General features: G+C 34.6%; 3 protein-coding genes and 1 long non-coding RNA gene across 4 annotated transcripts; all 4 read left to right on the top strand.

The window, feature by feature from the left end:
* Nucleotides 1–3,210: 3,210 nt before the first annotated feature.
* Nucleotides 3,211–14,684, top strand: LOC115980224. The gene is made up of 3 exons (XM_031102499.1): nucleotides 3,211–3,905; nucleotides 4,002–4,295; nucleotides 14,204–14,684. The coding sequence occupies exons 1-3, from the start codon at nucleotides 3,211–3,213 to the stop codon at nucleotides 14,682–14,684; spliced, it is 1,470 nt and encodes a 489-aa protein (XP_030958359.1).
* Nucleotides 14,685–37,459: 22,775 nt separating this feature from the next.
* On the top strand, nucleotides 37,460–49,639 carry LOC115980222. The gene is made up of 5 exons (XM_031102498.1): nucleotides 37,460–38,391; nucleotides 39,191–39,225; nucleotides 39,577–39,629; nucleotides 48,080–48,508; nucleotides 48,613–49,639. Exons 1-5 carry the CDS (start codon nucleotides 38,307–38,309, stop codon nucleotides 49,637–49,639), a joined length of 1,629 nt encoding a protein of 542 aa, XP_030958358.1. The 5' UTR covers nucleotides 37,460–38,306.
* Nucleotides 40,324–42,804, top strand: LOC115979465. The gene is made up of 3 exons (XR_004089059.1): nucleotides 40,324–40,559; nucleotides 40,642–40,684; nucleotides 42,626–42,804. It is a non-coding gene; the product is annotated as an uncharacterized LOC115979465 (long non-coding RNA).
* Nucleotides 49,640–68,602: 18,963 nt separating the features above from the next.
* On the top strand, nucleotides 68,603–69,377 carry LOC115980221 (non-functional pseudokinase ZED1-like). The gene is made up of 2 exons (XM_031102497.1): nucleotides 68,603–69,064; nucleotides 69,195–69,377. Exons 1-2 carry the CDS (start codon nucleotides 68,603–68,605, stop codon nucleotides 69,375–69,377), a joined length of 645 nt encoding a protein of 214 aa, XP_030958357.1.
* The last annotated feature ends 2,712 nt before the right edge of the window (nucleotides 69,378–72,089 follow it).

The following is a 72,089-nucleotide window of genomic DNA, read 5'->3' as shown; positions in this document are numbered from 1 at the left end:
TAAAAAAGTTTCGTTTTTTTTTTTTTTTTTTAAACGTTAAGTTTTTCACTTTTAACATTCCCCCACACCAGTTTTTACATTGTAAAATTGAAAATACCCACCCGGCCCAACCCATGACTTCTAAATTTTAAGTTTTAAACAATCAGGTCCAAATTTCTTTAATTTCTTTTTTTTTTGAGAAACTATTTCTTTAATTTCTTTAATTTCATTCTAAAACTAACGGTATGAACCCAAACCGATAGCTTTGAATCTTTAAAGAAAATGGCGTTTGTTAGATAGATTCTGACGCATCACTATCAATGCCTGCCTCTTTCTCTTTCTCTGTTTCTTTTCGTATATTAATGTGAATCTCATCCATCTGACTATCTACATTTCGAATCACCCAATCCCCTTTGTGTCTCATCTGATGCCCTTTTCTTTCTTTTTCTCTTAACTAATTTGATGGTTATGTCTGTGATTGTTACTGTGACTGTGCATGTCATAGAACAAGAAGATGGAGCAGCCGCAACAGTTTCTACATTTTTGCACTTGAAATTGACGCTAAATGGTTTAGTTTATGTTACTTTTAATGTATCTTTTGATAAAATGAATATCACTTAAATAACTATTTTCTTGAATCCAGTTTTTATGTAATATCTATTATAAGTTACTCACAAACAATAGTTCAACCCAAATTTCTTAATTGCATTCTAAAAATCCAATTTTTTTTACTTACTTTTATTAGACCCAAGTAATTAAAATCCTATAATCACTTCAATATCTCTCACAACCAAACTCCACATCAATCATTTTACATCAAAATTGAGAATGCTGTCGTTAGATTTGAAACCAATTCTCACACATTGCGCTCCTCTTTCTATCTGTTTCTTTTCGTATGTGATCCATCTACCTTTGGATTCACCCACCCCTTTGTGTCTGATGCCATTTTCTTTTTGTAGTTATAGATAAATGTTACAGGAACTTAACTTCAACAAACTCAAAATTGAGGCCAATTGGAAACTTTTTTTAGGTGTGTTTTGAACCCAAATTGTATAATTCTTGCTGTAAGTATATACTCTTACAAATTTGTTCATATGTGTGTGTGTATGTTTTATTGTTATTTATAAACTATAGATTACTTTGCTTGCTTAAAATTTTTAATATAAACATAAATGTTGTAAAATTTGGGCTGTGTTTGGTTTGATTGAAATTGATTTCACAAAAACATTTTCCTCATTTACGGGTACTTGGGGTGACTAAAAATGTTGGTCAACTATAAATTTTTTTTTTTTTTCACTTGACCATAAAATAAGAGCATTTATGGTGAAAATTAGTTTATACTTTTATTTTTCATAAACCATTTTTCATGTCGCCCAAACTCATCAATTGAACTTCCACCCCGAACTCCCCACTAAAATTCCCAGTCTTTGGTGGCCAACCACTATCGCTAATCGCTGGTCCTTGATTACAATTTTTTTTTTTTAAAATCTAAAATTTTACTTTTTTTTTTTAATTATATATGTGCTTGGGAGATGAGAATGTGTTAAAGTAGTAGAAAATGTGTTTTTCATAACATTTATACAACTAAACATTTACAAATATTTTCCAGAGTATTTTTAGGAATGCAACCAAACACTTGGAAAAAAAAAAATTTTCCGAAAAACATTTTCATAGGAAAATATTTTGTTGGACTTGAATTGACTCTATAGTTTTGTGACATATATTAGTGTTAAATTATGAGATAATAAAAGGTATATCATGTTTTTTTGGTTGGATGATGAAAGGTATATCTCTTAATTTTTTTTTTATAAGTCATTATTTTCTTGATTCTAAGTTTTTTATTTTATATTTATTATAGGTTAATCACGTGTAAAATTTTAAAATAATTAGTTGTCGTTTACTATTAAATCTATAAAATTAATTGTTTATTGTGTTGAAGAATACCCAAAAAAAACTAATTTTTTTTTCATAGATTAGTGAGTTTTTAATGCCCAATTACCATAATATTTGAAAGAAAGAATGGATCACATTAATATTTGGTAAGGAAGGTAATTGTAGGAAATAAAATTATTCCAATAGTGGATTTAGCAATTTTTTTTTTTTTAGAAGAACCTAATCCCTATTAAATTTTGTCCCATAAAGATAGTTTACATTCTTTTTTGAACTAAGCTACAAAATCTTGTCAAAATATTATAAAGATTAAGGGAGTGGTAGAATGAGCATTAAAAAAAAAAAAAAATTAAAGAGAGTGATTGAATGAAAGAAACAGACAAACAGAAGGAAAAAAAAAAGGCATTATTCTTATTATTTATCCAAAGAAATAATATTTTTCTAGTCAAGTAAAAAAATCACGTTTTTATCAAATAATGAAATCAATTTATAGAATTCCTAATCCTATGTCTATGTCAATAGTTTGTAGGTTATTAAAATTGTCTTCCACCTTTTTAATAACCTACAAACTATTGACTTCCACTTATTCTCAAAAAAAAAAAAATGTCTTTCACTTTTAACATTGCAAAATTGAAAAGACCCACCCGACAAAAATACCCACCCGGGCCAAACCCATGCCTTTTAAACAATCTGGTCCGAATGGAATTACTCTTCACGCCCAAATCCTCTGTAAGGGTATGAACCCAAACCAAACCAAAAGCTTTGACTCATCAGTTTTTGTTATTAAAATCCAAACTCCAAAATGGGTAATTTTACATGGAAATTTAAAGAAAATGGTGTGTTGTTAGATAGATTCGAAACCAATTCTGACGCATCACTATTTTGATGATTTTGTCATAGAACAACAAGATGGAGCAGCCGCAGCAGCAGGACCTCCTTCTACATTTTTCCCATCAGGAGCATCCCTTGGTCTTCGATCAAGATAGCAGATATGGAGCTCCTTGTTGTGGGTGCCGAGAATCAGTTTATGGTCCTAGCTATTATTGTATAAAATGCTCAATCTTTCCCATCGGATTGTACGAGTTCTTTCATCATAAATCATGTGCGGAATTGCCGCTTAGGTTGCGCCATCCCTTGCACCCAATCCATCCTCTCATTCTCTCTTATCAAAACCCACATCATCAAAAGACCAAATGCCAAGTCTGCAATGAATCTCGCCGTCAATACACTTATCGCTGTTACCACTGCAACTTCAACCTTCACGCCACATGTGCTTCCTTACCGCCCACCATCCAATCTTCTCAAGTCCACCACCACCCATTAACCCCCTTTTGGAAGTGGATGTCATTCACTTGTGACCTTTGTGCCAAAGAAGTCAAGGGTATACCTAATCAGTGTGCCCTATGTGGTTTCTGGGTTCATAATAGTTGTGCTTCTTTGCCGCGCACACTCAAAGTTATACGTCACAAGCACCTCCTCCATCTCACCCATTCTTATCTTGAAGTTGGACTCTATCAATCCGACTCCCGATTTTGTCAGCTCTGTGTTCAAAAAGTGAACACAAACTTTGGGTTTTACTATTGCTCCAGATGCGATTTCGTTACTCATCTCGATTGTGCTGCAGACTACAGAAATAGGGAGAACAAAAATCTGCAGGAACTTATAGAGGGGGAGAATGAAGATTTAGAGCTCGAACAATCTGCAGCTTACGAAGTCAAAAATATCAAATTGGGGGAGGACGGAACTGAAATAGCCGCAAAAATCCAACATTTCAGTCATGAGCATGACTTAAAGCTTTCGGATGATGAGGTTCTGAATAATGAAAAATGCGACGGGTGCATACAAGCAATTTTCCCTTCCTTTTATAGTTGTGTAAATTGTAACTTCTTTCTACATGAATCTTGTGCTAAATTACCTAGAAAAAAACGTCACCCACTTCATGAACACCCACTCACCCTCTTCTCAGAATTGGGTTCTAGGAGAAATAGAATTCAGTGTTATGCTTGTCAGCACCATTGCAATGGCTTCACCTATTGGTGTGAGACATGCTATTTTAAACTTGATGTTCCATGTAGTTTAATCTCAGACATCCTTACCCACCCTGGTCATGAGCATTGACTTCTTCTCTCAAGCATAGAATCTAAACATAATTGCAGTTGTTGTGATTCTAAAATCTCCCCAATATTCTGTTGTACCACTTGTGAATTTGCTTTGGACTTCAAATGTGCTACACTACCACAAACCGCAAGGTACAAACAACATGAGCATCCCTTCACTCTCAATTATACTGCTGAAGATGACTCCGGAGAATATTATTGTGATATCTGTGAAGATGAACGAGACCCAAAATATTGGTTCTACTATTGTGTAGATTGCAGTTATCCTGCACATACCAAATGCATTCTTGGCAAAAACCCAAATCTCAAGTAACACATATAATGGCCATTTGCCGGGAGGTTCTTATACATCTGTTTGTCACCTACACGCCTTTAATTTCATTGAGGAAATCAAAGGCCACCCTCAATGTAATAGATGCAATACTTATTGCAAAGATTTGATTTATCAATGTGTCCAATGTAATTTTTAGATGCACTGTTATTGTTTTATAGAAAGAAAAATGTTGTTTAAATTTTTATTCTATACTAAACATAGCACACAGAATTTTTGGTGTATGAAATTTGTAATTCTTATTCTATTTATTTTATTTACTTTTGAACTTAAGCTTAGCTTATTAGGATTGTTGTTTTGTACCTCTCAAATGGCCACAACATTTAATGTATTGTCACATTTACTAAATTTAATTTTTAGTCCTATAAGCAACTTACTAAATTCTTCATTGAACCTACCAATCTGGATGTTGGCACTAACATTGAGGTGAGTTTTTTCTCTATTTGTTTTAGTATGTTTGGGTTCTTGAACGATAGTTAAGCTGGTTGTTGGTGATTATGTTTGTTTAATCGTTGGGACATTGGTCAATTCCTGATGATGTGACCATTTTGGGGCTATGGATGGTGTTTGGAGGTGTATCCTACCTTTTCGAAAAAACACTTTAGAAACCTTTTCTTAAACTGCATCAATTACAAAATATACAGGTAGTTTAGGCTCATAAGTTTAAAATGCAGCATTGTTTTTGGTAAATTTGCTTGTTATTTTTGTGGCAACCATAATTAATAGTTATTCCTAAATAATTTTTTTTTTGAAGTTATACTAACTTATATAGAATTTTCCTAGAAGTAATTGTTAGTAAAATTTTAAGCTGGACTTTTCTTCTAAAAGATGTCTACTATTTTGCTTAAATAATACATGATATGCCAAAAATGTTAATTTTGCTGGATTCCAAGTGTGAAGAAATTGTATTAGATGGAGGGGAAAGTTGTGGCCATCAAAATAGTTTGTCAGGGCAACTATGCAGTCTTAGAGAATATAAGAATTCACAAAAGTAGGTAGCCAAACCTAGAAAGAATGGTCTTCCTCTGAATTTATAATCAATTAAGTCAATTAATTTTTGTTTACTTCCCTTATTTGCTATTAATTTTCTTTTGGCAATGGACCCACTGGAGCATTGGAGAAGTGATGTCATCATCCAGGTAGAAATTGCTCCTTCATCCATCTGTTGGCCTGAGAAATATTGTAAGAGTTTCAATCTTATTTCCTTCAAAAAAAAAAATATACTTTAGATTGTGGTGTATATGTCTAACAAGTGGGATTTATTAAAGTCATATATTTTGTGAAATTTCTTTCGAATGTCTGAAATTCTATGCGCTATTTATTCATTGAATTGCATACAGTTTTTACGACAAGCATATGTGGAGGCAACAAATTTCTTTAACTTGAAAGGGTAAAAAAGTTGTGAACAATTCTATAATAGTGAAATTTCTTTATAACCTTTGATATGATTTGTTGCATATGAAACTCAACATTGCTTTTATTGTTGCAAATGATGAATTGCATATATTTGTGTAATGTTTTAGTTTACCACTTTATAACTAATTAGTGAGCTCTAAAGATGTCAAAGCTGATTAAAATTGAAATGGTAGAGCAACTCAAGGATTCATTTTATAACCTTGTATGTGGGCAACAGTGTTGGGTCATAGACTGTTTATTTCTAGCAAAGATGTTGGCACTTACAAGAAAGGTGGGTTTATCTTTGATGGAATGGTCTGAGATGGAGTATTTAGATGGACAATAGAAGCAGGGGATAGAGTATATTCACTATTGCTTGAAGCATAATGCATTGAAGAAACAAAGAAATCTTATACTGGATCTGATTAATTGATTAAGACAATAATAATGGAGAACAAGATCCATACTTATCTTGAGTCTTTCTACTTAGCAGAGTCGTTCAAGTTTTGATGCTGCAGTGAGCTTTCTAATCTGAAATTGGAATAATATTGATTTAAGGAAAATTGAGTGGCCATGAGAAGAATGGGTGGTGGAATGACTGGTTTGAGGGAGTTCCCCCTCTAAGAATTGCTTTTTTGTTTAAACGGTCTTTTTTTTTTAATAGAAAAAACTTTTGTTGAAAACCAAAACAGGCAAAAAACAGAACAACAATGGGACTGCCAATAACTTACTGACATGCCTCCTCCAAGGTTACATTTACAACAGCAGATGGGCTATTCCCTAAATCAAAAGATTCAAAAATAGAGCTAAGCATAGACCATCTAGCTAAGGAGTGGGCTGCTCTGTTTGCAATGCTCATGAAAGATTCTTATCAAATTTTCGCAAACGTGCTCATAAACCACAGATTTGTTCTAAAAAACAAATTGGTTTCTACACTTCCATACCCGTTTAATTACCAGAGCACTAAACCTGCTCATAAATATCAATGATGAAGCTCGTGAGCTTATTAGTATTGCTTGGCTTTGTTTCACTTAAAATTTTCAAATTGAATGATGTGGGTATATATATTTTCATTATTATTAAGCGCTTTTGGAAGAAATACTATAGTTATTTGAGACATATAATACTCGAAACTTTAAGCTATTGGCTAATGTTAGCACAACAATGCTATTTGCACATTTTGTTGCACACCTGTTTTCACACTTGGCCTCTAGGCCTTCATTTTATATTAAAACAGTGATCACATTTCCATGAAATTCAAAATTGTTCTCATTTTCTTGTGTTACTCATGTTAATTCATTTTGTAATAATTTGGTATGTAGTCTCTGTCATAATTAAGTACACATACTATAAGATGCTACACTTCTTTATGTTGGGACCCTTTCTTCCTCCCTTTTGTTTTCTTCCCAATTACTTGTGTTTAATTGAACTTCTTCATGTAATGGCTTCCTATCCCATGTAATCTTGTAGGTCACTACTTTGGACATTAGTAGATGTAGAGTAACCATTTGCCATGGCAATTCAAATTTTTGGACCGGAGTGTTGGTTTGATCTGAATTTGAGCCTTTATTTTATTTTATTTTATTTTTGCACCATTATTTATAGTCTTTGAGAGATGGAGTGAGGTTAAGGAACCGATTGGCATTCATTTGGAGCACTGTTAAAACTTTATGTTGCTTGTACCTAAGTTATCAAGCTTTGGGGTATGGTTTTTGAGTGATGCATTTTTACAAATTTTGAATTTTATTCTTCCACATTATTGTAATTTCTTTTGGTAGGTAGCATTGTTGTAATTTCCTTTCAGTCATATTCAAATCAATTTTTCCTCTTTTTGAGTTACACTCTCTTCCTTTTTTCTCAAATATGTGGATGCAGATGGTCTTTTATCCTCTAGTGGGGTTCATTAACAATATTTTAATATATTGGGTGGAAACTTAGAGAAGCATTTCAACATCTTATTCTCAGGTACTTTCATTCTTACACTTTAAGTTAAGTTATTTAGGAAATCTTATTTTCTTTTATTTATGTATCTTTAAGTTTTGAGCATTTTTCACTTTTTGGAATTGAATCTCTATACTGTGTTTTTGTTTGTTCATTTTTTTGCCTATACACAATCAACTTAGGCAAATAGCAATTGTTGCACAAGTTAATAGGAACATATTCTTGCCATAAATATTGAGATCTTTTTCTTAGAAGATCAAAAACCCAATTGCTGCAAAGGTCTGTATCATGATTTGGATCAACTGGTTACTCCAATGTGGTGGAGGGAATGCGCATATTGCTTACCTGTTGTTTGATGAAATGGCTGTCTTCTTTGGAATAGCTTTGGCCGCACTTAAGATTGTACTCCATTAAGCGTGATTTTGTTTGGAATAACAAAAATGTGACAAGTGCATGCAAGTCATTCCACCAAACCTGTTTTATAGTTGTGCACAGTTTAGCTTCTTTCTTCACAAATCTTGTGTTAAATTACCTAGAAAAAAGAAACATCCACTCACTCACCTCCCGAAGACACACTAAATAAGACTGATTGTATTACTTCAATCTGCCTTCAAAGGATAAGTATTAAAATGTCCAAGCATTTATTCTTCTTGTTATTAAAGTCTTCAAAACGCTTTTCACTCACTAAACTGAGAGTAGATCAGCTCTCATGAAAATCATTCAATTGTCTTCAAAATAAAGATTAATAAGCTGCATATTCTCACATCTGGGATGGAATTTGAATTCCTTGCAACCAAGAATCCTTTTTTTAGCACCTGAGTTAGGAACTCCATTACTAGCAGAAACAAATAAGGGGACAATGATCCCTCTGTCTCATCCCCTTGGCTCCTCAAAAATAACCCGCTAGTCCTCCATTTAGATTCAAATGGTATGTAGGAGTGGTAATAAATCCACAACTTGAAGGCATTGAAAAGTAAACTACCATTCCAGATTTTCCACTGAATCATAAGCTTTCCTAATTTCCACCTTGATGGTACACCTGTCTTGGCCTTATTCACATTTTCTGCTATATTCCTGCCAGGCACAATGGCAGTTTGGTTGGGGCTAATAATATAATTCAAGCATGTTTTAAGTCTTAGTCAAGTTCTTTGTGATGCACTTATAAATTATATTTCAACCAAAAAAAAAAAAATTGGTCTATAATTCCCCCTTGGCCCACACTTGAAGGGTTGCTCACTTTATGGACAAGAGTCATAATTGTTGCATTCACCTCTCAAAGTAACCTACCTGAATTGAAGAATGATTGGATGGCATGGACTACATCTGAAGGGATAACAGGCCAAGTTTTTTTTTTTTTAAAACAAGCTGTGAACCCATCAAGGCCTGGGGCCTTCTCTCCATCCAAAGAAAACATAGTCTGCTGGATCTCCAAACTTGGAACTAGCATCTGCAAATTTTTCTTTGTGATCTATTGCAATTTGGAACTGTAGAACCTACCGAAAGTCTCCCCATATTTCTTGAGCCAAATGCCCCTCAAAGGTGCCTAACAGATTTTAATAATAGTACCTTGAATAAAACTTGGCTCCAAACATGTTTGGAGCTATCTTTTCCAACCTATTACATTTTGATTTATAAAACTATTTATGTCTATTATTTAAACAAGTCACATGACTCATTAACTAAGTCATGTGAATAAAATTATACGTAGATGGTCTCTTCAATTGCCACGTAGTGGATTGAAAAAGATGGCTGCAAACATGTTTGGGGCCAAACTTTTTCCACCTTCAACAAATCTAATTATTTCACATGTTGAGGATCTGTTATCTTTTTCCTCTGATCATCCTTCGGACAAAGTATTGAGCTTTAAGCATATCTTATTTTTTGCTCGATGAAAGAATGCAGTATTGTTACCCCTAATTGAGCCAACTATTTCTAGATGTTTGTTTCATAAGAGCCTCCTCTCCTCTACTGATGCTCTTATAGAATTCTCCAATCTTAAATTGCAGCATCAGTGGTTGGGCTGTAAAATTCACAGTTTTCTCTTTGATTCTAACTCCTCCAACTCATAACTGACAGTTATGCCCTCACCCACATTCCTATCAATTTTACCTGCTGACAACAATGATTGATGTGGCAAAACAACTTTTGATAATAGATCGGTCTATCTTTCATCTTGTTATCTTATTTTCATCCAAATTCATCTTCTTTCCTGTCTGCAATAAAACAAATGTATACTTGAATTACAAATACATGTTCCAAATTGCAACCATGTCATTGAATTATATTACACCTTTGTATTTTAAAGTTGCAGGTGGAGCTATGAAATTGTCACCAAGAATGATGTCACTTTACAAACTGGCAGCGTTATTATGGTTGAACACGCAGTTAAAGGTTAGAAACTTAGTTGGATTCCATTGGCAGCTCAATAGCAATACATTAGTGGCCGTTTGAAATACTGCTGAAGCAAGAAAAAAAAACATTTATGTTCATGGTGGTTTTTCATACCGTGATTCAAGTTTCCCAATTTCAAGATTATATATTCCTGAGATGGTGCGGTACTCTTCACCCAAGCCCCAAAGAAGAAGATGGTGAGATTTAATTAGACAATTATACCTGAAGTACAATTGACACACAGAGATTTTGAACAAATTTAAAATAGGTCCAGATAGTTCTCAAATATTTAACTTGACATTGAGGCACTTAGTAAAATCCAACTCAAACTCCCTGCTTTCATAGAAATCCAGAATAATTTTTTGGTAACAGTTTTCCCCTTGTGATTTGGCCATGTCACAATTTAGTCCACAAAATTTCTTATGTTGCATTTATACAACTAAGATTGGACCAAAACGAAATCATTTGGGTTTATCCTAATTCTAAATTAATAGATTTTATATTTTGTGGACAAATTGACCCTAAATGATCCAAGTTTAGTAGTCTGATTTGGTAGATGAGCCATGCATGCAATTAAAAAAAGCATGTGATGTTAATATTTTGATATAAGGTTTCTATTTGTTGGAGCCATGCAATCAAAAGAAAGAGAACCAACATGCAAAACCTCACCCCATAACTAAAAAAAACAATGATGAGAAACCTGGTCCACAAATTTAATCTTTTTACCCCTTTTTTTTGTCTGGCTCTCAACCAGGTACATACAACACACAGGTGTATTAGGTGAAGGTATTGAAGAGAAAGTCCAAGGAAATTGCCAAGTCATTGTGATGAAATTTCTCAGTTTCCGGATTGGTCTTCTTAATTGTGATGATCTTTCTTAAGTGGACTGGCAGTTTTTTTTTTTTTTTTCCCTATACTCGTTGAATATAATCTTTTATAGGTTTTACACGATATAGCTCATAAAATATTAAGTGTGTAAGACTTCCACATCCACAAGCGAGCAAAATCTGATAAGTTTGTCTGCTTCACATTTTATAGCTGAAACTCTCTCTCTCTGGGTTCTTCACAGGTACATTCTCTTTGCCACTGAATTTTCAATTACTATATGTGTCTGCATGCCTATGAAATATGATTGTATGAACTTTTGGGCGGTCCAAAGTGTCCTTATCAATAGGTTGTATTAGAGGTTCTATTTCATTTCTGGATGACTTGTAATATAACTATGAATGCGTCTAAAGCAGGATTAAGATCATGATATTTTAAGATTTCTGTTATTAGGTCATATGATATGTTAAAAAAACTGTTCTTATTGATTTGCTGCTACATAATCAAACATTATCTTAATTGGATCTATGTTCATATTTATCACCTCTATTAATCCTAAGGATTTTTATTTTTGGAAGTAATTTCTGTAAAAATTGAACTGTAGGAAAAATAACCACTTTATGGTGTTTGGTTCTTGATATGGTTCATTTTTTAAGTTTATCTCATGGAACCAAAGCCCTCAAATTTAAATGGCTTCAAAAGTCTAAGAAATTTGACAGATAAAGGGTTCATGAAAAATCTATTATGATTTTATAGAATATTTCTTGTCAAAACAGTTGCCCATAATGAGCTAAAATTGATCCAAGCTCTTGTATGATGTTCATGGTTATGAGAATAGTCATCCTGGACCATCAGTAATAACATTTTTGGCCAAGAGACTTTTAGTTCAACGGCGTAGCTTGCTCTCCTTTATTAGGAGAACCAAGTTCAAATCTCCCCTCCCCCATTGTACTATTCAATTATCAAAATAATTATAATAACAATAACAATAATTTTTTTGATACTTAGGTAGGTAATATGTTTCAAAATCATGCAATTCATGATTTACATAATGGCAGAATACTACTGGTTTAATACTCTGAATTGTGCATGAGCATGACCATCATAATCTCTAAGCAAAGATTGATCAATGGCCTCCAAGTATCTTCATTTAATGCCAGATTATAGCTTCTTCATGTCTTAACATATTAAATATGTGTATTAATATTCCTATCTGTAATCTAAGGGTTTGGTGGACAAGATGAATTCATGTTTGAAAATGAAGAGGAAAGCATAAGAGGAGGCACCATTTATGAAGAATGGAAGACTATTACTAGAGGAGCTAATTGCCTTTTGCAATGGGAAAAACAATCCTATCCATGTCTTCTCTGCCTACACCCTTGTCAACGTTTTCTAGATGCCAATAGTTTTGTATTTTACAAGGGCTCTCTAGAAGGCTGCTTAATTTCAGTTAAAAAGTACAAAGGAGAATTTCTTTGGGATTTTGAAGTTGAAGACACTATTAAAGACTTTGTGGTTGGAAGACAAATGAGTGTCCACAAAAATATTCTAAAACTCTTAGCATCTGCTTAGAGACCAATATTCCAATTCTAGTGTATGAATTTGTAGGGGACAGATTTCTCTCCACGTGTATCCATCCAATTGAGGGAGTCATCTCAGATCCATTACCATGGAAATGCAGGTTGAGCATTGCAATGGGCCTAGCCTATGCAATTACATATCTCCATTAATTCATTTTTTAGGCCTGTTATCCATAGAAATATTAATCCATCCACCATTATATTGGATGAGAACAATATTGCCAAGCTGACAGATTTCTGACTCTCTATATCTATTCCTAAAGATCAATTGCAAGTAAAGTGATAGTAGTTTTGGAAGCTGTAATTATATTTTATCATTTTTGGTTGAAAGTATGTATGCACCTGAATATACAGCTACAGGCTACATAACTTAGAAGGTTGGTGTGTACAATTTTGGTGTGCTTCTACATCCTCTTTTTAAAGGACGGCCATCACATTTCTATGTTATCTACCAAATTGGGTGTGTTCCTATGTCGAACAAAATCAGGTAACTAAAGTTGTATGGTACAAGTGATTGGGCCTATTATCGACATACTCTTTGGTACCCCACACTTAATTTTTAATTCATTAAAATCTGGATCCATGAGTTGTAATTAACATAATTTTGAATGGTCTGAAGCGGGATCAAGATCATGCTAGTTTAAGATTCATGTTCCTACTACTTTTTGCTGCATTTTTTAATTAAGTATTCTTTGTGGATCTTGGTTTATATTTCAACTTCAAACCTTTTTTTTTTTTTGAGAAGTATTTCAAATTCAACTTCAAACCTTTTTTTTTTTTTGCTGAATACTGCTTCAATCCTGTTTCTTCAAATTTGCTCTCAGATTTATAATTCTTCAATTAATGGCTCGGATATTCAATGGACAAGGATAAGGTGACCATGGAAAATGTTTTAAGGCATTATTAATTTTTTTTTTTTTTTTTCCTTTTAGGATTAAGATTTTGTTGTTGTTAGAAAACATTCATTGCCTAATCCCAGTTTGTTACACTTATAGAGGCTTAGTATGGTACAAGATTGGGCTTAGCCATGGGCCGGGTGTAGTGTGATGATATTTATTGATGGGCTTCATTGATGGAATTGGGCCTTAAAGATAGTCCCTAGGCGTGTGGAGTTATAAACTTCGGCTTAACATTTTTTGGTTTTTAAAAAACGAACCTCAACCAAATTTAAGTTAGAAAATGCCAAAACACCATTTTACACCCGCCATTTTAGAGTCACAATCAATTTAGTCTTTACATTTTGGTAGCAGTCAATTTGATCTCTGTTATTTTCAACATACATTTAATTTGATCTCTATCGTTAATTCACTAACAAAAAATGCTTACGAAGCAAACGGTTTACACAAATTGCCATACTTCAGAAGACTTAAGAATTCAATGGACAAGGTGTCCAAGGAAAATTTCTTAAGGTACAAAAAATTTGTTGATCGAACTAATGAACCATAATGTCCTAATTGGTCTAAACTCTCATACATGTCCAAATTGCTCAAAGATGTATATCATGAGTTATGAGAATGGTCATAGAACATGTTTGATTTCTTATATAGTGTAATATGTTTCAAATTCCAGTGATTGATTTTTTACGTAGTGGTAGAGTACAACCAATTTCAAACTCTAAATTGTGCATGACCCTTGATCTCTAAGAAAAAAGATTGACTAATGGCCTCCAAGCATCTTGATTTACAGCAATATTATAGCCTCTTCAAGTCATAACATATAATGTGTATATTAATATTTCTATCTGTAATCTAAAGTTTTGGTGGACAAGATGAATTTGTGTTTGAAAATGAAGAGGAAAGCAACATAGGCGACATCTTTTGTGAAGAATGGAAGACTATTATTAGAGGAGCTAATTACCTTTTGCAATGGGAAAGCAATTCTATTTGTGTCTTCTCTGCTGAGGAGCTCATAAGAGCAACAAACAACTATGACCATCGTCAATGTATTTTTCAGGGTAGAGATTTTAAGTTATTCAAGGGTTCTCTAGAAGACCGCTTACTTTCTGCTAGAAAGTACTACACTGAAGAAAAAGGATTTTCTGTTATGGAGGAAGTTACACTAGGCATTATTAAAGACATTGTGGTGGGATTGCAAATGAGTGTCCACCAAAATGTTCTAAAACTCTTAAGATGCTGCTTAGAGACTAAATATCTAACTCCAATGTATGAATTTGTCAGGGATAAAATTCTCTCCAATTATATCAACCCAACTAGGTCAATCCACTTTGAGCCCTGAACGTGGAAATGCAGGGCATATTTAATGCCGTTGCATATCTTCATACTTCATTTTCCAAGTCTGTTATCCATAGAGATATTAGGTCAGCCATCATTATATTATAACAATGTTGCCAAACTGATTGATCTCTCACTCTTATCTATTCCTAAAGGTGAACTGCATGTATTTGATGCCGTACGTGAGAGAAGGGGTGTGGTGCACCTGAATATGTTGCTACAGGCTATATAACTGAGAAGGTTGATGTGTATATTTATGTTATGCTCCTACTTGGGCTCTTGGCTGGATGGATGTTGAATACTCCACAGTACAGGTATAGTCCCTCCTTTCTACCAATGTTGGTGGGCCCATGCGATAAACAAAATTGGTTGATTGAAATCATAGATCCTATGTTACTAAAAGAAGAACTTAATCAGGAACATTTTCTTGCTTTTGCACAGACTGCCTTGAGTTGCATCTCTGATACAGCAGAAGACAGGCCGACAATTATTGATGCAGGGAAACAACTCGGTGAATTTGGAGTCTGTCTCACCTCCTTAGTTTATCTTAGCTCTATCCTGGCTGATTAACATTCAAGGTATTCTATGCTCTATATAGCATTTGAATGCACAAACTTGTCACCAAGACTGGAGTCACTGAATAAAATGGCAATCATGTTTACGATAAAACCATGGTTTGATTTCCATTGGGTAGCTAGAGTGGACTGTAATAAGACCTCTTATTTTTATTTTTGGATGGATTGGGTTGAATAAGCTTTCTATCTGTTAGAAATACAGAATAATTGTATTGTATTTCATGAATAAAAGAATATACATCACTGTCTTTATATAGGAGGCATATGTGTGCGGTACAAGTAGAGTGTAGTACAAGTATAAGTACAAGTACAAGTGTGCTATACAAGTAACCTAGCTAGGCCTAAAGCCCATAACATAATATACGTTAACAGCCCCCCCTCAAACTCAAGGTGGATGTGAGACCAACTTGAGGTTGTCAATCAAATCACGAGTGCGTCCCTTAGGAAGTGACTTAGTGAAGATATCTGCAAGTTGATCTTTGGAGGAGACGGAGAAAAGCTTAAGAGCACCATGGACAAGATGATAATGGATAAAATGACAATCAATCTCGATTTGTTTAGTCCGTTCATGAAAGATATCATTATGAGTAATATGAATGAAACTCTGATTGTCACAATAAAGGGGAGTAGCAGAGGAGGTGGACACACCCAAATCCTAAAGGAGCCATCGTAGCCAAAGAAGCTCAGATGTGGTATCAGCAAGAGCACGATATTCTGCTTCAGTACTGAAGCGGGACACAAAAGTTTGTTTCTTACTTCGCCAAGAAATCAAAGAAGAACTAAGGAGAAAACAATAACCTGTAGTGGACCTGCGATCAGTAGGATCTCCTGCCCAATCAGCATTAGAGAATGCACGGAGTACAAGAGGAGACTGAACTGAGTAGAAAAGGCCATGAAAGAGGGTGCCCTTCAGGTATCGAAGAATGCGCAGATTAGCAGCATAGTGAGTTGATCGTGGAGCAGACAGATACTGGCTCACCTGATGAACAGCATAGGAGATTTCTGGACGAGTAACTGTGAGATAAACTAGGCTGCCAACTAATCGTCTGTAAAGAGAAGGATTAGACAATGGTTTCCCCCCCCCCCCCCGAGGGTGTCAGATGCACATTAAGTTTAACTGGAGTGTCAACAGTCTTGCTGTCAGTGAGTCCAGCTCGAGACAATAGGTCAGAAGTATACTTGGCTTGAGTAATATAAAGACCATCTGTGGAATGAGTAATTTCAAGACCCAAGAAATAGCTGAGATGTCCAAGATCTTTCATCTCAAATTGCTGACTGAGAAAATCCTTGAATTCTTGAATGCCACTGAGGTCATCACCAGTTATGATCATATCATCCACATATAGAAGAAGCAAAATAGTGCATTTATCAGTACGACGAAGAAATAAGGCAGAATCATACGGACTGGCAGTGTAACCTAAGTGAAAAATAGTGGAGCTGAACTTGGCAAACTAAGCTCGTGGGGCTTGTTTAAGACCATAAAGTGCACGTCGAAGATGACAAACCTTGTTTGATTCAACAGAGAGACTAGGAGGAGGTTGCATATAGACTTCTTCACTTAGCTCCCTATTAAGGAAAACATTTTTAACATCCATCTGAAAAAGATCCCATTTACTAGCAGCAGCAACAGCTAAGAGGGCACGAACAGATGAGATACGAGCAACTGGAGCAAAATTCTCTTCATAATCAATCCCATACTCCTGTGTAAAATCTTTGGCAACAAGACGAGCCTTGTAGCGCTTAACGGACCCATTAGAGCGAGTCTTGATCTTATAGATCCACTTATAACCAACCACAGACTGTCCAGGAGGGAGAGTAACCAGATCCCAAGTATGGTTTTTGGTTAATGCATCAAGTTCCTCTTTCATTGTAATCTGCCATAAAGGGTCAGTAGAGGCCTCACGATAGGTTTAAGGCTCGTGAAGTGTAGCAAGGGCAGTGTAACAATGATAATCAAGTAAATGTGTAGGAATGGATCTTACTCTGGTTGAATGGCGAGGTGGAATGTCTTCTGGAGGATCTTCAGGCAGAGCAGGAGCAGGGGACCTAGGCTCAAGGTGGGGTAGCTCGTCACCAACTTGTTCATCTTCAACCTGTCTAGGAGAAGCATCAAAAATATCTGGAGAAAAGTCTAAAGGAGGATCAAAAGTATTTGTAGAAGGAACAAGAGACTCATCTGGAAAGATTTCTAAAACAGAGGAGTTAGTCAAGGAAGAACGAAAGTGAGAGAATTCAACAAACAATCGGTGTTCCCAAAAGACAACATTATGAGAAATACGAAGACGATGATAGACAGGATCATAACACCTATACCCCTTTTGAGTTTCACCATAACCAAGGAAACAACAAAGTCTAGATCGAGGCTCAAGTTTATTGTGCTCATGAGGTTGAAGAAGAACGAAACAAGCAGATCCAAAGGAGCGAAGGTGATGATAATCAAGTGGTGACCCAAAGAGACGCTCATACGAAGTCTGATTATGGATGACAGCACTTGGAATGTGATTAATCGCATAAATAACATGAAGAGCAGCTTCACCCCAAAATGGGGCAGGAACTTTGGCAGAAAGAAGAAGAGCACGTACAGTGTCAAGAATATGACGAAGTTTTCTTTTGGCTCGACCATTTTGCTGAGAGGTACCTGGGCAAGTAAGATGATGTATAGTGCCATAGGAATGTAACAGAGCTTGAAACACATACTGAGTATATTCAAGAGTATTATCAGATTGAAAAGTTTTGATATGTTTGGAAAATTGTGTTTCAACCATTTTTGCAAAGTTGCTGTATATTGGTAAAATTTCATAACGAGATTTCACAGGAAAAATCCAACTATAACGAGAATAATCATCAATAAAAATAACAAAATATTGAGATCCACCAATACTAGCAACAGGAGAAGGTCCTCAAACATCATAATGAATTAACTCAAAAGTACTATTAGAAATGGATTCACTGTTATTAAAAGGTAAAGCTGGCTGTTTTCCTAACTGACATTAAATACAATCAAAATTGTCTTTGGACATAGAACCCAACAGACCCTTAGATGCTAACTGTTGTACCCGAGAAGATGGTGCATGACCAAGACGAGAATGCCAAAGTGCGAGAGAAGGTAAGGAAGAAACTGCAGCAACTACAGCAGCAACAGAAACAGGAACAACAGGTGGAAGATGAAGATTATCCACAGGAAACATACGTTCAACTCTAGAACCGGTTTCAAGCTCCTGCCCTGTCCTCAAATCCTGTACAATACACCCAGAATAGTAAAAAAATAAGGCGATAACCTAGTTCAGCTAATTGTCCCACAGAGCATAAATTATAGGATAGGTCAGGTACATGGAAGACTCCAAGAGCAGAAAGATTAAAGGTTGAAACAAAATCTAGACTATTCCCATGCATAGTGAAACCATCAGCTATATGAATATTTAGAGGATGTGGTGTAGAGTCAAGTTTGGAGAATAAGGATGAGTGAGGTGTCATGTGATTGCAGCAGGCAGAATCAAAAAGCCAAGTTTGAGACTTACTGGGTAGAACAGATAGGGCAGTGGAAAGAGATGCATTACCAGCCATACAAACAGCCTGAACTATGATCTCCTGTAGTTTAGTGGGGGAGAGGTTGATAGTGGATCCAGAAGACTGGGACTCAGCTGAGGTGGAAGCCATTGGTAGAGTATGCTCAGTATTAGCAACAGCAGCAGTAGATTTGTTGCGACGGTAACAAGTCTCAATGGTGTGGCCAGGACGCTTGCAATAGTTACAGAACTTTTTGTGGGTCTGCTTGCGACGATTGCTAGAGTTAGAAGAATCACCGGATTACTGAGGTTGCTCTATGAGTGAAGTAGATGGAGTAATAGCCAAAACATTGAGCTTATTCTGGGCTTAAAGGGCTGCAAGACGAGCTTCTTCTCTAACCAACTCGTTCATAGCAGTATCAAGAGAGGGAGCAAGACTGCGATTTAGTAGCTGACCACGAATGGGCTCAAAGTCCTTGTGAAGTGAAATCAAGAATTCATAGAGGCGAAATTCATCTCTAATGAAAGCATATTGCTGAGCATCCTTTGAGCATGCCCAAGTTGGATCAGAAAGGTCAATTTGGTCCCAAATGAAGCGAAGCTGATCATAATAGTCATTGATGGATTGCCCTAGTTCTTGCCTGAGTTGATACAATTCAACCACTAACTAATATTTCATGGATCCATGAGTAGTGGAGTACCTTTTGGCCAACATATCCTATGCATATTTTGCATCATCAAAGCTGCCCAACAAATTGGAAATAGAGGGAATGGAAGTGTTTTAAATCCATGTGAGGATCATGTAGTTATGACTATCCCATTCAATCATGCGACCAAGAAAGGCAACATCTTCTTCACTTGCTCCCTTGATAGGAATAGTCATTGCACCAGTACAATAATGTCAGAGCATGCGACCCTTAAGAAAACTGAGCATAGTTTGAGACCAAGATAAGTAATTTTTATTCCCCTCCAATACAGTATTGATGAGGCGAGAAAGAAAAACATCCTTTTTATCCATTTAGAGACACAATATGCAAAAACAGACTGCAAAAATGAAATCTACGCGAAAAACTGGGTAAGGAGAACCTAGATAGCAAAAATTAACCCTGGAGAAAAGTCAACGATCAAAGTCAACGGTCAATGGTAGGTCAACGGTCAGGCAAATGACGTCACAGGATGACGTGGCGATGACGTCAGCAGATCAGTGGATGCTGACATAGCTAGGGCTGACGTGGCACAGGTGATGACGTCAGCGAATAAGTTCGGCGCGTGGCGGCGTGTGACTAAGATAGGACGTGCGTGGTTGTGACGCCGAGAATTCTGGTGGCGCGTGGAGGCACGTGGAAGGTCCAATAAAGACGAAATTTCACAAAAAGGCAAATCGGAGAGACTACTTTCCAATGATGCTATCTGTGGTCTAATCGGAGAAGCGAAAGCAGTGGTGGCGGCAAGGCAGTGGTCTTTAATGTACTGGAGTCGCGGTGAAGGCAGTGGTGCTGCTCACAAAAACGGCTGCAGAGGACACCCAAGAAGACAAGATTGCTTAAGAGCGGCACACCAAAGGATCAGAGCAGTGGCTTTGATACCATGTTAGAAATACAGAATAATTGTATTGTATTTCATGAATAAAAGAATATACATCACTGCCTTTATATAGGAGGCATATGTGTGTGGTACAAGTAGAGTGTAGTACAAGTACAAGTGTGCTATACAAGTAACCTAGCTGGGCCTAAAACTCATAATATAATATACGTTAACACTATCATTGCATGTAGTATTTTCTGGTCAATAGGAAAGTATCTCTTATGACAGGTATCAAATCAGCCATGTACGGGTAGTCTCCATTGCATTACCAATCTTTTTTCTTTTTTCTCTTTTTCCTTTTTCTTTTTTTTAATACTCCATTGCATTAGTCACTTTTGCTTACTGATGTCACTAAAATTTCTTCATAAAGGTGACCGGTCAATGTTATAAGACTTTTAAGTCTTAACGACTCAAACGTAAATTATGAATGTGACATAAATCGATATAGATCAATATAATTTACACCAATGATTACATTATTATATACTATAGTTATATTGCAATGATTTCATTTGAACACCAATAGTAATTGACCAAGTAACTCTTTAAAATTCATATTGAGTTTTAAAAAATAAAATAATTCAAGCAGCTTTAGTAATCTACTTGCTGGCAAATAGCCTAATTTATATTTATCCACTTTGTTGATTTCATACTGGAAATAACATGCTTATATCTAAAAAAAAGTGATATCGATACAAAAAACTCCCACTTTTGTAAAATCTATGAGAGGTCATGATAGACAGTCTTACTCCCAATCTTTTTTTAAGAAGCTAATTCCTAAACTTAAAACTGGGGAAATCTAGGTAACTAATTTAATTTTCCCAACTATCTAGTTAGTAGTTAAGGTTTGAAAACTATATTTTTTACTAGCATCTCGAGTCTAAAAGACTCGATTTAGGGTCTATAAATCGAGTTTTTGGGACTCGATTTTTATGGATTGATCACATCCGATGTGGATTTTTTCCACGTGACACCTACCTGGAAATCGAGTCTCTAAGACTCGATTTCTAACCCAAAAAATTTTAAAAAAATTTTAAGTCTCATGGACAAGCCGAAATACCCAAAAACATATAGATACAGAGCAAACGCATGGATACAGAGCAAACGCAGATCAGAAGGAGATAAAGAGCTTAGAGGCAAAGAAAGACTCAGATCAGATGGAGATAAAGAGCTCAGAGGCAGAGAGAGACTCAAATCAGAGGGAGAGAAAGAGCTGGGTCGCGGCCTGGGCTCGCGCTGCCTGGGTCGCATGCGGCCTAGGCTCGCGGGGCCTGGGTCGCGCACGGCCTGGGCTTGCATTGCCTGGGTCGCGCGGCCTGGGTCTGCCTGGGTCACGCACGGTGGTCTGAAGCCGATCTAAAGCCACCCACTCCGATCTCGATCTCTCTTTCTGTTTCTGGTTTTTTTTTTTCTCTGCTTTCTTTTCTAATGTTTTGGTGTTCCTCTCTGATTTGTTTTTATTTAGAAGGGTTGGAAATCGAGTCTTAGAGACTTGATTTCCATGTAGCCACGTGGAAAAATATGTCACATAGGAGGTAATTAGAGCATAGAAATCGAGTCTTTAATACTCGATTTGTAGGCCAAAGTCGAGTCTAAAAGACTCGAGATGCTAGTAAATAATATAGTTTTGTAACTAGAACTACTAACTAAATGGTTCGGAAATTATGGCTAATTACCCATTTCGTCCTCAAAACTGCTACTTTTTGTTTTTGATGGAGGATACTTGTCATCACATCAAGATCCAACCTCAGAAAGCCTTGGTAGTTGTCTAGTAGTTTTAAAGGCCTCATGACATCCATGAAATATTGAGTTCGAATCTCTACCCTTGATTTTTTGGGCCCCCTAAGGGATTCCTCCAATTAAGCCAATCTATTCTAATTTAAACTAGGATAAGATCTCTTCTTATTTAAATACTACAATTTTTATAGATCACACAAATTCAAATAAATGCCATGTGTCTCACATCTAATTAAAAATTGGAATTTTAATGGGAGTGAATCTTAGTCCAAATTTTTTTTTTTTTAATTTAAAATTTTATTATCTTTAATTGAAATACAAACCTTTTTTTTTTTTTTTTTTTGAGAATGAATTGAAATACAAAGTTCAATGAAAAACTTATCGATAATATCATAGTCCAAAAAATTAGTTTTACATTTTCAAGTTTTTAATAGATTTTTATAATGAATTCAATTTTATCACAAAAACAAAGTTTATGTTGTATGAAATAAATAAACTAAGTATATAAATAGTTAAATAAGCTTCTTCTTCTTTTTCTTTTTTGCCAAAATGGAATAATACATGAGCAATTCGACTCAACTAATTAATATCCTTGTCAAAAGCCTTGTAACTCAACCGATTGGCATCTCCTAACTAGTGTTTCCAATTAAGACATCCAATGTTCAAATTTCCTTACTCCAAGGCCCCAATCAGACCCAAATATCATACTATCAAAAAAATAAAATATTGGTAACCTTACCAAGAGTTTTTCATGAGTTGGAAAAAATAGAAGCTAATTCTAAGATAATGCCTGAACATTCAATTTTTTTTCTTTAAGGAAAAAAAAGGCAAAACTACACTATTGATCCCTGAAATTTACCCTATGTGTGCAATTAGTCATTTAAATTTCAAGTGAGTGTTTTTGGTTTCTTAGGTCTAAAAAATGAGTGATGTTAGTCCTTTTATTAATTGTCACTAGTTTTATTGCTTACGTGACTAACAGAATAGTAACATGACATCTTGTTAACTAATGTGACTCTTTTTAGTATAATTCCCCACGATGAATTTAACATAGTTTCCACATCATTAACTCATTAATTATTATCTAATAGAAAATAAAATAAAATCCCTTGTTGTTTCCATCCTTAATCCCTCTCTCGTCTTCGGTCTTTGCTCAATCTACAGTGATCACCTCTCAATATACTGTCGCTATCAATGAAAACAATCTAGGTGAGATCCACTGCGAAAAATCAAGCCCAAGTGATCCATCTACCTAAAACTGCCAATGTTGAAGCCAACCGTGGTTGGTTGTGAAAAATTCAAGTTTCACTATTGGCACATAAGCAAGTTTCTAAAACTGACAATCCCAACAATATATGATGTATTAGATTCAGTCCAGCCTAAGCCCCAAAGAAGAAGATGGTGAGATTCAATAATTAGTTAAACATTTATACCTGAAGCACAATTGATATATCAGAACAAAACACACACAGATTGTGAACATGTTAAACAATCCCCAGGCATTAAGTGTGGTGATATTTGTTTATGGGCCTCGTTTACGCAAGTTGGCCTTAAAGATAGTCCCCAGGCTTGTAGAGTTATAAACTTTGGCTTAACATATTTTGGTTTATAAAAAAAAGAACCTCAATAAATTTTAGTTAGAAAACCGTAACACTTTTTTTTTTTTGGGATAAAAAATTAAGTTAATTTGGTACCCACAACGAAACAGCCACACATACGGGATGCATTTGTGAATTGCTTAAAATAGTTTTGCTATTTACTTTTTGTCTCACTTTTTTTTTTCAGATAATCTATTTTTTTTTTTAAAATAAACTAAGTTTTTAACTTTTTATAACACATTTATGATTTAACATAAAAGTTACTGAAAATCATATCATTTGATAAAATCTATGCAAATAAGCAAAAATCAAACACACACTTGAGGCAATTGTAAGACCTATTAACCGTTTGAAGTCTTTGCTAATTCGGACTTTGTTTGATTGGTCTCAAGCTTAGGGATTTACACAATGTACTTCCATTTTTTTTTTTTAAATCTAGAACTCTGTTAAAATTTCTATTTGAGTTACTTGTAATTGGTTTAGGTACTTTTGTGTTCCCTACCATGAACATGGATGCTAGTTTCTTTCTTAATAAAATATTTGTTACTTATAATAAATAAATAAAAATTGGAATAGGTGTGTTGTACTATTGATGTTGACTTTTTAAAAATATCTTTTACCTTTTTGTATGTAATCCCTTTGTGTTTTATTTTACCTTTTTTAAAAAAATATGTAATTAGCTAATTTTTGTCTCAAAAATATAAAATTGTCTTCTAAACATTTTTTTTAGTATTTTAAAAAAATTTCTTAAAAGTGGGAGCTAAATAGGTATATGTATATTCCAAAAAAAAAAAAAAACTCTAAATTAAATTCAATTTTTTGAAAACTATTTTCACCCAGTTTTGAAAACAAAAACAAAAATCCACCTACCAAACAAGTCCTTACTTATCCTTTTTGTTTATTGAAATTAACATTTTTCACATCTCTGAAATACATTAATTAAACTTATTAAAATAAAAGGTCTACAAAAGATTAATCTAATCCATTTGAATAATGTGGCAAGGGTTTCAAAGTAGATTTCAAATTCACCCTAATTTTGTGTCAAATATCTCCAATTTGAAACTATTTTGAACTCATAGTACAACAAGTATCTCATTAATTTAAATCTACTCCATATCCATTTGAAACTAATCTAAAGTCTTTTACAATTCCAAAACTTATTATCATTAATACTAATACAAAATTCAATGAAAAACTCACTAATAATATCCTATTGCAAAAACAAGTTGTATTATTTCAATAGGTTTTCTTTTAAAAGTAATGTAATTTTGTTTTTAAAGATAAACAATGGTAATTTGTATTGATTATAAAGAAGTATACAAAAGCCAAGGAAAAGCACCTTGGACCAGGGGAGCACAAGCAGATAGCTGCAGCGGTCCCAGGATGAAAGACATACAAGAAAAGAGTACTAGATCAAACTAAACTTTGTGCTGCCATAAGCCTTTGGGTACTCCTCAAACAAACCACTGGCTGTTTCAACAACAATAGTTACCGACCCAGTGAATCTCTAAAATTCAAATTGAGGTTTATATATATATATATATATATATATATATATCAAGCAACTTTCATGATCTTCATCTACCTACTAACAAATAGTCAAATTCATACTTATCCAGTTTGTTGATTTTATATTGAAATTAACAAGCTCATATCTAAACTAAATAATTAAAACCTCAAAAGGTTGATATAATGGTTCTAAACACATCACGAAATCCATGAGTTGTTAAGTTCAAAACCTCTAACAAAATTTGATCTTCTAAGGGATTTCTCCAATTCAGCTAATTTATTCTAATTTAGATTGGGATAAGAGTAAGATCCCCTTTTATTTAAATACATAAGTTTCTTTAATTTTAATCAATCACACAAATTCAAATGAACAAGTATATCACATTTGATTTGACTAAAAATTGTAGGAAATTGAATGATTTAATAGGAGGAATCTTATCCTAGCATTATTTTTTTTAAGAGAATTTCTAAACTTATTATCATTAATTTAAATATAAAATCAAAAAAAATTATTAATAATACCATATTTCATTGTACATTTTCAATATATTTTATAGTGATTCAATTTCAATCATTTCTTTAAAAAGCAATATAAATTTTATCAAAATCAATTGTATCACAATAACAAAATTTAAATTATAAAGTAAAAACTAAGAATATTAATGGAGTAGCTCAATACTTACTTCTACCTTCTTTTTCTTATCAAAACGGAATAATATGTGATGAGTAATTTGCATATCCAATTAACAGATATCCTTACTAGGAGTTTTTCATGATTTGGCAAAAATTAAAGCAAATTCTAAGATAATGCCTAAACATTCAATATTTTTATTAAAAAAAATATAAATTTAAACATATCAAGAAAATATTTATTTGCTATTAATTAATAATTAGTATGTGAATGAATTTCATATACTAAATAGAATACAAAGTTTTTCAACTAATAAAATTAGGTTTTATTTTCATAAGCAAAAATCAAACACACACTTAAGGCTATTGTGAGACCTATTAACCATTTGAAGTCTTTGCTAATTCAGACTTTGTTTGATTGGTCTCAGGCTTAGGAATTTACACATTGTACTTCCATTTAAAAAAAAAAAAAAAAAAAAAAAAAAAAAAAAAAACTCTAGAACTCTATCAAAATTTCTATTTGAGTTACTTGTAATTGTTCTAGGTACTTTTGTGTTCTCTACCATGAACATAGATACTATAGTTTCTTTCTTAATAAAATATTTGTTACTTATAATAAATAAAAATTGCAATAGGTGTGTTGTACTATTGATGTTGACTTTTTAAAAATATCTTTTACCTTTTTGTATGTAATCCCTTTTTTGTATGTAATCCCTTTGTGTTTTATTTTACCTTTTTTTTTAAATATGTAATTAGCTAATTTTTGTCTCAAAAATATAAAATGGCCTCCTAAACATTTTTTTTAGTATTTTAAAAAATTTTCTTAAAAGTGGGAGCTAAACAGGTATATGTATATTCCAAAAAAAGGAAAAAAAAAAAAACTCTAAATTAAATTCAATTTTTTGAAAACTATTTTCACCTAGTTTTGAAAACAAAAACAAAAATCCACCTACCAAACAAGTCCTTACTTATCCTTTTTGTTTATTGAAATTAACATTTTCCCGTCTCTGAAATACATTAATTAAACTTATTAAAGTAAAAGGTCTATAAAAGATTAATCTAATCCGTTTGAACAATGTGCCAAGGGTTTTGTGGGGGCTAAAGAACTTATGACCCGGCCCATTTTCTACTAAGGCCCAAGGCCCGTGCCGGGGAGGGAAGTTGCCGAGGATGAATAGGGAAAGGCCGAATAGCCTAGGGGCACAGCCGAGGATGACCATGTCCTCGGCATCCCAAGACTTCAAAGGGAAGAGCGACATCTCGTCAAAGGCTGCCCCCAAAACGCACCCAAAAGAATAGGCGAGTAGAATGGGACCCACATGGGAGTATAGAGTGGGGGTGGTTCAAGGTAAATACGTCACCTCCGCATTAAATGCACCCACAAACGTCCCAGCCATATTAATGAGAGAAGACGCCTGAACAATGTGGTTTCGGTTGGAGCAACTAACAAAAAGTAGAGGGAGGCGGCTGATGGAACAGGTATTTGAATAGGAACCTGCCTGATAAACAGGTGGAGGGTCAGGATCAACCGAAAAAGGATATATAATGTAAAGACTTATGCGCCAAAAGGAAGGGCTCCCAGAAGAGGGAAGTCCCAAGAAAGGGAGAAGAAGAAGGATATGAAGTTCCTTGAACACGGTCTTAAGACCAGAGCCATTCATGATGCGCTGGAATAGATTATTGTTCAGCACGTCAGATCTATACTTGGGCAAATCGCTATGAACACCATGACTGACCATCGTCCGGTGACCACAACCTAGCCTTTCAAACCCACGCTCTATGAATGATATTGTTTGGACCCTTTACGTGCGAGCCCACTATCAATTTGGGGTCGTTACGAATTTGAGTCCCTACAATTGGCGCCGTCTGTGGGAAAGGCTTGTGTGTTGGCCCATGCGGTGGAACGAGAAGTCCTCCCATCATTTCCAGCAGACCGTTGTTGTGTCTTAACATAAAGTTCCACTAGGGGCTGTGCGTCAAAACGTTAGCAATGCAAACGGTTCTAAGGGCTTTTAACGTTGGATCAATGTCCTACACCTTGACCAAGGGGCTAATCCCCCAAGGGGCTAACCCCTTCCATACTTAAAAAATCTAAGTTTTAGACAGAACCAAGGTATTGCATGGTCCTCGAACTTAAACCTATGGGGAAACCAACTACTTAAAAAATCAAAATTTTGGACAGAACCAAGGTATTGCATGGTCCTCGGACTCAAACCTATAGGGAAACCAACTACTTAAAAAAGCTAAGTTTTGGACAGAACCAAGGTATTGCATAATCCTCAAACTCAAAGCTATGGGGAAACTAACTACTTAAAAAAGCTAAGTTTTAGACAGAACGAAGGTATTGCATGATTCTCGGACTCAAACTTATGGGGAAACCAACTACTTAAAAAAGCTAAGTTTTGGATAGAATCAAGGTATTGCATGGTCCTCGAACTCAAACCTATGGGGAAACCAACTACTTAAAGGAAATCTGGATACCAAGTTGGTCCCAACAACACACGGGACATCTCCGATGATGCCTATATCTCCACTGAAGGAGATTCAGACACGAGTTCAATGCCCTATGGGTGCAGGTGAGCTAGCATTCCGAAACATGGTTCCAAATATATCGTATGCATAACTATTTATACTTATCAAGCTAACTAGTTCAAAAATCATAAGGTCCGTAACAATAGTAAGTAATGATGAAGGCAACTAACATAATCAAAAGGAAAGAGGAAGAAAAGAATTTCATATATGTGTTCAATAGGTTCAACTACAAGCAAACTATAAAGTTTTCAAAACAAAGTAGAAACTAGGTAACCATTAAACTAAAAACGGATGTGGAGGCTGGCCGGGGTTTCTACTTCTTCAATTCTGTGTTGGCCACATCTTGGGAAGGCAGAACAGGACTATCTTCGACGCCCTGGAGGACAGTCCCTTCTGGGGGAGGTTGAGCAGGATCGGTGTCGGTGCTCTCAGGGACCTCAACAAGGGGAATCGACTGTAGGGGCTGGGCAAGGATGGCTGGCTCTTTGGCATCAGGAATCTGAGCATTGACAGTCGGCTCGGCACCTTCCTTGGGCATCTCGGAATTCAGACCTCTAGGTGCTTTCGTCGCATCAAAAGGCTCTCCTTTATCGGTCAACTCGCCGGAGGGGACGATGATCTGAGCAGCCTCTAACTGGGCAGCATTGGCCTCTTGTGAGTCGCGCATAGCCTCGGAACTGAAAGGGGCAGTCTCGCAAATGGCTGAAGGGTAAAATATGCTCTCCGCCTTCCACAAGTTAGACGAAGCATCCACCCCAGCTCATTTTAAGGCCTTCCAAACCTGGGAGTAGTATAGTCTACATACTCTAGGAATTTAAGCTTTAAGGGAGGCCTGGGTGTCAGCCATACCTGCCTCGTAACCCGTCACCTCAGCCTTGTCCTTGGCAGCTTCGGCCTCATTTCTAGCAAACTCCGCCTCCTATTTGGCCATCACGGCTTCGTTCCGGGCGTACTCCGCCACACCTTTAGCATTCTCTGCCATAATCAGTTTTTGCTTCAAACCGCTGATCTGCTCCCTAGCTATTTGCAACTGATCATTGGCTTCGAGTAGACATTTTGTCTGTTCTTCGGCCTACTTTTGGGCACCATTTAAACCCGTCGAGGCACTATCCCTCTCTCGGATGGCTTCCTTAGCCTTTGCGAGGTCCTCCTCGGAGGCTTTGAGGGTCCGCGCAGCATCTATGCATTTGGCGCGTTCATTCTCGGCGGCCTTACTCTGCTTGTTAACTTCCTCCTCCATCCTATAGGTGGTCTGTAGAGCTTGTCAAGTGATATAAATACATCATGAGTGAAAGTCTGGGAGCAAGAATTAATAGAACTTTAGGTTTCCAGAGTCTTACCATGCCCAAGTACCTCTTGGCACTGAGGAAAACCTTTTGCATCCTCATGTTCTTCAATTCTTCCACATCGGCGGGAAGCAACATGGTTCTCTCTAATGTGTCGGCCACATAATTGCCCTCGCCATCTCCGAGGTCCCTCATGAACGCGGTTTCCAGCAATGGCTCCCCGTGAAGCATGGGGGCGGGAAGACAAGCACTCGATGGGGATTGGGCCTCGGTCCCTTTCCCCTTGCTTTGGGTGGATGGGGCCTTGGTTCCTTTCCCCTTGCTTTGGTGCCCAATCTTTAGCTGTTTCTGGGGTCGTGGGGCTTCATCCCTCTCTTGAGAAAATGAGGACTTTCCCCCCTTCCATAGGCTCCTTCCCTTTGGGACTCCTCTTTCTCTTTGAGTTAGAGGGCTCCAACCGAGGAGGCAGAGCTGGTTGAGGAGGGGCAGGAAGTTGGGGACGAGGGGATTGTGGCTGCGACTTGGTAGAAGAGGACCTAGTCTGTAGGGGTTGAGGCTGAGGCTGTGGTTTGCCCTGTGCATCCTTCCCCGGTTGACCCTCTAGGAGGTCGAGTAAGCTGGTCGGGGGCCTTCTCTTCAGACCCATCTTGGCTCGGGAAGATGTGCCCACTGATGACAATTCCACCTTGGACAAGGCCGGGTCACCTAGATCACTAGAAGGATCCTCGGATTGGTCGCTAGGTCAAACACCCCGAATCCCTCCTCGGACTGATCCAACTCGCCTTCGTCCTCCGCTGCTTGGTGAGATGAGGAGAGGTCCACCAGTGGGATGCCCTCTGGGACAGAAGATTCTGCGGAGATTAAAAATCCTGATTCGACCACGGTAATTTTTGGAAGCTGAGGATGGCTGGCGCTGATCACGTGCCTAGGGTCGGCAAATGACTTCTGAAAGGGAGCGTACCCTAAGATTTTGTGAGCGGCTCGGACTTGACCATCCTCATCATTTACGAAAACTGCCGCTTTAAGAACAATCTCCAAGTCCACCAGGTTAACTAGGTGAAAGTGTCGGTGAAAAGCGTTTGGATCTGCAAGAAAAACACATGCCCATGGTTAGTAACCAAACTACATCAAATTAAAATGGCGCAAAGGATCGGCACCCTTCCATTCTTTATACCTGGTTCTCCCTCCACTGTGGGGCATGGAACGCCGTCATGCCATTCACCGAATACGATAATGAAGTCTTTGTTTAACCCCTTGTTGGAATGAGGGAGGCATTGAATTAGTCAAACCTTCTCGTCTCTCGTCTTCATATAATAGGATTTTCCCTTCAAATTTTGGAGATTATAGCACCAATTCACGTCGTGGTGGGTCAATCTTAGCCCCATCTTTTCGTTTAAGGCATTCACACAACCCAGAATTCTAAATATATTGTTGATGCACTGGGTGGGGGCTAACCGGAAGTGCTTGAGGTAATCCTTCGTTACCGGCCCCATAGGGATTCACATACCCCCTTCTACGAAGGCAAGAACAGGAATTACCACCTTGCCAGTCCTCCTCAGAAGGTGCCACTTCCCCATCTTACAATGCTTTAGACTCACGTTGGGGGGAATCCTATAGTCGGCGATGAACTTTTCCATCGCCTCTTCAGTATTAACCAATTTCCTCAGTCTCAATTTAACCATCTCTACGAGTTACTAAACAAACTCAACCAATGACGGGAGAAGGAAGGGAACAAGCGAAAAATAAACCCAAAAAAGAAAAAGCACGAGTTAATGGAAGCAGGGAACTTATAGAAAAGAGGAAGGGCACCTTGGACAGGTTTTTTGTGCTGGAGATAGACTTGAGTTTGGACGAAAGTTCAGATGAACCCAGGGTATACACGTTAGAACTCTTAAGTGCAAAACTGAAGAGACAAATCGGTTCCAAAAATCATTTATGCCTCCCATTGAGAGTAACTGCACGAATTTTCCCGCCCATAAAGGTAAGGAAATCCCCACCATTAGATCTCCTTCACGCCGTTGAACGTGGGAAGTACAGAGCCGCTCGCATTTAATGAGGACACGTTTCACCTTCCAAAGGCTCCAGGAATGTGTCTCGGGCAGACGAAAAGTCTCGAGAACCGATAGGTGATAAGGATTGACAAGCATTGACAGACATCTGATGTCATCAAAAACCTCCTATCCGTCCGAGGAGCCGGATAGTAGGATTTTGAGGGTCTATTGTGGGGCCAAAGAACTTACGACCCAGCCCACGCTCTACTAAGGCCCAAGGCCCATGCCGGGGAGGGAAGTTGCCATGGACAAATAGGGAAAGGCTGAATAGCCTAAGGGCACAGCCGAGGATGACCCTGTCCTTGGCATCCCAAGACTTGAAAGGGAAGAGCGACATCTCGTCAAAGGCTGCCCCCAAAACGCACCCAGAAGAAGAGGCAAGTAGAATGTGACCCACATGGGGGTACAGAGTGGGGGTGGTTCAAGGTAAATACGTCACCTTCGCATTAAATGCGCCCACAAATGTCACAGTCATATTAATGAGAGAAGACTCCTAAACAGTGTGGCTTCGGTTGGAGCAACTAACAAAAAGTAAGGGGAGGCGGCTGATGGGATAGGTATTCAAATAGGAGCTTGCCTGATAAACAGGTAGAGCGTTAGGATCAACCGAAAAAGGGATATATAATGTAAAGACTTGTGTGCCAAAAGGGGGGGCTCCCAGAAGAGGGGAGTCCCAAGAAAGGGAGAAGAAGAAGGATATGAAGTTCCTTGAACACGGTCTTAAGACCAGAGCCATTCATGATGTGCCGGAATATATTATTGTTGAGCACGTTAGATCTATACTTGGGTAAATCGCTATGAACACCACGACTGACCATCGTTTGGTGACCACAGCCTAACCTTTCAAACTCACGCTCTACAAATGATATTGTTTGGGCCCTTTACGTGCGAGCCCACTATCAATTTGGGGTCGTTACGAATTTGAGTCATTACAGGTTTCAAAGTAGATTTCAAATTCACCCTAATTTTGTGTCAAATATCTCCAATTTGAAACTATTTTGAGCTCATAGTACAACAAGTATCTCATTAATTTAAATCCACTCCATATCCATTTGAAACTAATCTAAAGTCTTTTACAATTCCAAAACTTATTATCATTAATACTAATACAAAATTCAATGAAAAACTCACTAATAATATCCTATTGCAAAAAACAAGTTGTACTATTTCAATAGGTTTTCTTTTAAAAGTAATGTAAATTTTTTTTTTTTGAAAGATAAACGATGGTAATTTGTATTGATTATAAAGAAGTATACAAAAGCCAAGGTAAAACACCTTGGACAAGGGGAGCACAAGCAGAAACTTGCAGCGGTCCCAATATGAAAGACATAAAAGAAAAGAGTACTAGATCAGACTAAACTTTGTGCTGCCATAAGCCCTTGGTACTCCTCAAACAAACCACTGTCTGTTTCAACAACAATAGTTACCGACCCAGCGAATCTCTAAAATTCATATTGAGGTTTTTTTATATAAAAAAAAAAAGAAAAAAAAAGAAAAGAAAAATCAAGCAATTTTCATGATCTACTTACTAACAAATGGTCAAATTCATACTTATCCAGTTTGTTGATTTTATATTGAAATTAACAAGCTCATATCTAAACTAAATAATTAAAACCTCAAAAGGTTGGTATAATGGTTCTAAACACATCAAGAAATCCATGAGGTGTTAAGTTCAAAACCTCTAACCAAATCTGATCTTCTAAGGGATTTCTCCAATTAAGCTAATTTATTCTAATTTAGATTGGGATAAGAGTAAGATCCCCTCTTATTTAAATACTTAAGTTTCCTTTATTTTTAATCAATCACACAAATTCAAATGAACAAGTATATCACATTTGATTTGACTAAAAATTTTAGGAAATTGAATGATTTAATAGGAGGAATCTTATCCTAGCATTATTTTTTTAAAGAGAATTTCTAAACTTATTATCATTAATTTAAATATAAAATCAATAAAAAAAATATTAATAATACCATCTTTCATTGTACATTTTCAATATATTTTATAGTTATTCAATTTCAATCATTTCTTTAAAAAGCAATATAAATTTTATCGAAATCAATTGTATCACAATAACAAAATTTAAATTATAAAGTAAAAACTAAGTATATTAATGGATTAGCTCAATAACTTATTTCTACCTTCTTTTTCTTATCAAAACGGAATAATATGTGATGAGTAATTTGCATACCCAATTAACAGATATCCTTACTAGGAGTTTTTCATGATTTGGTAAAAATTAAAGCAAATTCTAAGATAATGCCTAAACATTCAATATTTTTATAACAAAAATGTAAATTTAAACATATCAAGGAAATATTTAATTGCTATTAATTAATAATTACTATGTGAATGAATTTCATATACTAAATAGAATACAAAATAATTGGATTTAAATATTAATTCTAAACAGTAAACACCACATCACAGCACAAAATGGAATCATTTATGAAATTAACTAAAATAAAAATAATTAAATTTTTTTTAAATTACTTTAATAAATAATAGTAAAAAAAATTCCTCATTATAAAGGAACAATGGCTTCTCCTTTTGAGAGTGATTTATCAACTAAATCAACAAATCTTGTGCACTTGCAAATTATCTTTAAAGTTTAGGGGTTGCAAATTCCTTTGATGTTGTCTTTGTTTAACTTCAATTATCTTGTGCATTTACAAATTATCTTCCATTAGCTTGTGATGAAAATTCCATTTGAGTTCTAAATTATCATATCTTTGTTTAATCTTTAAGGGAAGTAATCATTGCCAAAGTATTTGAGAAAAACTAAAATATAACTTTAGGCTGATTCACTAAACACCTTACGTGAGTATTTATTGGATTTGGAAATATTAAACTTTTTTTTTTGGTTAAAAAAAATAAATATTCAACTTTAATAGTTTATATCATGAAACCAACTCTTAGATTTAATGCATTGCTATAAAATTAGATTTTATTTTCATTGGCAACTAATACAAGACTGTTATAAGACCTATTATTTTTATTTTCTTATAGTTTCAGTTGAACTTTTTATCATTGCATGTAATATTTTATGGTTAAGGAGAAGACATCTCTTATTACCAGTGGCGGAGCCAGGATTTGACCTTAAGGGGGGCAAAATTTATAACTAATATACATGTGTTTTCATAAACAAATATATATTGTGTATGTAGCATACAACATATGCATCATATATACAAAATATTAATCAAACTTGACAATTAAATGCCAGTAATATGAATAGTAAGTGATCATTCAATATTGAAAGATCCCCTAAAATCATTGCATATCATTATATTTTGTATATTTTATTAGTTTTTTTTTAATATATAGCCAATAAAATAATCCCCTTATATATTTTATGGAATTTTTCATGTAATTGTTTCCAAATTTTATTGCTTAATACTTTTTAAAGGAAACTTTTTTTTTTTTTTTGGGATGGTATTTTCATCTCTTCAATTAAGACTTTTTCTTCTTTATTTAAGTTTATTTTTTATCATTTTTTTTTATAAATTTTGAACTTTAAAAAATATTAATAAAGTAAAAAAAGATATGAATATAAAATTTTGATACATAAAAAAGGAAAATTTTGGGCAGGGTCGAGGGGGCAAGTGCCCCCTCTCGACCCCCCCCCCCCCCCCGCGCCCCGACTCCGCCACTGCTTATTACAAATATACAAAATCAGCCATATGCTTTACAAATATATTATAATCTTTAAGCAATGCTAAGGTTCCTATAAATTTTTTTACATAACCTTTACTGTGTCTACATTTCTTAAATAAATAAAAAATAAAAAAGTCAACAATCATAAAATTGTAATTCAAACATTCATCTATCTTTTATGTTCTTCAAATCTACCAATAATATTCATTATCACATTAGTTTGTAAAGTTTATGTTATATATTTGTAATATTTCTTAATATTTTCTTTTTTGTCTTTTGTGATTTTTTTTTTTTTTTGGAGAATCAATTTTTGTGAAATAAATTTACTTAAAAGTTATTAAAAAAAAAAAAAATGTTTCAAGGGCGAATATTGAGCACTTCAATATAATACCCCTTTTTGCTTTGTTTTGCTTTTGTGTGAAAGCAATTGTAGAAACTTCATCAAACAGATCCCCACCCCCCTTTTCTTCAAATCCGGCTAATGTGCTATATCGCCTCTTCAATCCCTTCTTTCACCCATCTGAAATCTCCATGAATCACAGCTCTGTTCGCCTCCTTACTGCAAAACCATCGGTCTTTGGTTTGGTTTGCAGACTTGGCAGCGGCGTGGGTCGAAGTGGCGGACATTTGGGTTGACGGTTTGGGCCACCGGTGGTCGTAATTCGTGTTACTTAAAATTTTCAAATTAAATGAAGTGGGTTTATATATTTTTCTTATTATGAAGCATTTTCGAAAGCGATTCTATAGTTTTTTTTGACACATATAATACTTGAAACTTTATGCTGTTAGCTAATGTTAGGACAAGAATGCTATTTGCACACTTTGTATTAATATAGAGATTCTATATGCACACTTAGTTTAAGCCTATTAACGTTAAAAATTAAAATCTTAGCTAAGAAAAAGGAAAACATAAAAATTGGGAAAACAAAAGGCTGAGAGCTGTGACGCTGCAACTTATCAGATATTCTTCATTATTTTGTTTACCTGCCTGTATTTTGGTTTGAGATTGGTTTCTCCTACAAAGTAACTTCCCACTGTGTGATAGTTTTGTCATGGTTTCTTCATAATATTAGGCTGTAATCTGTCACCAGCATGTTTTTGCTAGCACATATATAACAGCTTCAGTGTTTGCTGTTTTATCCTTCTTCATTGTCTTTATCTTTTCTTTGCTCTTAAAAAAGATATCTGTATTGATCTAGTCGAATGTCAATTCACTTTCTTTTAGACACATAAGAACCAGACACTCGTTTCTCTCCAGATTTTGATCTTCTGGTCATTTGATGCATGACTTAGTGTTGTATTTACTAATAGAGAGGAAGTTTAATGCTCTCTCTCTTCTCTCTCAAATGTTCTGTAGGATCTTCTATCAAAATATGCTGACATGAGCCTTGAAGAGGGAAGTTCTGTGTTGCTGTCAAAACAATGGCCCATGCAACAGTGAAAGCTCTTCTTTTAGTAATTAGGAGGTGTTAGTGGAACAAGCAACATAAATACACTGTTTTTTGTAAGCAAATCAATGAAGTGTAATCTATGCTGGAAGTGATAGGATTAACATGCCATTTTGAAATCAAAATTCCATATGTGTGTGTGTGTATGTATGCGCCTTTCTTCTACGATTAAGCCATTTTGGCTGGGATTAAGTGTGTTGATTCATTAATTTACTGGTTATCCACCTAAAATTTTGAAAATTTTCCCACTTGCAAATAGTTTCTCTTTTGGTGGAAGATCAAGTTAACTTTAGCTGCAGTGGGGTTGACTGAACAGCTCTTAGCAGCTGCAATTATGTAGTAGTGTGGAACAAGCAAGCAAAAAGAAAGAAAACATAAATTTCTGTATGAATTTTGGACTTGGATAAAAAAATGATTAAATTAAAGAGGTTCTATTTCATTTCTGGATGACTTGTAATATAACTATGAATGCTTCAAAGGCAGGATTAAGATCATGCTATTTTAAGATTTCTGTTATTAGATCATATGATATTTTAAGAAGTCAGTTCTTATTATCTACCACATTTGACAGGACGGCCTTCACATTTCTATGTTACAAATGATTGGGCCTATTATCTACCAAATTGGGTGCATTCCTGTATTGAAAAAAATCAGGTAACTGAAGTTAATGGTACTAATGTTTGGTTCTATTATCTACATACTCTTTTTTACCCTCACTGTTTTCGATTATTATATATGCCTCCATGTCTATGAGCTTTCGTAGGTCCAAATTATCATTAACGACGAGTAGAGTTTCTACTTTTAATTCATTAGTTTCTGGATCCATGAGTTGTAACATAATTTTGAATGGTCTGCAGTGGGATACTTTTTTGCTGCATTTTAATTAAGTATTCTTTGTGGATCTTGGTTTATATTTCAATTTCAAACCTGTTTCTTCAAATTATCATATCTTTGTTTAATCTTTAAGGGAAGTATTTATTACAAAAGTATTTCGGAAAAACTAAAATGGCCTTTAGATTAGAGAATATGCAAGTTTGGCTGGAGGGTGCTCTAGATGAAATTGTTTAGCTGTCCTTAAAAGACCTTGCTTTTGATTCTTAATGAATTTGGGAGTTAGAATGGTCCTAGCCAAGGTAGGTAATGTGAAATGGCTGAACATGATGGATTTCTCATTCATTTTCTACGACTTAAATAGAAATTGTAATACACGATATTAGGGAATTAGATCCCACCAATTATGAGCAAAATACCTAAATTGAGCATCTATGATCCCACAATATATGATCTCTAGGCAAAGATTGATTAGTGACCTCCAAATATCTTAATCTAAAGCCAGATTGTAGCCTTTCATGCATTAACATATTAAATGTGTATATTGATATTCCTATATGTGATCTAAGGGCTTGATGGAGAGTATGAATTCATGTTTGAAAATGAAGAGGAAAGCCAGAGAGGAGACACCATTTATGAGGAATGGAAGAATGTTATTAGAGGGGCTAATTGCCTTTGGCAATGGAAAAGGCAATCCTATCCATATTTTCTCTGCCGAAGAGCTCAGAAGAGCAACAAACAATTATGACCAATGTTGACGTTTTCTGTTGGCTAGTGATTTTGACTTTTACAAGGGTTCTCTAGAAGACCATTTGATTTCAGTTAATAAGCATAGACATGAAGTTTGGGGATTAAATGACATTATTAAAGACATTGTGTTGGAATCACAAATGAGTGTCCACCAAAATGTTCTGAAACTCTTAGGATGTTGCTTAGAGACCAAAAACCCGATTATTGTGTATGAATTTGTAGGGGCCAGAAATCTCTACAATTGTATTTGTATCCCACCAACTAAGAGAGTCCACTCTGAGCCATTACCATGGAAATGCAGGTTAAAGATTGCAATGGGCATAGATAATGCAATTGCATATCTCCATACTTCATTTTCAAGGCCTACTATCCATAGAAATGTTAGACCGCACACCATTATATTGGACAATAACAATGTTGCCAAACCGAATGATTTTTCACTCTCTGTATGTATCCCTGAAGGTCAATGGCATGTAGAAATTGATATATGTGGAACAACAGGTTATGTGGCACCTGAATATTTTTTTAAAGTAAATGAGAAAACTGATTTGTATAGTTTTGGTATGCCACTACTTACACTTTTGACAGGATGGTTTATTTTAGATGGTGAATATGATACTGAGGCCTATTACCTAGTAGATTGGTTGCGTTCCTGTGTTGAACAAAATTAGGTAATCAAAGTTGTAGATAAGACAATGCTGGAGGAAAAGAATTGATCATAAACAGTTTCTGGCTTTTGTGGAGGTTGTCTTGAGTTGCATTTCTGATATAGCAGAAGATGGGCGAACCACGGTTGATGCGGGAAAACAACTCAGGCAAATTTATGAGTCTGTCTCACCTCCTTAGCTTAGCTTAGCTCTATGCAGATGAATTAACATTTAGGACATTCTATGCTATGCTCTATAGTGCATTTGAAAGTAAACACTTGTTAGAGTCGCACGGTAAAATTTCTGCAATGTTACAAATTACAACTTAATGCATTGGGATAAAACTAGGTTTGATTTTCATTAGGCAGCTAAACAGGACTGTAATAAGACTTCCAATTTTCATTTTCGGATAGCTTGTTGAACTTTTTATCAATGCATGTAACATTTTATGGCCAATGATAAAGTATTTGGTATAACAGATATACCAAATCAGCCATGTTCATGGCCAATTCTGGTAGTCTAATTCTTACCCATATTCATGGCTATTTCTGTAGGTTCTATCAATATATGCTGACATGAGCCTTGAACAGGGAAGTTCTGTGTCGCTGTTAAAATAATGGCCCATGCAACTGTGAAAGCCCATCTTTTAGTAATTAGGAGGTGTTGGTGGAACAAGCAACACAAATACACTGATTTTTTTAAGCAAATCAATGAAGTGTAATCTATGCAGGAAGTGATAGGATTAACATGCCATTTTGAAATCAAAAGTCCATATATGTGTATACGTATGCACCTTTCTTCTATGATTAAGCAATTTTGGTTGGGATTAAGTGTGTTGATTCATTAATTTTTTGGTAATCCACCTACAATTTTGACATTTTTCCCACTTGCAAATAGTTTTTTCTCTTTTGCCAATCAGGCAAAGACACAAATTTGCCTTCTTTGTCAACGTTGGAAGATTTTGCAAATTTGTTCATATATACGTGTTTTTTTTTTTTTTTTTTTTTTTTTTGGTTATTCATAAATGATAGAGTGCTTTGCTTGCTTGAAATTTGTCATAGCTTTGCTTGCTTAAAATTTGTCATATAGATGTTAAATGTGGTAAAAATTTCATTGCACTTGAAATTGACACTGTATTTGTTTGAAACATATTACTTCTAAGTGCTTTAGTTTATGTTAGATTTACGCTTTGTTTGTTTCAATGTAAAATATTTTTAGGAAAATATTTTCTAATTTTACAGTGTTTGTTTTACAGTAAAATATTTGTTCAAAAGTAAAATATTTTCAGTCAATCAAATCAACCTAAGCAAATTTATATAAAATATTTTACACTTAAAATTTTGGTAAAACATTTTACATTTGCTCTCTCCCTCACACCCCGATACTTATTATTCCATCACTCCCACAATCACTTTCACGCTTAAACTCTCCCTCTCAGATTTGTCCCTCTCTCGCACCCATCACCGGCTCCAAGGTTTGAGGCACCATCAGCAAGCTCCACCCTCTGCCAGCGCTGCCCATCGCTGGCGAAACCCAGGTACTTTTCTGTCTTTTTAGATTAGATTTCTCCTTTTCTTTTCATTTTTCTTCATCTCTAACCTTTCTCTGGTTTTTCTTAGGTTCGATTTCTACTCCTTGCTGGAAAAACACCTCAAAGTTCAGGTTTTATTTTTGACGAATCATAATTTTTACACATGTTTGATTTCTTATCATTTTTCATATGGGTTTTTTTTGTTTTGATTTGGTTGTGTGAGATTTATTTATTTCTTTGATGATTTTGACATTGGTTGTTTGATATGAGTTAGGGTTTATGATTTTCAGATCTGGGTTTATTTTTTATGTGGCATTATGATATTTGTGTGATGAAATTACTGTATACTAGTTTATGATTTCCTTTTCTTTTCTTTTTCTCTGGATTGTTGTCCCTATTTTGTTTTGTTTTTTATTTTTTATTTTTAGTGTTCCTTTGTGATATATATATAACATTTTTTTTTTCGGAGCTAAAAACGATAGAAACTTTGATTGATATTATGGAATAATACCAATAAAAACTGAGTTAAGAGCAAACTCAGCTAGGGGGGACACCAGCCCAACAAAGCGATATCCCCAGGAAAAGAGAGAAGAAATTGAATAAGGCCAAAAGAACATGAGGCCAGAAAACAACTGTCCTCTAGCTATCAGATTAGACCTGTGCAGCCATCATGCTTTGGTAGTCTTCCAATAATCCACTGGCGCCCTGTATAATCACCCTTGGATGCACCTGAACCTGTTCAAAATTGAATTTGTTTCTTGCGTTCCAAATAGCCCAAGCTTAGTTAAAATTCAAAGAAGATAATAAGGAAACTAGGTTTTTGATTCATATTTAATTATTTATATCAACCTCTGAGTAATGCATTTGGGAAGCTTCTTGATTGTAATTTCTGGACACTACACAATATCCGGCTAATGTTGCCTTATATACAGAGCTAGAGACTTCAAATTGTGTGAACTAGCTGAATCGGAACATCATAGGCTTCCATTGGGTACAATACCAACAAATATTGCTATTCTTTAGAATTTTGACGAGCTACACATTGTGCTCAAGCTAATTACCTAAGCAGTCTTGAGATTGATGCTAAAATCGTCTTGTTGACTTCATAGACTAATGACATTAACATTATAGCTTTGATTATGTGTTCTTATTTTTTTTTTTTAAATGGAGATTTAATTTTTTTCCATGTTTGGACCCAAAAGGTATCAGACTCTGAAAAACCTGTAATATAAGTCAGACCAGAATACATGCGAATCAAGATTTGGGTCAGAAAAAAAAAGCTAGCTTTGCTGTACTCATTCTCTATCAAGCTTGGTTCTGGGTTTTGTCCAGAAATATTTTGCAGGTTCTGTTGTATCTTGGTTGAGAAATGTGAACCCCCACCTCTTGATTGGAAGAGTCGAGATGGGTTGTTGGTTCAGAATGGAAAATGTGAGAGGCTCAGGCCACTGGCTTGGGGCCTTTAGTATAAGCTGCTAAATGTGACAACAATAATTTTTAAGCTAATGTTCTGTTATGGAGATAGGTATTGTTTACAACAATCCTTAGTTTGTCATTAGCTTAGTAAGATTTATGGAAAATTTTCAGATTTCCCCCCTCCTCCCAAAAAAATCAGCTAGGGAAAAGCCTTAAATACCAGAAATTTGTGTCAACTACATGATTTTTCTTTCTGCTGTTTGGACCTGTCAAAACCTAGGCTGTTTCTTGTAACAGTCATACTATAATTCTTTGCTTGTGGCCCTACTGTTGCTCACTTATTCTTTTTATTCCATGTATGTCTTTGTGGTGGCATTGGGGCAGGAATGCATCAGCATATGAAAGAGCATGATATGCTCAATGCTTTTATACATCATTAATTGTTAGCATGTACGCCACATGAAACTGGTTTTAGTTTAGATGCCTACTGATTACTGCATTTTACCACCTTCATCTTACTGTTCATCTAAATTGTCAGTGTTGCTGGTATATGCGGCATAACATTATTTGCAGACAATAATATCAAAGCTGGCAATTTTGGTACTCCAATTTAATGTTTCATAGCAACACTAGTGATGTTTGATTCTGGCGTGCAGGAAGTTACTTCAATTCTTGTAGCAGATGGTGTGTCAAGTGAGAAGATATTAAAGAACTTCTGACAAACCATGTAGTTCATATTGTTGTATTATTTTTGAGCAACAGTTAGTGATTTATTTGTTCGAACTGCTGATTATCATTTCAGCTTGGTGTAGAAAATAAAACATATTTTGGGATTTTTGAGTGTCTTATTGTATGTGGGATGGTGGATGAACGTATACGTATTCTTGTGTTACACAGCAAAGCACTTGCCCAGCTTTCTGAAGACAATCTAATCCCATATTGCTACTTGCCTAGCTTTTTGAATAAGAAATTATCGTCAGTTTCGCTTCAGAAAGTAAAGGAATTTTTTTTATTGTAAAGTGAGAAAAAACTTTTATAGATTTTGGCAGAAAGTTTGTGCAAAATTAAGTAAAGAATATTATTTTTTTACTGGCTCTAATGATCCCTTATCCGTCTCTATGTATTTTTTGGAAGTTAATAAAAAAAATGATTTAATTTTTTAATTTTTAAAATTTTTTTCATTTTACGTTTTGCCAAACACTAAAAAATATTTTATATAGTATTTTCATGTACATTGCCAAACATTGTAAAATGAAAATATTTTCTTGCAAATATTTTACATAAAAACAAATAGGGTGTAAATGTATCTTCCATAAAATGTATATCACTTAAATAACTATTTTCTTGAATCTAAGTTTTTATCTATATCTATTATAGGTTAATTTCAAGCAATATGCCAAAATAATCGGTTGTCATTTACTATTTAATCTATAAGATTAATTGTTTATTATATCAGAATGACGGCCAAAAAAACCTATAGAACTCTTCATGGATTAGTTCATTTTAAATTCCTAAATACCTTATATTTGAAAACTAAAATAATAGGTCACCTTAGCAAGATGGCTGTAGAAAAGAAATTTATTCATTTGTGGGTTTAGCAAACTATTGTTACCCAAAAAAAAAAAAAAAAGTTTTGAGGAATTGGGTTTCAAAACTCTCGTGAAAATATTAACTAACATAAAGATTTGGGAAGTGGTAGATTGAGCAACTAACCAAAAAATAAAAAAATAAAAAAGATTAAGAGAATGATCAAACGGAAAAAAGGTATAACTCTTATTCAAGTAGAACTATAAAATTATAAATAAGAAATTAACTTGTTGATTTTCTATTGGTAAAATCGGAGTAACATTGAACCATGTTCCTGTAAGGTTTATGTGAAACTCTAAAAAATTTTACTCTTTCATTTTTGTATCTACAAACTAAAGTTCCTACTAAATTTTTTCCTGGAGGTTTTGTTGTATTAGCTTATTGTATGTTAAATGTAAAGAGAATGAATATTAGGAAAGAAAAAAACATTATGGAACTTCATTATCATTATATATACCTTACTTATTCTTTACTTTTTATTTGTGATTTAATCTAATAGGGTAAAAATCTATTTTGACTTTTTTTTTTTTTTTTTAAAAAAGGAAAAGTGTGGCTACTTGGTGGCTACAAATCTCACTAAAAAAAATTAACATGATTACATATTTTAAAAATCTAACCATTAAATTTCATGTTATTTATTTTTTTAACACATATTCAATTTGTGTCAATCGATTGTTATTTACTATTTTATTCTTTGAAATTATTTTTTAAGCATAATTTTAAATTACAAAAACTTGAAATTTAAATGTTTGATTAATGACATAACTATTAATCTTTAATCTTTTGGAAATTTGGCAAGTATAAAAGATATAAGAAAAAAAAAAACCGTTGGTGGATTTGTCAAAATTCACATCCAAAATATGTAAATGTATGCGCCTTTCTTCTACAATTAAGCAATTTTGGTTGGGACTAAGTGTGTTGATTCATTAATTTACCGGTAAGCCACGGCATTTTTTGCACTTGCAAATAGTTTTTCTCTTTTGGTGGAAGATCAAGTTAACTTTAGCTGTAATGGTGGTGACTGAATAGGTCTTATTGGCTAAAATTATGTAATAGTGGATAGTGTTAGTACGGACAAGCAAGCAAAAAGAAAGAAAATGTAAATGGCAGTAAGAATTCTGGACATGGATCAAAAAAAGATTAAATAAAAGAGAATATATAAGTCTAATTTGGCAAGCAAATCATAAATCCCTTACCTTATTTCTCTTGTTCCACATGAGTCATATAAGTCTAAAGTGGCAAGCAAGCATAAATGCTTTGCTTTGCTTTGCCTACTTCTCTTTTTTTGGCACAATGGCATAATAATCCTCTATATATATTAGAAGTTCTAAATGAGTTCTACAAATTTGGCTTTCACAAAACTAAAATTGAGGCTAACTTGGAACCTTTCTTAGGGTGTTTTGAAGCCAAAATATGTCTCTTATTCAAGTAAGTATTGATATTTGCTTTTGCAAATTTGTTCATAAGTGTGTGTGTGTGTGTTTTTTCTATTGTTATTTAGAATTGATAGAGTGCTTTGCTTGCTTAAAATTTGTCATATAGATGTCTAATGTGGTAAAATTTCATCGCACTTGAAATTGACACTATTTGTGTGAGACATATTATTGCTAAATGGTTTAGTTTATGTTACATTTAATATACGTTTGGTAAAATGTATATCACTTAAATAACTTATTTCTTGAATCTAAGTTTTTATTAATATCTATAATAGGTTAATTACATGTAATATTTGAAAATAATTAGTTGTCATTTACTATTAAGTGTATAAGATTAATTTATTATGTTAGAATACACACCCAAAAAAAAAAAAAAAAAACCTATATGTACGCTTCATAGATCAGTAAGTTTTAAATGCCTAATTACCTTTATATTTGAAAATAATAATAATAATAATAAATCACCTTAGCAAGATGGTTGTAGAAAAGAAATTTATTCCAGTGGGTTTAGGAAACTATTGTTATTAAAAAAAAAAAAAAAAAGTTTTGAGGAATATAATTTTTTTTAAAGTTACCCAAAGTCTAATTTGAATCCATTCCTTATCAAATATTCATTTTGTCTCATATTGATAATAAGATAGTTTACATTCCTTCCCGAATGTTAACAACTCATTTTTTTCCCCTCTATTTATCATATGTGGTGAAGAGAGTTTTTAAACTTAAATTTTCTTCATCAAGAACATCCGGTAGTGTCATTGGGTTTTAAAACTCTTGTCAAAATATTAAAAGACATAAAGATTAAGGGAGTGATAGATTGAGCAACCAAAATTTTTTTAAAAAAAAAGAAAAGAAAAAAGAAGAAGATTAAGAGAATGATCTAATGGAAAAAAGGCACAGCTTTTATTCAAGTAGAAACTACACAATTACAAATAAGAAATTACCTTGTTGCATTTCTAATGGTAAAATTAGAGTAACATTGAACCATTTTCGTGTAAGCTTTAAGTGAAATTCTAAACAATTTCACTCTTTCATTTTTGAATATCCAAATAAAATTTCTTGCTAAAATTTCTCCTGAAGGTTTTGTTGGATTAGCTTTATTGTTTTGAGTTATGTTAGTTGATCTGTATTAAGTAAAAACTTGCCTAAAAAATAAACTATATCAAATATAAAGGCAAACTTAACTTCACTTTTTACTTGATATATTGAACAAAGAAAACTTAAAAATGGGTTGGACATTTTCATGCATGATGACAGTTGACATAAAATGGGAAGAATAAAGTAAAAAATGACAATTGACATAATATTTATTTTTAACTTATTAGGTGCATGCATTGCTTTTAATTAAAAAAAATTATCATTTTATTTTATTTATTTGAAATTTTAAGAAATTAGTTAAAAGACTTCCTATATATGTGAATACAAGAGGTTTTGTGCAAAATAGATTCAGAGGGTGATTCAAAATAGTAAGTTAGGAACGGTTTGAAACAATTTAGAAAAGTAGCATCTCGAGTTTTTAAAACTCGAGATCCATCTTAGAACTCGAGTGCTAAAAACTCGCGTTCTGAGTGGGAAAATGACACATGGATCTCGAGTCTTTAAGACTCGAGTTTTATGCAAAAAATTTCACTTATAGTGGCGTTTTTAAGTCTTACAGTGACGTTTTAAAGCCCTATAGCGGCGTTTTCCTGCAAAAAAATTTCCTAAGTAGCAGGTTTAGGGTGCCCTATAGTGGCGTTTTTAATCCCTATAGTGACGTTTTAAAGCCATATAGCGGCGTTTTTTGCAATTTATGGAAATCGAGTCTTTAAAACTCGATTTTCAGCGGAATTTTTTTTCTCTAAAATCGAGACTTAAAAACTCGAGTTCCATCTAGAACTCGAGTTTTAGATACTCGAGATGTTATTTTTCAAAATTGTTTTGAAATATGACAATTAACTAAATTTTTTAATATTTATTGTTATTTTAAAAAAAAAATTCGTGAATACAATGGTGTTAAGTTTTTCACTTTTGAACATTGCCACCCACCATTTTTAACATTATAGAATTGAAAATACCCACCAAACCCAACCCATGCCTTCAAAATTTCCTAATTTCGTTGTAAATCCAATTTCTTTACTTATTTTTATTAGACCCACTCAATCCCGAAAAAACCCAGCCGTGCAAACCCATCCTTTAAAACAAAGTCGAACACCTCGTTCCCATTAAAAAAAAAAGAGTCCAACACCTGATGTGCTGCTTATTACTAGTCACGCCCAAAATCCTCCTCCGTATACTCTCTCTGTAAGTAACGGTATGAACCCAAACCAAAAGCTTTGAGTCTTTTTGTTATTAAAATCCTATTTATGTATAATCACCTCAATATCTCTAATATTTGGTAAGGAAGGTAATTGTAGGAAATAAAATTATTCCAATAGTGGATTTAGCAATTTTTTTGTTTTTTAGAAGAACCTAATCCCTATTAAATTTTGTCCCATAAAGATAGTTTACATTCTTTTTTGAACTAAGCTACAAAATCTTGTCAAAATATTATAAAGATTAAGGGAGTGGTAAAATGAGAATTAAAAAAAAAAAAAAAATTAAAGAGAGTGATTGAATGAAAGAAAGAGACAAAAAAAAAAAAAAATCATTATTCTTATTATTTATCCAAAGAAATAATATTTTTCTAGTCAAGTAAAAAAATCACGTTTTTATTACGTATAATGAAATAAATTTATAGAATTCCTAATCCTATGTCTATGTCAAATTGTCAATAGTTTGTAGGTTATTAAAATTGTCTTCCACTTTTAGGTTTTAACATTGCAAAATTGAAAAGACCCACCCAACAAAAATACCCACCCGGACCAAACCCATGCCTTTTAAACAATCTGGTCCGAATAGAACTACTCTTCACGCCCAAATCCCTCTGTATACGCTCTGTAAGTAAGGGTATGAACCGAACCCAAAGCAAAAGCTTTGAATCAGTTTTTGTTATTAAAATCCAAACTCCAAAATGGGTCATTTTACATCGAAATTTAAAGAAAATGGTGTGTTGTTAGATAGATTCGAAACCAATTTTGACGCATCACTATTTTGATGATTATGTCATAGAACAAGAAGATGGAGCAGCCGCAGCAGCAGCAGCACCTTCTACATTTTTGCGATTCAAAGCATCCCTTGCTCTTTGATCAAAACGACAGGAGCAGAAGAAGTTGCTGTGGGTGCCAAGAATCAATTTATGGTCCTAGCTACTATTGTACAGAATGCGGATTTGATGAAGAGGGATGGTACAAGTACAGGCATCATAAATCATGTGCGGAATTGCCGCTTGGGTTGCACCATCCCTTGCACCCAATCCATCCTCTCATTCTCTTTGATGAAAAGACACATTATCCTGAACAAGAAGAAGAACACAAACAAAAGACCAAATGCCAACTCTGCAATGAATCTCGCCGACAATACACTTATTGTTGTTATCGCTGCGACTTCAACCTTCACGCCACATGTGCTTCCTTACTGCCCACCATCCAATCTTCTCAAGTCCACCACCACCCATTAACCCCCTTTTGGAAGTAGATGTCGTTCACTTGTGACCTTTGTGCCAAAGAAGTCAAGGGTATACCTAATTTGTGTTCCCTATGTAGTTATTGCGTTCATAATACTTGTGCTTCTTTGCCACTCAGACTCAAAGTTCTAGTTCACAGGCACCCCCTCCACCTCATCCATTCTTCTCTTGAAGTTGAACTCCATCAATCCGATTCTCGATTTTGTCAACTCTGTGCTCAAAAAGTGAACACAAACTTTGGGTTTTACTATTGCTCCAGATGCGATTTCATTGCTCACCTCGATTGTGCTGCGGACTACGGAAATAGGGACAACATGAATTTGCTCGAACTTAAAGAGTTGGAGAATGAAGATTCAGAGCTCGATCAATCTGTTGACTCGGCAGCTTACAAAGTCAAAAATATCAAGGTGAGGGAGGACGGAACTAAAATAGCCACAAAAATCCAACATTTCAGTCATAAGCATGAGTTAAAGCTTTCGGATAATGAGGTTTTGAATAATGAAAAATGCAACGGGTGCGTACAAGCCATTCTCTCTACCTTTTATAGTTGTGTAAATTGTAGATTCTTTCTTCATGAATCTTGTGCTAAATTACCTAGAAAAAAACGACACCCACTTCATCGGCACTTACTCACCCTCTTACCAGAGCATCCTTATTTTAGTTCATTTTTTTGTGATGCTTGTGAGCGTGATTGCAATAGCTTCATCTATCGGTGTGAGACATGCTATTTTAATCTTGATGTTTCATGTAATTTAATCTCGGACATCCTTACCCACCCTGGCCATGAGCATCAACTTCTTCTCTCAAGCATAAAATCTAAACTTAATTGCAATTGTTGTGATTCTAAAATTTCCCCAATATTCCGTTGTACCACTTGTGAATTTGCTTTGGACTTCAAATGTGCAACACTACCACAAATTGCAAGGTACAAACAACATGAGCATCTCTTCACTCTTTATTATACTGCTGAAGATGACTCTGGTGAATATTATTGTGATATTTTTGAAGAAGAACGCAATTCAAAGCATTGGTTCTACTATTGTGCAGATTGCAGTTATCCTGCACATACCAAATGCATTCTTGGCAAAAACCCAAATCTCAAGTAACACATATAATGGCCATCTACCTGGAGGTTCTTACACATTTGTTTGTAACCTACACACCTCTAATTTCATTGAGGAAATCAAAGGCCACCCTTAATGTAATAGATGCAATACTTCTTGGGAAGGTTTGATTTATCAATGTGCCCAATGTAATTTTTAGATGCACTATTACTATTTATAGAAAGAAAAATGTTGTTTAAATTTTTATTCTATACTAGACTTAGTCCACAGAATTTTTGGTGCATGAAATTTGTAATTCTTATTCTATTTAATTTATTTTATTTACTTTTGAACTTAAGCTTAGCTTATTAGGATTGTTGTTTCGTACCTCTCAAATGGCCACAACATTTAATGTACTGTCACATTTACTAAATTTAATTTTTAGTCCTACAAGCAACTTGCTAAATTCTTCATTGAACCTACCAATTTGGATGCTGGCACTAACCTTGAGGTGAGTTTTTCTCTATTTGTTTTAGTATGTTTGGGTTCTTGAACAACATTTGAGCTGGTTGTTGGTGTTTATGTTTGTTTAGTTGTTCGGACATTGGTTACTTCCCGATGATGTGACCATTTTGGGGCTATGGATGGTGTTTGGAGGTGTATCCTACCTTTTTGAAAAAACGCCTTAGAAACCTTTTCTTAAATGGCAACAATTACAAAATATACAAGTAGTTTAGGCTCATAAGTTTAAAATGCAGCATTGTTTTTGGTAAATTTGCTTGTTATTTTGTGGCAACCATAATTAATAGTTATTCCTAAATAATTTTTTTTTTTTGAAGGTATATAGAATTTCCTAGAAGTAATTGTTGGTAAAATTTTAAGCAGGACTTTTCTTCTAAAAAATGTCTACTATTTTGCTTAAATAATACATGATATGCCAAAAATATTAACTTTGCTGGATTCCAACTGTGAAGAAATGACGTCACCATCCAGGTAGAAATTGCTCCTTCACCCATCTGTTGGCCTGAGAAATATTGTAAAAGTTTCAATCTTATTTCCTAAAAAAAAAAACTTTAGATTATGGTGTATATGTCTAACAAGTGGGATTTATTAAAGTCATATATTTTGTGAAAGTTCTTCTGAATGTCTGAAATTCTATGCGCTATTTATTCATTGAATAGCATTTAGTTTTTACGACAATCATATGTGGAGGCAATAGATTTCTTTAACCTAAAAGGGTGAAACAGATGTGAACAATTCTATAATGGTGAAATTTCTTTATAACCTTTGATATGATTTGTTGCATATGGAACTCAACATTGCTTTTATTGTTGCAAATGATGAATTGCATGTATTTGTGTAATGTTTTAGTTTACCACTTTAACTGATTAGTGAGCACTAAAGATGCCAAAGCTGATTAAAATTGAAATGTAGAGCAACTCAAGGATTCATTTTATAACCTTGTATGTGGGTAACAGTGTTGGGTCATAGACTATCCATTTCTAGTGAAGATGTTGGCACTTACAAGAAAGGTGGGTTTATCTTTGATGCAATGGTCTGAGATGGAGTATTTAGATGGACAACAGAAGCAGGGGATAGAGTATATTCACTATTGCTTGAAGCAGAATGCTGTGAAGAAACAAAGAAATCTTATACTAGATCTAATTAATTGATTAAGGCAAGAATAATGGAGAACAAGATCCATACTTATCTTGAGTCTTTCTACTTAGCAGTGTCATTCAAGTTTCGATGTTGCAGTGAGCTTTCTAATCTGAGATTGGAATAATATTGATTTGAGGAAAATTGAGTGGGCATTAGAAGAATGGGTGGTGGAATGACTGTGAAGGAATGACTGATTCGAGGGAGTTCCACATCTAAGAATTGCCTTTTGGTTTAAACGGTCAAAAATTTTTTTTTTTTAATAGAAAAAACTTTATTGAAAACCAAAACAGGCAAAAAACAGAATGGCAATGGGACTGCCAATAACTTACTGACATACCTCCTCCAAGGTTACATTTACAATAGCAGATGGGCTATTCCCTAAATCAAAAGATTAAAAAATAATTAAGCATAGACCATCTATAGCTAAGGAGTGGGCTGCTTTGTTTGCAATGCTCATGAAAGATTCTTATCAAATTTTTGCAAACCTGCTCATAAACCACAGATTTGTTCTAAAAACTTGGTTTCTACACTTCCATACCCATTCAATTACCAGAACACCAAACCTGCTCATAAATATCAATGGTGAAGCTCTTGAGCTTATTAGTATTGCTTGGCTTAGTTTCACTTAAAATTTTCAAATTGAATGATGTGGGTATATATATTTTCATTATTATTAAGCGCTTTTGAAAGCAATACTATAGTTGTTTGAGACATATAATACTTGAAACTTTAAGCTATTGGCTAATGTTAGCACAACAATGCTATTTGCACATTTTGTTGCACATCTGTTTTCACACTTGACCTCTAGGCCTTCATTTTATATTAAAATAGAGATCACATTTCCATGAAATTCAGAACTGTTCTCATTTTCTTGTGTTACTCATGTTAACTCATTTTGTAATAATTTGGTATGTAGTCTCTGTCATAATCAAGTACACATGCTACAAGATGCTACACTTATATATGTTGGGACCTTTTCTTCCTCCCTTTTGTTTTCTTCCCAATTACTTGTGTTTAATTGAACTTCTTCATGTAATGGCTTCTTGTCCCATGTCATCTTGTAGGTCACGACTCTGGACATTAGTAGATGTAGAGTAACCATTTGCCATGACAATTCAAATTTTTGGACCGGAGTGTTGGTTTGATTTGAATTTGAGCCTTTATTTTATTTTATTTTTGCGCCATTATTTATAGTCTTTGAGAGATGGAGTGAGGTTAAGGAATCAATTGGCATTCATTTGGAGCATTGTTAAAACTTTATGTTGCTTGTGCCTAAGTTATCAAGCTTTGGGGTATGGTTTTTGGGTAATGCATTTTTACAAATTTTGAAATTTATTCTGCCACATTGTTGTAATTTCTTTTGGTAGGTAGCATTGTTGTAATTTCCTTTCAGTCATATTCGAATAAATTTTTCCTCTTTTTGAGTCACACTCTCTTTCTTTATTCTCAAATATGTGGATGCAAATGGTCTTTTATTCTCTAGTGGGGTTCATTAACAATATTTTAATATATTGGGTGGAAATTTAAAGAAGCATTTCAACATCTTATTCTCAGATACTTTCATTCTTACACTCTTAAGTGATTTTGGAAATCTTATTTTCTTTTATTTATGTATCTTTAAGTTTTGGGTGTTTTTCACTTTTTGAAATTAAATCTCTATACTGTGTTTTTGTTTGTTCATTTTTTTGCTTATACACAATCAGTACAAGTTCAACTTTTAACGCCATTGTTATAACTTAGGCAAATAGCAATCGTTACACAAGTTAATTGGAACATATTCTTGTCATAAATATGGAGATCTTTTTCTTAGAAGATCAAAAACCCAATTGCTGCAAAGGTTTGTATCGTGATTTGGATCGTCTAGTTACTCCAATGTGGTGGAGGGAATGCGCATATTGCTTACCTATTGTTTGATGAAATGGCTGTCTTCTTTGGAATAGCTTTGGCCACACTTCAGATTGTACTCCATTAAGCATTATTTTGTTTAGAATAACAAAAAATGTGACAGGTGCATGCAAGTCATTCCAAACCCGTTTTATAGTTGTGCACAGTTTAGCTTCTTTCTTCATAAATCTTGTGTTAAATTACCTAGAAAAAAGAAACATCGACTCACTCACCTCCCAAAGACACACTATATAAGACTGATTGTATTACTTCAATCTGCCTACAAAGGATAAGTATTAAAATGTCCAAGCATTTATTCTTCTTGTTATTAACGTCTTCAAAATGCTTTTCACTCACTGAACTGGGAGTAGATCAGCTCTCATGAAAATCATTTAATTGTCTTCAAAATAAAGATTAATAAGCTGCATATTCTCACGTCTGGGATGGAATTTGAATTCCTTGCAACCAAGAATCCTTTTTTTAGCACCTGAGTTAGGAACTCCATTGCTAGCAGAAACAAATAAGGGGACAATGGATTCCTTTGTCTTATCCCCTTGGCTCCTCAAAAATAACCAACTAGTCCTCCATTTATAGTCACCTTGTATGTAGGAGTGGTAATAAAATCCACAACTTTTAGGCATTGAAAAGTAATCTACGATTCCAGATTTTCCATTGAAGCATAAGCTTTCCTAATTTCCACCTTTATGGTACACCCGTCTTGGCCTTATTCTCTATTGTAGAGTAGTTCTTAACAATTTCATGAGCTAATAGCACATTTTCTACTATATTCCTGCCAGGCACAATGGCAGTTTGGTTGGGGCTAATAATACCACCCACCATCGAATCTGAAGTCCACCACCACCCATTAACTCCCCTTTGGAAGTGGATGACGTACACTTGTGACCTTTGTGGCAAAAAAGTCGAGGGTATACCTAATCAGTGTGCCCTATGTAGTTATTGCATTCATAATACTTGTGCTTCTTTGCCATGCATACTCAAAGTTAAACACCATAGGCACCCCCTCCACCTCACCCATTCTTCTCTTGAAGTTGAACTCCATCAATCTGACTCCCGATTTTGTCAGCTTTGTGCTCAAAAAGTGAACACAAACTCTGGGTTTTACTATTGCTCCAAATGCCATTTCATTGCCCACCTCGATTGTGTTGCGGACTACAGAAATAGAGAGAACAAAAATTTGCAGGAACTTAAAGAGGAGGAGAATGAAGATCTAGAGCTCGATCAATCTGCAGCTTACGAAGTCAAAAATATCAAGGTGGGGGAGGACGGAACTAAAATAGCCATAGAAATCCAACATTTCAGTCATGAGCATATGTTAAAGCTTTCGGATGATGAGGTTCTGAATAATGAAAAATGCAACGGGTGCGTACAAGCAATTTTCCTTCCCTTTTACAGTTGTGTAAATTGTAGCTTCTTTCTACATGAATCTTGTGCTATTTTACCTAGAAAAAAACAACACCCACTTCATCAACACTTACTCACCCTCTTCCCAAGTCCACATTGGACTTATTATTCGAATACATTTATGTGTAGAGCCTGTAATCGCAAAGGCAGTGGATTCAACTATAGTTGTGAGAGATGCTGGTTTAGTCTTGATGTTTCATGTAGTTTAATCTCAGACGTCCTTACCCACTCTGGTCATGAGCATCGACTTTTTCTCTCTAGCATAGAATCTGAACATAATTGTAGTTGTTGTGATTCTAAAATTTCCCCAATATTCCGTTGTACCACTTGTGACTTTGCTTTGGACTTCAAATGTGCTACACTACCACACACCGCAAGGTACAAACAACATGATCATCCCTTCACTCTCTGTTATACTGCTGAAGATGACTCCGGTGAATATTATTGTGATATTTGTGAAGAAGAACGCAACCCAAAGCATTGGTTCTACTATTGTGCAAATTACGATTATCCTGTACATCCCAAATGTATTCTTGGAAATTACCCAAATATCAAGTTTGGAAATGTATATGAATTTAACTTTCACCCACACCCCCTTACTTTCATTGAGAAAACCAAAGACCATCTTAAATGTAATTATTGTAGTGGTACTTGCATAGAGTTGCTTTATCAATGTGTCCAGTGTAATTTCAACAGACATCATAAATGTGTATATTAAGGAAAAATGTAGTTTTAATTTTTATTTATATATTTTCTTGTTGGGTTGAGCCTTAGTTCTTTATTATGATACCAAATGTTTTATTACAACAATCCATTAGTGTAATTTATAAGGAATTTTTTTTTCCTTTTGCTTGTAAGCTTATTAGGATTGTTATTTTGTACGTCCAAACTAACAAAAAAAATTAACACGTTATCACATTTATTAAAGTTAGATTTCAATTCTGCTATATTTTTCATTGAACCTACCAACCTATCAATAATCCTGAGATGAGTTTTTTCTCTAATTTTTTTTTTTTTTTTTAGTATGTTTGGGTGTCTTGAGCAAAATCTGAGCTGGTTGCTGGTGTGTATGTATGTTTGGGTGTTGGGACATTGGTCAATTGCCAATGATTTGATCATTTTGGGGCTATGGGTGGTGGTTTGGGTGTATCCTACCTTATCGAAAAAAAGTCTTATAAACCTCAAGTGTTCAATTACATAATACACAAGTAGCATAACCTCATAAGTTTAAAAATAGTCTATGAGGGCAACCATGCAGTCTTAGAGAAGATAAGAATCCACAAAAGCAGGTAGCCAAATCAGCAAGAATATAAAGGTTGGTTTTTCTCTAAATTTGTAATTAATTAAGTCTTTTTTTTTTTTTTTTTAACGTCCTTTTTGTGACTAATTTTCTTTTGGCAGTGGACCTACTCTTTGCCTTTGGTGCCTCCTTGTGGTCCTTCCATTGCTAGTATGGGAAGTCCTTATCTATAAAGGTCTGAATCTCACTTCCTCGCGTTCTATTCCATCTTTGAAGATGGAGTATTGAAGATATGATGTTACCATCCAGGTAGAAATTGCTCCTTCACCCATCCATTGACCTCACTAATATTGTTACAAATGTAACTCAACATTTTTTTTATTTTTGCAAATGATGAATTGCATATATTTGTGTAATCTTGTAGTTTTCCACCTAATAATTGATTTGTTAGCTTCAAAGATGCCAAAACATGATTAAAATTGAAATAGTAGATCAACTCAATGATTTATTTTATAACCCTGTTTGTGGATAACAGTGATGGGTCATAGACTGTCCATTTCTGGCAAAGATTTTGCCACTTACAAGAAGGGTGGGTTTATCTTTGATAGAAAGAACATGATCAGTATCCCTTGAAGGGGAATGCTTTGAAGAGAGAACCAAAAAAGCTTATGCTGGATTTGATTAATGTGTTGATTAACACAAGAATAATGGAGAGCGAGATCCAAACTTGTCTTTAGTATTTCTATTTGGTTCCTTCAAATTTCAATGCTATAATAGCTTGGATAATTCAAGGTCACCTTATAGTAGTTCTTGTCTTTATTCGTCATCATATGCCTACACACTTCCAAAGATTGTATTGTTAGTAGGATTTTACAGCTAGCTTGGTCATTGTCTTGTAGTATACCCACAATGTTGAAATCAATATTAGTAGGGGCAGAACTTGCAAGAATTCACAATGACAGAGAATAAACTGAATGGGATGGTTCTTGGATGCCAATAGAAACTAAGGGCTTTGTAAATAATAATACGATATGCTGCACTTATTTATGTAAAGACCCTTTCTTCCTCCCTTTTGTTTTCTTCCCAATTACCTGTATTTGATTGAACTTCTTCATGTGATGGCTTCCTGTGCCATGCTATCTTGTAGGTCATTAATCTGGACATTAGAAGACACAGACTTATCATTAGCCATGGTAGTTCTAATTTTTGGACTGAGTGTTGGTTTAATCTGAATTTGAGCCTTTATTTTATTTTTGCACCAGTAATTATAGTCTTTGAGAGATGGAGTAAGGTTAAGGAACCAATTGGCATTCATTTGGAGCACAGGCAAAAACATATGATTATGCTAAAAAACTTACACTTGCTTGTACCTAAGTTACCAAGCTTTAGAGTGTGGTTTTCAAGTGATGCATTTGTGCAAATTTTGAATTTCATTCTGCCACATTATTTTAATTTCCTTTTGGTCATATTTTAATCTATTTTCCCTCTTTTTGGGTTACAATCTCTTCCTTTTTCCTCGGATGTTCTAATGTGGATGATCTTTTATTCTCCAACGGGGTTCATTAACAATATTTTAATATATTGGGTGGAAATTTAGAGAAGCAATGCTTTCAACATCTTATTCTAAGGTACCTTCATCCTTACACACTTACACACTTTAGAAAATCTTTTTTATTTGTTATTTATTTATTTTCAAGTTTTGGGAGTTTTTCACTTTTTCAAGTTAAATCTCTATAGTGTGTGTCTGTCTGTTTTTTTTTTTTTTGGTTTATTTTCTTGCTTATACACAATTAGAACAATTCAACTTTTTAATGCTATTGTTATAACTTAGGCACAGAGCAGTCATTAAAAGTTAATCAGAACATATTCTTGTCATAGATATGGAGATCTTTTTTCTAAGAAGATCAAAAACCCAATTGCTATAAAGATCTATATTGTGGTTTGGATCAACCAGTTATTCCAATGTGATGGAGGGAATGTGTCTTGCTCTCATGGTACACAGTAGTAATTGTAATAACTTCAATTTTCCTGAATATTGTTTCACAGTAGTAATTGTAATAACTTCAATTGGCTTGGTTAATAGTTCAATTGATGTGGTTTTTACTGGACTTTAAGATAATGCGATACTACCCATCTATATTGGATATTGTTTCTGCTGGGACTTCTAATGTGCTTTGATATTCAAAGGCTGATCATCATCTCAAGCTTGAATGAGGTTGCTTCTGTTAATATCTATCAAAAAGTTAACTAAGACTATGTCCAAACCATTTGGATTTATACCTCCAAATATAAAATATCAAAACATATGTTTGCTGTCACAAATTATCATGTTGAGGATGGAATAGCCATCATTTCTCAATTGTCACACACTGACTAGATTCCAGAAGAAGGAAAGAGATTACTTTGAACAGTCTTTAAATGATAGGGGGTGCCACAAGCCTAAATCCCCAACAGAGATATTTGATATGGGTTTGGTGGTGAGAGCCTAGGTTGCCAAACCTAAAACTCGTGTCAGAGAATATAGATCATTATGTCTACGTCTCAAGTTAGGTTGTGGTTGTACTGGCTGCATGAGGAATGTAGGTGCTTTAGGTGTGAATTAAATCATACGGAGACACAATGAAAACTGGAAGTGAACTGCATAGGGAGCATCATTTGTTGGTTTAACTGTTTTCTCTATATCTGGTACTTTCAATTAAAAAGTACTACACAGAAGAAAAAGATTTTCTGTTATGGAAAACATTATGCTTGGCATTATTAAAGACATTGTGGTGGGATCACAAATGACTGTCCACCAAAATGTTGTGCAACTGTTAGGATGCTGCTTAGAGACCAAATATTTTGATCCAACTGAGGCAGTCCACTTTGAGCCCTTAACATGGAAATGCAGGTTAAGGATCGCAATGGGCATAGCTAATGCAGTTGCAAATCTCCATACTGCATTTTCTAGGCCTATTATCCATAGAGTTGTTAGGTTGGCTATCACTATATTAGTTGAGAACAATGTTGCCAAACTAATTGATTTCTCACACTTAAGATCTATTCCTATAAAGGTGAACAACATGTAGAAGATGTTGTACGTGGCAGACTGGGGTATCTTGCACCTGAATGTGCACTTACAAGCTATATAACTGAGAAGGTTGATGTGTATATTTATGGTGTACTTCTACTTGGGCTTTTGGCTGGATGGATGTTGAATACTCCATAGTGCAGGTATGGTAACTCCAATCTACCAATGTTGGTGAAGCCATATGTTGAACAAAATTGGTTGATTGAAATCGTAGATCCAATGTTACAAACAGAAGGAATTAATCAGGAACAGATTCTAGCTTTCGCACAGACTGCCCTGCGTTGCATCTCTGATACAGCAGATAGTCCAACAATCATTGATGCGGCAAAACAACTCAGGCGAATTTATCAGTTTTTCTCACCTCCTTAGCTTATCTTAGGTCTATGCAGATTGATTAACATTCAGAATATTCTATGTTCTATATAGCATTTGAAAGCACAAACTTGTCATCAAGGGTGGAGTCACTGATTAAAATTCCATGTCACCATGACTCTCTAACATTCCAAATGAGTTTTCTTTTCTAATTTTATCTTTATAAATACAAGCAGCCTTTTGTGATCTACCTGCCAACAAATAGCGGAATGCATACTAATCCATTTTGTTGATTTCATAAGGGCGGACAGAACTGAAATTGCCACAAAAATCCAACACTTCAGTCATGATCATGACTTGAAGCTTTTGGACGATGAGGTTCTAAATAATGAAAAATGCAACGGGTGCGTACAAGACATTTTTCCTCCCTTTTATACTTGTGTAAATTGTAGCTTCTTTCTACATGAATTTTGTGCTAAATTACCTAGGAAAAAACGACACCCGCTTCATCAGCACCTACTCACCCTCTCCGAAAAAGCACCTCCAGACATTTTGTACTTCAGGAATCGTAGATTTGAACTGCCTCAGAACACATTTTTGTGTTCTGCCTGTCATCATCGTTGCAATGGCTTTCCACTATAGTTGTAAGACATGCAGGTTTAGTCTCGATGTTTCATGTAGTTTAATCTTAGACATCCTTATCCACCCTGGTCATGAGCATCAACTTCTTCTCTCAAGCATAGAAACTGAACATAATTGCAGTTGTTGTGATTCTAAAATTTCCCCAATATTCCTTTGTACCACTTGCGAGTTTGCTTTGGACTTCAAATGTGCTACACTATCACAAACCGCAAGGTACAAACAACATGAGCATTCCTTCACTCTCTGTTATACCGCTAAAGATGACTCCGGTGAATATTATTGTGATATTTGTGAAAATGAACGAGACCCAAAACATTGGTTCTACGATTGTGCAGATTGCAGTTATCCTGCACATACCAAATGTATTCTTGACAAAAACCCAAATCTCAAGTGACACATATAATGGCCACCTGCCTGGAGGTTCTTACACATTTGTTTGTCACCTACACACCTTTAATTTCATTGAGGAAATCAAAGGCCACCCTCAATGTAATAGATGCAATACTTCTTGCAAAGATTTGATTTATCAATGTGCCCAATGTAATTTCTAGATGCACTATTATTGTTTATAGAAAGAAAAATGTTGTTTAAATTTTTGATTCTATACTAAACAAAGTAGACAGAATTTTTGGTGCATGAAATTTGTAATTCTTATTCTATTTAAATTATTTTATTTACTTTTGAACTTAAGCTTAGCTTATTAGGATTGTTGTTTTGTACCACTCTAATGGCCACAACATTTAATGTATTGTCACATTTACTAAATTTAATATTTAGTCCTACAAGCAGCTTGCTAAATTCTTCATTGAACATACCAATTTGGATGCTGGCACTAACCTTGAGGTGGGTTTTTCTCTATTTGTTTTAGTATGTTTGGGTTCTTGAACAACATTTGAGCTGGTCGTTGGTGTTTTTGTTTGTTTAGTTGTTGGGACATTGGTCAATTCCCGATGATGTGACCATTTTGGGGCTTTGGATGGTGTTTGGAGGTGTATCCTACCTTTTTGAAAAACACGTTCTACCTTTTCTTAAATTGCATCAATTACAAAATATACAAGTAGTTTAGGCTCATAAGTTTAAAATGCAGCATTGTTTTTGGTAAATTTGCTTGTTATTTTGTGGCAACCATAATAAATAGTTATTCCTAAATAATTTTTTTTTGAAGTTATATAGAATTTTCCTAGAAGTAATTGTTAGTAGAATTTTAAGTTGGATTTTTCTTCTAAAAGATGTCTACTATTTTGCTTAAATAATACATGATATGCCAAAAATGTTAACTTTTCTGGATTCCAAGTGTGAAGAAATCGTATTAGATGGAGTGGAAAGTTGTGGCCTTCAAAATAGTTTGTCAGGGCAACTATGCAGTCTTAGAGAATATAAGAATTCACAAAAGTAGGTAGCCAAAATAGTTTTCCATACTTATCTTGAGTCTTTCTACTTAGTAGAGTCATTCAAGTTTTGATGCTGCAGTGAGCTTTCTAATCTGAGATTGGAATAATATTGATTTAAGGAAAATTGAGTAACCATGAGAAGAATGGGTGGTGGAATGACTGTAAAGGAATGACTGGTTAGAGGGAGTTCCCCCTCTAAGAATTGCTTTTTTGTTTAAACGGTTTTTTTTTTTTTTTTTTTTTTTTAACAAAAAAAACTTTATTGAAAACCAAAACAGGCAAAAAACAGAACAGCAATGGGACTGCCAATAACTTGCTGACATGCCTCTTCCAAGGTTACATTTACAACAATAGATGGGCTATTCCCTAAATCAAAAGATTCAAAAATAGAGTTAAGCATAGACCATCTAGCTAAGGAGTGGGCTGCTCTGTTTGCAATGCTCATGAAAGATTCTTATCAAATTTTTGCAAACGTGCTCATAAACCACAAATTTGTTCTAAAAAACAACTTGGTTTCTACACTTCCATACCCGTTCAATTACCAGAGCACCAAACCTGCTCATAAATGTCAATGATGAAGCTCGCGAGCTTATTAGTATTGCTTGGTTTTGTTTCACTTAAAATTTTCAAATTGAATGATGTGGGTATATATATTTTCATTATTATTAAGGGCTTTTGAAAGCAATACTATAGTTATTTGAGACATATAACACTCAAAACTTTAAGCTATTGGCTAATGTTAGCACAACAATGTTATTTGCACATTTTGTTGCACACCTGTTTTCACACTTGACCTCTAGGCTTTATTTTATATTAAAACAGTGATCACATTTCCATGAAATTCAAAACTGCCCTCATTTTCCTGTGTTACTCATGTTAACTCATTTTGTAATAATTTGGTATGTAGTCTCTGTCATAATCAAGTACACATGCTATAAGATGCTACACTTATTTATGTTGAGACCCTTTCTTCCTCCCTTTTGTTTTCTTCCCAATTACTTGTGTTTAATTGAACTTCTTCATGTAATGGCTTCCTATCCCATGTCATCTTGTAGGTCACTACTCTGGACATTAGTAGATGTAGAGAAACCATTTGCCATGGCAATTCAAATTTTTGGACCGAGTGTTGGTTTGATCTGAATTTGAGCCTTTATTTTATTTTATTTTATTTTTGCACTATTATTTATAGTCTTTGAGAGATGCAGTGAGGTTAAGGAACCAATTGGCATTCATTCGGAGCCCTGTTAAAACTTTATGTTGCTTGTACCTAAGTTATCAAGCTTTGGGGTATGGTTTTTGAGTGATGCATTTTTACAAATTTTGAATTTTATTCTTCCACATCATTGTAATTTCTTTTGGTAGGTAGCATTGTTGTAATTTCCTTTCAGTCATATTCAAATCAATTTTTCCTCTTTTTGAGTTACACTCTCTTCCTTTTTTCTAAAATATGTGGATGCAAATGGTCTTTTATCCTCTAGTGGGGTTCATTAACAATATTTTAATATATTGAGTGGAAATTTAGAGAAGCATTTCAACATCTTAGTCTCAGGTACTTTCATTCTTACACTCTTAAGTTATTTAGGAAATCTTATTTTCTTTTATTTATGTATCTTTAAGTTTTGAGCGTTTTTCACTTTTTGGAATTAAATCACTATAATGTGTTTTTGTTTGTTCATATTTTTGCTTATACACAATCAGTACAAGTTCAACTTTTAATGCCATTGTTATAACTTAGGCAAATAGCAATTGTTACACAAGTTAATTGGAACATATTCTTGTCATAAATATTGAGATCTTTTTCTTAGAAGATCAAAAACCCAATTGCTGCAAAGGTCTGTATCGTGATTTGGATCAACTAGTTACTCCAATGTGGTGGAGGGAATGCGCATATTGCTTACCTGTTGTTTGATGAAATGGTTGTCTTCTTTGGAACAACTTTGGCCGCACTTAAGATTGTACTCCATTAAGCGTGATTTTGTTTAGAATAACAAAAATGTGACAGGTGCATGCAAGTCATTCCAAACCTGTTTTATAGTTGTGCACAGTTTAGCTTCTTTCTTCATAAATCTTGTGTTAAATTACCTAGAAAAAAGAAACGTCCACTCACTCACCTCCCGAAGACACACTAAATAAGACTGATTGTATTACTTCAATCTGCCTTCAAAGGATAAGTATTAAAATGTCCAAGCATTTATTCTTCTTGTTATTAAAGTCTTCAAAACGCTTTTCACTCACTGAACTGGGAGTAGATCAGCTCTCGTGAAAATCATTCAATTGTCTTCAAAATAAAGATTAATAAGCTGCATATTCTCACATCTGGGATGGAATTTGAATTCCTTGCAACCAAGAATCCTTTTTTTAGCACCTGAGTTAGGAACTCCATTGCTAGCAGAAACAATTAAGAGGACAATGATCCCTTTGTCTCATCCCTTTGGCTCCTCGAAAATAACCCGCTAGTCCTCCATTTAGATTCACATAGTATGTAGGAGTGGTAATAAATCCACAACTTGAAGGCACTGAAAAGTAAACTACCATTCCAAATTTTCCACTGAATCATAAGCTTTCCTAATTTCCACCTTGATGGTACACCTGTCTTGGCCTTATTCACATTTTCTGCTATATTCCTGCCAGGCACAATGGCAGTTTGGTTGGGACTAATAATATCATTCAAGCATGCTTTAAGTCTTAGTCAAGTTCTTTGTGATGCACTTATAAATTATATTGCAACCAAAAAAAAAAAAAATTGGTCTATAATTCCCCCTTGGCCCACACTTGAAGGGTTGCTCACTTTTTGGACAAGAGTCATAATTGTTGCATTCACCTCTCGAAGTAACCTACCTGAATTGAAGAATGATTGGATGGCATGGACTACATCTGAAGGGATAACAGGCCAAGTATTTTTTAAAAACAACTGTGAAACCATCAGGGCTTGGGGCCTTCTCTCCATCCAAAGAAAACAGTCTGTTGGATCTCCAAACTTGGAACTAGCGTTTGCAAATTTTTCTTTGTGATCTATTGCAATTTGGAAGTGTAGAACTTGCTGAAAGTCTCCCTGTATTTCTTGAGCCAAATGCCCCTCAAAAGGTGCCTAACAGATTTTAATAATAGTACCCTGAACAAAACTTGGCTCCAAACATGTTTGGAGCTATCTTTTCCAACCCATTACATTTTGGTTTATAAGACTATTCATGTGTATCATTTAAACAAGTCACATGACTCATTAACTAAGTCATGTGAATAAAATTATACATGGATAGTCTCTTCAATTGCCACGTAGTGGATTGAAAAAAGATGTTTGGGGCCAAACTTTTTCCACCTACAACAAATCTAATTATTTCACATGTTGAGGATCTGTTATCTTTTTCCTCTAATCATCCTTCAGACAAAGTATTGAGCTTTAAGCATATCTTATTTTTTAACTGCTCGATGAAATAATGCAGTATTGTTACCCCTAATTAAGCCAACTCTTTCTAGATGTTTGTTTCATAAGAGCCTCCTCTCCTCTACTGATGCTCTTATAGAATTCTCCAATCTTAAATTGCAGCATCAGTGGTTGGGCTGCAAAATTCACAGTATTCTCTTTGAGTCTAATTCCTCCAGCTCATAACTGACAGTTATGCCCTCACCCACATTCCTATCAATTTTACCTACCGACAACAATGATTGATGTGGCAAAACAACTTTTGATAATAGATCGGTCTATCTTTCGTCTTGTTATCTTATTTTCATCCAAATTCATCTTCTTTCCTGTCTGCAATAAAACAAATGTATACTTGAAGTACAAATATTTGTTCCAAGTTGCAACTGTGTCATTGAATTATATTACACCTTTGTATTTTAAAGTTGAGGTGGAGGTATGAAATTGTCACCAAGAATGATGTCACTATACAAATTGGCAACGTTATTATGATTGAACACGTGGTTAAAGGTTAGAAACTTAGTTGGATTCCATTGGCAGCTCAATAGCAATACATTAGTGGCCCTTTGAAATACTGCTGAAGCAGGAAAAAAACATTTATGTTCATGGTGGTTTTTCATACCCTGATTCAAGTTTCCTAATCTTTAGATTATATATGCCTGAGATGGTGCGGTACTCTTCACCAGTTTGAAACTGAGAAGTGAGCATATTTGCCCGATAAAACCAAAAAAATTTCTAAAACAGACAATCCCAACAATATGGTCTATCAGATTCAGTCCAGCCCAAGCCCCAAAGAAGAAGATGGTGAGATTTTATTAGACAATTATGCTGATGATGTGACCATTTCAGGGCTATGGGTGGTGTTTGGGGTGTATCCTACCTTTTTGACAAAGCTTCTTAGAAACCTCGAATCTTGAATTGCAGCAGTTACATAATATACAAGCTGCTTAGGCTCATAAGTTAAAAAATGCAGCATTGTTTTTGATAAATTAGCTTGTTATTTTGTTGCAACCATAATGAATAGTTGTTCCTAAATAAAAATTCTTTGAAGGTATATGGAATTTTCTTGAAGCAATTTTTAGTAAAATGTGAAGCTGATCTTTGCTTCTAAAAGATGTATGCTATTTTGCTTATGCATGATATGCCAAAAAATATCAACTTGGCTGCATTCCAAGTATGGAGAATTTGTCTTACATAAAGGGGAAAGTTATGGCCTTCAAAATAATCTTTGAGGGCAACTATGCAGTCTTAAAGAAGATAAGAGTATACAAAAGCATGTAGCCAAACCTAGAAAGGTTGGTTTTCCTATGATTTTTAAATGAATTAAATCATTTTCTTTTTGTTTACTTCCCTTACATGCTATTAATTTCTTTTGGCAGTGGACCCACTGGAGCATTGGAGGTATGATGTCACCATCCAGGTAGAAATTACTCCTTCGCTCATCTGTTGGCCTGATTAATATTGTAAGAGTTTCAATCTTATAATTTCTTTAAACAACTATACTTCAGATTATGGTGTGTATGTTTGACAGGGGGGGATTAAAGGCATGTATTTTGTGAAAATTTTCTACTAAATGTCAAACATTCACAAAGGAATTAAAAGTATTGTGCACTATTTATTCATTTTAATTGTACATGGTTTTTATGACAAGCAAGTGAAGGCAGCTGATTTCTTTAACCTGAAAGGGGGGAAAAGTTGTAGACAATTCTATAATGATGAAATTTCTGTAACCTTTGGTGGTTTGTTACATGTGTAACTCAGCTTTTCTTTTATTGTTGCAAATGATGAATTGCATATATTTGTGTAATCTTTTATTTTTCCACTTTATTACTGATTAGTGAGCTCTGAAGATGGTGCCATAACAGTGATGGGCCATAGACTGTCTATTTCTAGTGAAGATGTTGGCTCTTACAAGAGTCTTAGGACTAAAAAAAAAAAAAACCATTAGGGTTCTATTTAAATTAATAGATTTTATATTTTGTGGACAAATCTAAGCTAAATTATCCAAGTTTATCTGTGAAAGAGCAATACTAGTAATAAAAAGTTGCAAGAACTTCCATGCAATTAAAAAAAAGTACACGAAGTCAATATTATGATATTACATTTCTAATTGTTGAAGCCATGCAATTGAGAGAAACAGGACTAACATTGAAAACCTCACCTTCAAACGCTATTTTCTTTTACCTTTTGTTTGGGTTTGGTTCTCAACTTGGTCTTTGTTGAAGAGAAAGTCCTACTCTAAGGAAACAGACAAGTCATTATGATGAAATTTACCACAAGTTTCCTGCCTTGTCATTATAATTTTACTAGTAAGCCCTTGCCTTGACTCTTTGAAATTAATTTTTTGATAGGTACTATATAATAGAGCTCATGATATTGTCAAGTGGATAAGAGTAAGACTCCATATCCACAAGCTACCAAATTCTGGAGCTTCATATGTTATAGCTGCATCTCTCTTTCTCTGGGTACAACAAGGTACATTCTCTTTGGAACCCTTTAGTTAGTTTTCAATTATTATATATGCCTCCATGCCTATGAAGTGGGATTGAGTTTCTAGATTTGTGTTATTAGATCATGATATTTTAAGATTTATGTTCTTGGATCATGCTGTTTTAATACTTGTGATCGTAGTCAAAATTATGTGTTCATAGTCCTACTGATTTGCTGCTATTTAATTAAGTATGTTTTGAGGCGAATCTAGGTCCATATTTCAACTTCAAAACCCCACAGATTCATGTCTCAACAAATTAGCACCTTTGTATAATCTTTAAACAAAGTAATTATCATAAGCGTTTTTCAGAAATTCAATCAACAAGGTGTTCATGGGAAATTCCTTAAGGTGGTATAAACAGGGTCGGGTTTACCTCCAGTAGCACTTTAACAGGAGATATCCATTTCTTTTAATGGGATGCTGCCACATCACCTATAACTTATTATGCGGTTAAAAGTTTTTTCCCTCAAGAACACTGTCAAGCGTCACTCTTGGCAGCACATGAAATCGCACAACTCTGATATCTCCCCTGGGAAAAAGATGAGCTTTTTATACTGATAAAGAAAACCAAACCCCAGAAAATAGATCCAAAAATAAACGAAGACATTAACAAAATATTGTGCTCAGCGATCCACTTTCAGTACAATTTTTGAAGGCAAACTTGGAAAAGGGCACACCAATTTGTATAGCGCTCCCTCCATAGGTCCCCTGGTAATTAAAAATTTAAAGAAAAATAAAGGAATTGGAGTTAAGATGAATATGAAGATGATGATGCATAGTGAATATGACCCAGAACATTGTAAAAAAAATATTCATTTTAATTTCAAATAGAGGCAAGCTGGACCCTTTAATACCAGCAATGTTTGGTTTTCCCTTGTTGTGTGTGAAAAACTCAGCTAATTTAGCCCTGTGCTGCGAAAAAAGAATTGACTTTTTACTTTTTAGGGGAAAAAAAAGGGAAGAGAGTGAGAGAGATAGTAACAGCAAAGTGTTAAAAGTTTCATTTAGTTTCTCACCAAGTAAAAATGAAATGGCCTGTGTTTTAATGTGATGCAGCAGCATCCCATTAAAAGAAAAGGATACCTCCTGTTAAAGGGGTATAAACATCTGTTGATCTAGCAAATGAACTATAATGACCTAATTGGTCCAAACTGCCGTATGATGTCCAGAATTACTCAAAGATTCAGATCATAAGTTATGAGAATGGTCATAGAAATTTTTTTTTTTTTTTTAATTTTTAATTTCTTATAGTATAATATGCTTCAAATTCTTGTAATTCATTTTTGACATAGTGGCAAGGTGCAATCGAATTCAAAATCTAAATTGGGCATGACCTTGATCTCTAAGCAAAGATTGATCAATATCCTCTAAGTGTCTTTGCTTAGAAACAGATTATAGCCTCTTCTCGTCTTATCTTAACATGTTATGTGTGTATATCGATATTCCAATTTATAATCTAAGGGTTTGGTGGACAAGATGAATATATGTTTGAAAATGAAGAGGAAAGCAAAAGAGGAGACGTCATTTATAAAAGATGGAAGACTATTATTAGAGGAGCTTCTTGCGTTTTGCAATGGAAAAAGCAATCCAATCTGTATCTTCTATGCCAAAGAGCTTAGAAGAGCAACAAACAACTATGACCAATGCCAATGTTTTCTGCAGGATGTTGTTTTTGAGTTTTACAAGGGTTATCCGGAAGGTCATTTAATCTCAGTCAAGAAGTTTAGAGATGAAAAAAATTTTGTTAGTAAAGACATTGCAGTTGAAGGCATTCTTCAACAATGTTCTAAGGCTCTCTGGTTGCTGCTTGGAGCCTTGGAGACTAAAAATCCAACTCTAGTGTATGAATTTGCAGGTCACAGCATTCTCTCCAACCGTATATATGTGACTCATAGAGACCACTTTAAGCCAATACCATGGAAGTTTCAGATAAGGATTGCAAGGGACATGGCTAAGGCAGTAGCATATCTCCATACCGCATTTTCCAGGCCCATCATCCATAGAGACATTAATTCCTCCAAATTCAAATTGGATGAGAACAATGTTGCTAAATTGATTGATTTTTCACTCTCAATATCTATTCCAGATGGTCAATGTAGAAGATGCTATATGTAGCAGAATAGGTTATGCTGCACCTGAGAATGTGGTTACAGGCTATTTAACTGAGAAGGCTGATGTGTGTAGTTTTGGTTTGTTTCTATTTGAGCTTTTGGCTGGAAGGAGGTTTGGCATTTCTTGCTGTAATGATGAAGCCCTTCAACCAGATTGAGTGAAGTCCTCTGTTGAACAAAATCTATTGATTAGAATTGTAGACAAGACATTGCTGGCAGAAAGAATCAACCAGAAACAATTTCTTGATTATGCAATGCTTGGCCTGAGTTGCATCTCTAATACAGCAGAATATAGGCCAACAATAATTGATGTCTCAAAACAACTCAGTTAAATTTATGAGCCTGTCTTGCCTCCTTAGCTCAGCTCTATCCTAAATGATTATTCAAGTCTTCTATGCTTGATGTAGCATTTGAAGACACAAATATGTCACCAAGAGTAAAGTCATTGAATAAATTTCTTTACTTGTTTATGCCAAATTAACATGTATCAAAGCCAAGAGCATTTTAGTTTAGAGTTATTGTCTACTCTCTTTTCTAAAGTAAATAGGATTTGAATCCCCTCTCTCTCATTGTTTTAACTATTGAATTATATATAAATTTAAAATAAATACTTATAAAAAAAATTAAAATAAATAAAAAGAACATTTATCTACACCTCACCAATCACTGTTTGCACCAGCTCATTCTCTTGTCTAATGCTTCAAACTATTTTTTAGTTCTATTAAGGCCCAATGTTACATTTATAAGGAGTGATGTTGCGGGCAACACATCTTATGGGATTGGCCATCTTTTGTAATTGGATTGATTTAGAGTTTCATTTTACTTTGTATTCATATAGGGATTAGTTTTTTAGATTATTATCAGTTGAGAAATTTATAGTACATGAACTTTATTTCTAGAAGCTATATAAGAAAGGATACAGTTGGAATTTAAAAAAAAAAAAAAAAAGATGTTTGATTAATGATATTTGATATTTATAGGGAATTTCCAAGCTGTTAAGAGCCCGTTTGGTCATAGAGTTCAAAAATTGTTGCTTAAAGAGATGTGAAAATTGTAGTTTAAAAAGTATTGTTGAAAAAACATGTTTTTAGTGTTTATAAAACAAAAAAATGTGTTTGGTATCATGGTTTAAATAATGTGTTTCAGTGTTCAAAAAATATAAAAAATGTGTTTGGTACGTGTGTTTAATTTTGTAAAAAAAGCTGAGCAAATGTACGAAATAACAATTTTTAAATCAGGAGAGAGAATACTCTTGTTCGTTGCTCAGAGATGAGAGTACAGAGAGGAGAGGAGACAAAGATTAAAAAAAAAGTTGATCAGGTGGGTCCGAGCATAGTCCAAAAAAGCTGATAAGTGAGTTCAATTTTATTACAGAAGTGTCATCGGAAACATCAATTTGTTGTTTCAAATCAACTTCGAGCACATTCCAAAAAATGCTGTTCAAACATGGGTTTTGGAGCAACAATTTCCAAACAACCCTGTTTTGAACTCCGTGACCAAACACATTTTTCCAAATTTTGGACACTAGTGTTCAGTGTTTAAACACTGAACACTGTGTTTTGAAAAGACAGACCAAACGGCCTCTAAGGTGCTGATTCCTAACAACTTTGGGGTAGATTCCTTAGTTTTCCTGCTTGGTGCTAATTCCAAGAAACCTAAAGTGTTGGTTCTTCAGTTTATATTTTGAATTTGTTCTTTTATCTTCCTCTTTGATATTGTCCTGCATCAAGCAAAGCTTAAGCCTAAGTAAACTTATATTTGCAATTTAAGTAACCTAACAGGCTTGTCGTACTAAGATTAGAAAAGGGTTAGCTAGGCTTGCTTATAAATACCCTCCAATGAACAACTTTATGTTATCAATATCAATTTTGTTTGCTCTCTTTTAAAATGACATTGGAGTTGTAGCTTAATGAAAAATCGTTTTGAAATTCTCAATATCCATCATATTTTGTTAAAATAAAAGAAAAATGATTTTCCAAAGTATAAAAAAATTTCATTTTGTCAATGCCTATAAATCTGGTCAACATGTTTTTCCTCAGTATTTTAAAACATTATAGCACAATTTCTCATACATCTTATCTTGATGAGCAATAATAGAATGCTCGAAATGAAATTACATGGGGTTTGGCTTGACGGCAGGAGTCTTTATCCTAGCACTTAGAAAGAAGCAGTTCGAGTGATAACCCCAGTAAAGCCCGTGTGATACATGTAGTATTACCCATTACTATCACGTGGCGTTGATAAGCTCACACCAGAAACTCCACTAGAGACTCCCTTTTTATTCAGCAAAAAAAAAAAATGCTCGAAATGAACAAAAATAATCACATTATCACCACTATCAAAGCTCTTACCATCTAAAATGAAAGCTTTAGGGTTCTATACAATTCTAAATTAGTAGATTTTATATTTTGTGGAAAAATTTACCCTAAATGATCTAAGTTTGGTGGTCTGATTTGGTCAATGAGCCATGCATGCCATTAAAACAAAAGTCAACTTGCTGATATTTGTTGGAGCCATGATGCAATCAAAAGAAATAGGACCAGAATGGAAAACCTCACCCCTAAGGCCCTAACTAAAAAAAAAAAAATGGATGAGAAACCTGGTCCACAAATTTGATCTCTGTACATCATTTTATTTTTTGGTCTTGCTCTCAACCAGGTACAACACGCGTGTATTAGATGAAGGAATTGAAGAGAAACTCCATGGAAAGTGCCGAGTCATTAGGATGAAATTTCTCAGTTTCCTGATTTGTCTTCATAATTTTGATGACCTTTCTTTAGTGGACTAAGTTTTTTCCTTTACTCTTTGAATATAATATTTTATAGGTATTACACAATATAGCTCATTATTTATTTTTTGAGAAGGAATAG

This window comes from Quercus lobata, chromosome 3 (assembly GCF_001633185.2).
Source record: "Quercus lobata isolate SW786 chromosome 3, ValleyOak3.0 Primary Assembly, whole genome shotgun sequence".
Classification (NCBI taxonomy): Eukaryota; Viridiplantae; Streptophyta; class Magnoliopsida; order Fagales; family Fagaceae; genus Quercus; species Quercus lobata.
This window is presented reverse-complemented; position numbering and strand designations above follow the sequence as displayed.

Coding starts and splice junctions, on each gene's coding strand:
- LOC115980224 (XM_031102499.1), top strand. CDS start 3,211: ATGTCATTCACTTGTGACCTTTGTGCCAAAGAAGTCAAGGGTATACCT. Junction 3,906..4,001: donor TGCAATGGCTTCACCTATTG/GTGTGAGACATG, acceptor TCTTCTCTCAAG/CATAGAATCTAAACATAATT. Junction 4,296..14,203: donor GGCAAAAACCCAAATCTCAA/GTAACACATATA, acceptor TGTAATCTAAAG/TTTTGGTGGACAAGATGAAT.
- LOC115980221 (XM_031102497.1), top strand. CDS start 68,603: ATGAAGAGGAAAGCAAAAGAGGAGACGTCATTTATAAAAGATGGAAGA. Junction 69,065..69,194: donor TTGCAAGGGACATGGCTAAG/GCAGTAGCATAT, acceptor TATCTATTCCAG/ATGGTCAATGTAGAAGATGC.
- LOC115980222 (XM_031102498.1), top strand. CDS start 38,307: ATGGAAAAGGCAATCCTATCCATATTTTCTCTGCCGAAGAGCTCAGAA. Junction 38,392..39,190: donor GACCAATGTTGACGTTTTCT/GTTGGCTAGTGA, acceptor AAAACAACTCAG/GCAAATTTATGAGTCTGTCT. Junction 39,630..48,079: donor CAGGGAAGTTCTGTGTCGCT/GTTAAAATAATG, acceptor ATTATGTCATAG/AACAAGAAGATGGAGCAGCC.